General features: G+C 41.2%; 2 protein-coding genes and 1 pseudogene across 2 annotated transcripts; 2 read left to right on the forward strand and 1 right to left on the reverse strand.

Moving 5' to 3' along the window:
• The first annotated feature begins 30,094 nt into the window (after window positions 1–30,094).
• LOC106581910 (protocadherin-8) lies at window positions 30,095–34,884 on the forward strand. The gene is made up of 3 exons (XM_014164359.3): window positions 30,095–32,696; window positions 32,802–33,000; window positions 33,241–34,884. Exons 1-3 carry the CDS (start codon window positions 30,288–30,290, stop codon window positions 33,558–33,560), a joined length of 2,928 nt encoding a protein of 975 aa, XP_014019834.2. The 5' UTR covers window positions 30,095–30,287; the 3' UTR covers window positions 33,561–34,884.
• Window positions 34,885–36,245: 1,361 nt separating this feature from the next.
• LOC106581911 (leukocyte cell-derived chemotaxin 1-like) lies at window positions 36,246–40,665 on the forward strand. The gene is made up of 7 exons (XM_014164360.3): window positions 36,246–36,383; window positions 36,564–36,707; window positions 37,583–37,723; window positions 37,837–37,950; window positions 38,519–38,672; window positions 39,248–39,444; window positions 39,937–40,665. The coding sequence occupies exons 1-7, from the start codon at window positions 36,324–36,326 to the stop codon at window positions 40,159–40,161; spliced, it is 1,035 nt and encodes a 344-aa protein (XP_014019835.2). The 5' UTR covers window positions 36,246–36,323; the 3' UTR covers window positions 40,162–40,665.
• Window positions 40,666–46,844: 6,179 nt separating this feature from the next.
• Window positions 46,845–58,908, reverse strand: LOC106581873 (endothelin receptor type B-like; annotated as a pseudogene).
• Between the last annotated feature and the right edge of the window lie 13,181 nt (window positions 58,909–72,089).

Below are 72,089 nucleotides of genomic sequence, written 5' to 3' on the forward strand. Positions count from 1 at the left end.
GAGAATGGTTCTATAAAGAACCTTTCTCAATCTCAAAGGTTATTTGAAGAACCATACACTAATTTTTATTCTGGTTTAATAGCCATATTATATTGTTAAAATTCCATATGTTTTATTATTGTGTTTATAAAAAATGTATTCAGTTGACACAATCAGGTGTGCCTGCTCTAGAATGGCTGGGGGTCCCTGAAGAGAGAATCAAGAACTACTGACTAAGGCAACCATACTCAATTGTCACAGGGCCATACATGAGTCTTTTCTAAGACATCATCACTAGCCATAGACATACATGACATGTAATAGAAAAACACAACCGATTCTATAAACTAGAATTACACTCTCACATGCCTCACCTCATGATAGCCCTACAGCCAGTATGTAAAGGCCAGTCAGGTGGACCAATCTTAGTCCTTAGAAGACTTGGCTGGTCCCTTCCTATTAGTGTCTCGCCTTCTCCTGAGCTATTGAGAAATGTGGAGTTCCAGCAAAAATCAAAAGATCAGTGGCCTAAAATGATTTCTGCTGAACCGGATTCTGGCAACAGCGAACTGACGAAACCAACCTTCTGAGGACATGCGCTCCTTTGTTCTGGTCTTTAGCTACCAGACATCCTCAGGTTTGTCACAAGGAAAGTACTTGTGAAGGCAACAACCCAGTCACTACACTGGGCGGCCAATCCACTCTCCAGTTCACCCAGCAAAGCGGTTCTTATCGTGGACCCTGCTGGGAGGGCGACACATACCTATGCTGGAGCTGATGGATGCATCAAGATCGCCGCCACCCAGGTCAAAGGTCAGACTTACATTCGGCCAGTAGCCTGCCTGGCACACCTCCCAAGTTTCCGCGATGAAGACGCAGGTGATCCTGCCACCTAGAACAGACTTTCTCCTTGTTTAGAATGTCTCCGGGCGGCTGTGTACGAAAGCCTGTCCCTTTAAGAGTGTCTGACGACGTCACAGCTTGCACGAGCTTGCAGAGTGTTCATGCATTCCCAAGTTCAGCTCGCCACCTACGGCTGTGGCTAAATCTCAGGTTTCAAACATAATTTATTTACTACTGTTTAATAATTCACTGTTCATCAATGCAAGGACTGTGAGTACAGTATTTGTTTCCTTATGTTTTTGTGACGACTTTTGGTCATATTCTGTTATTATAGTAAGACTTATGCACTTGTTTTTATGCTAGCTAAGTAACTACTGTTAGCCACATTTTGCCTGTCATATTGGCTGGCTAGCTGGCTAAGTGTTGTTAGCCATTTGTACCTCGTTTTGAGTCTTGTATTGTCATTGCAGATGGGAAATGCTCAGCGCTGTTGTTTGTTATTGCTAATTAATATTAGCCTTATATCATGTCAAGCCCTAGTATTGATATTTTTCTATTTCATTGTTGAACGTTCAGACCAGACATTCTTATGGATAATTATAACTTTATTGGACAATCACAGCTAAATGATCACAGAAAACTGAACTTTATGTTAATCCGCAATCAGGATTAAAGAACCGTAAACTGAAAAAAAGTCTCTCTCCCATGTCTCTCTAACGGGAGCACAATCTCCATATCTTTACTTACTCACACAGGTAATAATTCCCAGAGGTTTTCAACCTGTTCAACACCTCTCTTCTCTTCTCTTTTCCCCTCCTCTTGTTTTCTTCCTCTTTTCTACCCTTCTACTCTCCTTCCTCTGACTCCATCAATTTATGTAAGCCCAACGTTTTTGTTGTGACCCACTGAGCCCACAGAAACTTTTTAACCCTCTTTCATGGGTCACAGAAGAGACAATGTTTAGTCAAAGTTGTCTTTTCTCCTCCAGAAAGAAGAGTCAAAGTAAAGGACAGCATCTCAGGGTGGGTCGATTAAGTCCAGATCAGAAACAAACAAAAGTCAATCATTCCTGGAACAACCAAATAAGAACTTCCAAGAATCTCTCCAGACTTGGTTATATACATTAAGTGATCAGTTTTAATACTTGGGGTTTCAAACCAAAGCAATGTACTGCATGCAAATCACACCAGCACAGAAAGGGGAAAAAACATTTAACTTCCAAGGCTCCTCAAAATCTGCTTGTAAATTTTTCATGGCCCTACCTTTTAAGATAGATGTCAGTTTGATTTAATGTTCGCCTGACAGTTATTGGACTTTGGTGTTTACCTCTTACACATAAAACTGCATCAAAAATTAAGAAGATCCTGGCGCCTTGAAAAATATTTTAAAAGCTTTCCATGTGTCTCTCTTTCAAGTGTTTAATCGATTACTTTCTTTTCAACTTTATGTTTAGCAGACCACAGACAATCTGAAAATAAATGTTTTTATTTAAATGTGACTAGGCAAGTCAGTTAAGAACAAATTCTTATTTACAATGATGGCCTACTGGGGAGCAGTGGGTTAATTGCTTGTTCAGGGGCAGAACCACAGATTTTTACTATATCAGCTCGGGGATTCAATCCAGCAACCTTTCAGTTACTGGCACAATGCTCTAACCACTATGCTACCTGCCGCCCCAATAAAATGAATCACTATTTTCTATATTTTCTGTGTGGAGTGTTTTTTATATTTTATTTCCCTCTCTGCTCAATCCACATCTTCACTCACTCTCTGATAGCTCTGTTGACAACTCATGTTCGAGCAATTGATCTGCTGCCTACCTGGATGTTGTCATATTTATCAAATCAAATTTTATTGGTCACATACACATATGTAGCAGATGTTATTGCAGGTGTAGCGAAATGTAACTGGCATTGGTGATGCTAAAAGTTTGTTTTTCATCTGATCAAATCTGCCATGAGAAAAATACAGCAAGTTGCATTAAATAACTGAATTTTAATGATAACGTTTTTGCTCAGGAACTTACTGGGTGAAGTCCATAGGACTGAAACTGGATGAATGCAACAACCATATATCAGTCACTCGCAAATACAGTCATGGGTGTTAACTTTACTATTCACTTGAAAAGCAAGGCACTCTTGGAAATAAGGCTCTACACCAAGCAGTGTGTTAACTTAACACTGTTCCAGTGTCTATACAGGCCCACATTTTCAGTGTTAGTTTAACACACTGGAGAATTTGCACACATGGATTTCACAGGTCACAACTAGCAGTGCTCAAGAACACTTGACAATGCATTGGGGATTTGAACTTGCAACCTCTTGGTCGAGTGCATAAATATTAACACACACTCAAAACATTGTGCTGTTCCCTGGGGTTCAAGAAGGTCAAAGGTACCCTTCACAGGTACACATATGAATTCACATTGTACTGTTTGGTACCTTGTGGGTATAATGTGACATTTTTCTACCCATTATTTTGAATATAATGTACGATCATCAGTGTACTTTGGTAGGTGGGGGAAATGTACTGGTGGGGTCATTAGCATATTTGGGGCTGTGGTCAATTAGCTGTGTAGTTGTGCTAACCGTCAGTGGAAGTGTGTAGTAGTACAAGTGTTTGATTGTTATGATGATGAAAACCTACTTTGATACCAGCTGTTTTGGGAATTGTGCCAGGTGCTGGTGTGAACACGACCGGTTGGAAATGCTCAATGCCTCAGGAAGCTTAATTTCCCCATCACTACAGTAATTTACTGTTACATTTACAGTGTCTAACTTGCAGCTAGTTGACAGTAAGTTATTGATAATTAAATATGAACTTTCTTTGAACCACCTGCCATTAAGCTACTGTGCCATGGAATTGGTACATTGAAAATCTCTTCCCATTTATTTTGCAACCTCTTTGGCGCAGCTGTCAACATTGTTGTGCTCAAATTGAACTGGTATATTTCTCTATTTAAAGTGCATTCAGAAAGTATTCAGACCCCTTGACTTTTTCCACATTTTGTTTCTGTACAGCTTTATTCTAAAATTGATTAAATTGTTCATTTTCCTCATTAATCTTCACACAATACATGTTTAAATTTTAATCACTTACTGTCAACTAGCTGCAAGTCAGACACTGTAAATGTAACAGTAAATGAACCCCCTAACTGAGGAACTTAATTTAATCTTGCGTAATATTCTAGATGCAGTCGCACCCCTAAAAACCAAAAACATTTGTCATAAGAAACTAGCTCCCTGGTATACAGAAAATACCCGAGCCCTACAGCAAGCTTCCAGAAAACTGGAACGTAAATAACGCTACACCAAACTGGAAGTGTTCCGATTAGCTTGGAAAGACAGTACCGTGCAATATCGAAGAGCCCTAACTGCTGCTCAATCATCCTATTTTTCCAACTTAATTGAGGAGAATAAGAACAATCCAAAATGTAGTTTTGATACTGTCGCAAAGCTAACTAAAAAGGAGCATTCCCCAAGAGAGGATGGCTTTTACTTCAGCAGTGATAAATTCATGAACTTCTTTGATGAAAAGATTCTGATCATTAGAAAGCAAATTACGGAATCCCTTTTAAATATGCGTATTTCTCTAAAGCACAGTTGTCCTGAGTCTGCACAACACTACCAGGACCTAGGATCAAGGGAGAACACTAAAGTTTTTAATACTATATCTCTTGACACATTGATGAAAATAGTCTTGGCCTCTAAACCTTCAAGCTGCATACTGGACCCTATTCCAACTAAACTACTGAAAGAGCTGCTTCCTGTGCTTGTCCCTCCTATGTTTAACATAATAAACAGCTGTCACGCCCTGACCATCGAGAGCCCTTGGTTCTCTATGGTGTTGAGGTCAGAGCGTGACTAGGGGGGTGTTCTAGTCCTTCTATTTCTATGTTGGTGAGTTGTATGGTTCCCAATTAGAGGCAGCTGGTAATCGTTGCCTCTAATTGGGGATCATATTTAGGAAGCCCTTTCTCCCACCTGCTTTGTGTGATATTGTTTCAGTTAGTGCCTATGTGCGTGCTGTACTTCACGTTCATTGGATGTTTTTTTTTTCACTGTGAATTAGAATTATGTGGAACTCAACTCACGCTGCACCTTGGTCCGCTCTGTATGACGATCGTGACAGAATATCCCACCAACACAGGACCAAGCAGCGTGTTATGGAGGTTAAGGAGTTTTGGACATGGGAGGAAATCATGGGAGGTTGTGAGACCCTTCCTTGGAAGGAGACACCAAGGAAGGTAGAAGGACAGCGATGACGCCGGGGCCCGCGGCCACAGAAACCTTGGGGGGGGGGGGGCACGAGGGGTGGTCGACCGAGCCAAGGAGAGAGCCAGAGCCCGCCTGGGAGTCGATGGAGCAGTGTGAGGAAGGATATCGGAGAATGATGTTGGTTAGGAGTATGCTGCAGCGCAGGCGTGCTGAAGAGCGTGACACCAGTCTGGTGCCATCTGCGCCGGCTCCACGCACCAGGACTCCAGTGTGCCTTCTCAGTCCGGTACGTCCTGTGCCGGTTCCTTGCACTCGCCCTGAAGAGTGGGTCAACAGTCCAGTGCCACCTGTGCCGGCTCCACGCACCAGGCCTCCAATGCGCCTCCCCAGTCCGGTAGTCCTGTGCCTGCTCCCCGCACTCGCCTTGAAGAGTGTGTCACCAGTCCGATGCCACCTGTGCCGGCTCCACGCACCATGCCTCCAGTGCGCCTCCCCAGTCCGGTACGTCCTGTGCCAGCTCCCCGCACTCCGGTGCCTGTGCCAGTGGTACGTCCTGTGCCAGCTCCCCGCACTCGCCCTGAAGTGCGTGTCACCAGTCCGGTGCCACCTGTGCCGGCTCCACGCACCAGGCCTCCAATGCGCCTCCCCAGTCCGGTAGTCCTGTGCCTGCTCCCCGCACTCGCCTTGAAGAGTGTGTCACCAGTCCGATGCCACCTGTGCCGGCTCCACGCACCATGCCTCCAGTGCGCCTCCCCAGTCCGGTACGTCCTGTGCCAGCTCCCCGCACTCCGGTGCCTGTGCCAGTGGTACGTCCTGTGCCAGCTCCCCGCACTCGCCCTGAAGAGTGTGTCACCAGTCCGGTGCAACTTGTACAGGCTCCACGCACCAGGCTTCCAGTGCGCCTCCCCAGTCCAGTACGACCTGTGCCAGCTCCCCGCACCTGCCCTGAAGTGCGTGTCACCAGTCCGGTGCCACCTGTACCTGCACCGATTCCCAGTCCAGGCACGGTGTCTAGTCCCGCTCCCTGGCAGGAGCCTTCCTCTGCGCCGGTGCCCAGTCCAGGCACGGCGTCCAACCTAGCTCCATGGCCGGAGCCCTCCTCTGCGCCGGTGCCCAGTCCAGGCACGGCATCCAGTCCCGCTCCAAGGCCGGAGCCTTCCTCTGTGCCGATGCCCAGTCCAGGCACGGCGTTCAGCCCGGCGCCATGGCCGGATCCGGGGTCTGGGCGGGGGCTACGACCCGCACCGGAGCCGACACCAGTCACCCCCCCTACCCTCCCCATCTGGTTTCAGGTTTTGCGGCCAGAGTCCGCGCCATTGGGGAGGGGGGGGGGGGGGGGTTACTGTCACGCCCTGACCATAGAGAGCCCTTGGTTCTCTATGGTGTTGAGGTCAGAGCGTGACTAGGGGGGTGTTCTAGTCCTTCTATTTCTATGTTGGTGAGTTGTATGGTTCCCAATTAGAGGCAGCTGGTAATCGTTGCCTCTAATTGGGGATCATATTTAGGAAGCCCTTTCTCCCACCTGCTTTGTGGGATATTGTTTCAGTTAGTGCCTATGTGCATGCTGTACTTCACGTTCGTTGGATGTTTTTTTTTTTTTTCACTGAATTAAAATTATGTGAATTAAAATTATGTGGAACTCAACTCACGCTGCGCCTTGGTACGCTCTGTACGACGATCGTGACAACGGCTCCCTATCCTCCGGATAAGTACCAAACTCACTAATAGTGGCAGTAATAAAACCTCTCTTGAAAAAGCCAAACCTTGGCCCAGAAAATATACAAAACTATCAGCCTATAACAAATCTCCCATGCCTCTCAAAAATGTTAGAAAAATGTGTTGAGCAGCAACTCACTGCCTTCCTGAAGACTAACAATGTATACGAAATGCTTCAGTCTGGTTTTAGACCCCATCATAGCACTGAGACTGCACTCGTGAAGGTGGTAAATTACCTTTTAATGGCATCAGACCAAGGCTCTGCATGTCCTCGTCCTCCTAGACCTTATTGCTGCTTTTGACACCATCAATCACCACATTCTTTTGGAGAGATTGGAAACCCAAATTAGTCGACACAGACAAGTTTTGGCCTGGTTTAGATCTTATCTGTCGGAAAGATATCAGTTTGTCTCTGTAGATGGTTTGTCCTCTGACAAATCAACTATACATGTTGGTGTTCCTCAAGGTTCCATTTTATGACCTCTATTGTTTTCACTATATATTTTACCTCTTGGTGAGGTCATTCGGAAACATAATGTTAATCGCTAGTGGAATGCCTCGCCAATATTCAATGATAGAGCGTGGCGCGAATTACAAACACCTCAGAAATCCCAAAACTTCCATTTTTCAAACATATGACTATTTTACACCATTTTAAAGACAAGACTCTCCTTTATCTAACCACATTGTCCGATTTCAAAAAGGCTTTACAACGAAAGCAAAATATTAGATTATGTCAGGAGAGTACCCAGCCAGAAATAATCACACACCCATTTTTCAAGCTAGCATATAATGTCACAAAAACCAAAACCACAGCTAAATGCAGCACTAACCTTTGATCTTCATCAGATGACACTCCTAGGACATTATGTTATACAATACATGCATGTTTTGTTCAATCAAGTTCATATTTATATCAAAAACCAGCTTTTTACATTAGCATGTGACGTTCAGAACTAGCATACCCACCGAAAACTTCCGGTGAATTTACTAAATTACTCACGATAAACGTTCACAAAAAACATAACAATTATTTGAAGAATTATAGATACAGAACTCCTTTATGCAATCGCGGTGTCCGATTTTAAAATATATTTTCGGTGAAAGCACATTTTGCAATATTCTGAGTAGATAGCCCGGCCATCATGGCTAGCTATTTTGACACCCACCAAGTTTGGCACTAACCAAACTCAGATTTACTATAAGAAAAATTGGATTACCTTTGTTGTTCTTCGTCAGAATGCACTCCCAGGACTTCTTCTTCAACACCCAATGTTGTTTTTGTTCCAAATAATCCATAGTTATATCCAAATAGCTGCGTTTTGTTCTTGCGTTCAAGACACTATACGCATATAGTATAATATTCCATTACCGTACTTCGAAGCATGTCAAAATGCTGTTTAAAATCAATTTTTATGCGATTTTTCTCGTAAAATAGTGATAATATTCTGACCGGGAGACCTTGTTTTCGTTCAAACACTGAAAATAGAAAATGGAGTCTTCACATGCACACGCACGCCCGTGTCATTGTTCTCAGAACGACCACTTTCCAAAACCCCTACTGTTTTTCGCCCAGGGACTGCAGAGTCATCATTCCCCGTTCTGGCGCCTTCTGAGAGCCTATGGGAGCCTTAGAAAATGTCACGTTACAGCAGAGATCCTCTATTTTCCATAAAGAGGCTATAGAAGGCCAAGAAATGGTCAGAGAGGGCACTTCCTGTATGGAATCTTCTCAGGTTTTGGCCTGCCATATGAGTTCTGTTATACTCACAGACACCATTCAAACAGTTTTAGAAACTTTAGGGTGTTTTCTATCCAAATAAAATAATTATATGCATATTCTAGTTTCTGGGCAGGAGTAATAACCAGATTAAATCGGGTACGTTTTTTATCCGGCCGTGAAAATACTGCCCCCTATCCTAAACAGGTTAATTTTAAGGTTAGGGCTGATTTCAAGGTTTTACTGCTAACCTACAAAATATTACATGAGCTTTCTCCTAAACTCAGCAAAAAAAGAAACGTCCTCTCAATGTCAACTGCGCTTACTTTCAGCAAACTTAAGATTTGTTATGTTCATACAAATATTTACACGATTCAACAACTGAGACATAAACTGAACAAGTTCCACAAACATGTGACTAACAGGAATGGAATAACGTGTCCCTGAACAGACAGGGTGTTAAAATCAAAAGTAACAGTCTGTATCTGGTGTGGCCACCAGCTGCATTAAGTACTGCAGTGCATCTCCTCCTCATGGACTGCACCAGATGTTCCAGTTCTTGCTGTGAGATGTTACCCCAATCTTCCACCAAGGCACCTGCAAGTTCCCGGACATTTCTGGGGGGAATGGCCCGAGCCCTCACCTTCCGATCCAACAGGTCCTAGACGTGCTCAATGGAATTGAGATCCGGGCTCTTCGCTGGCCATGGCAGAACACTGACATTCCTGTCTTGCAGGAAATCATACAGAATGAGTAGTATGGCTGGTGGCATTGTCATGCTGGAGGGTCATGTCAGGATGAGCCTGCGGGAAGGGTACCACATGAGGGAGGAAGATGTCTTCCCTGTAACGCACAGCATTGAGATTGCCTGCAATGATAACAAGCTCAGTTCGATGATGCAGTGACACACCGCCCCAGACCGTGACGGACCCTCCACCTTCAAATCGATCCCGCTCCAGAGTACAGGCTTTGGTTTAACGCTCATTCCTTCCTGACCAAGGCCCTTCTACCCTGATTGCTCAATTTTGCCGGGCGGCCAGCTCTAGGAAGGGTCTTGGTGGTTCCGAACTTCTTCCATTTAACAATGATTGAGGCCACTGTGTTCTTGAGGACCTTCAACACTGTAGACAGTTTTTAGTACCCTTCCCAGATCTGTGTCTCAACACAATCCTGTCTCAGAGCTCTACGGACAATTCCCTCGACCTCATGGCTTGGTTTTTGCTCTGACATGCACTGTAAACAGTGGGACCTTATATAGGCAGGTGTTTGCCTTTCCAAATCATGTCCCATCAATTGAATTTACCACATGTGGACTCCAATTAAGTTGTAGAAACATCTCAAGTATGATCAATGTAAACAGGATGCACTTGAGCTCAATTTCAAGTCTCATAGCAAAGAGTCTGAATACTTATATAAATAAGGTATTTCTGTTTTCATTTTTTTTTAACAAACATTTCGATATTTTTTTTTTCTCTCTTTGTCATTATGGGGTATTGTGTGTAGATTGATGAGGACATTTTTTTATTTAATACATTTTAGAATAAGGCTGTAACGTAACAACACGTGGGAAATACTTTCCGAATGCACTGTATGCCAATTCTTTTCAGACATTTATTTTCATTAATATACAGTATGGCAGACAAACAAGTTCTCAACCTTCTCCCTTCCTTTTCAATTAGTCAGAAATTAGAAGTTGGAATCTACAGTACCAGTCAAAAGTTTGGACAAACATACTCATTTGAAGGTTTTTCTTTATTTTTACTACTTTCTACATTGTAGAATAATAGTGAAGACCTCAAAACTATGAAATAACACATATGGAATCTCAATTGGGTTGAGGTCGGGGTGATTGTGGATGCCAGGTCATCTGATGCAGCACTCCTTCCCTCCTTAGTCAAATAGCCGTTACACAGCATGGAGGTGTGTTTTGGGTCATTGTCCTGTTGAAAAACAAATTATAGTCCCACTAAGCGCAAACCAGATGGGATGGCGTATCGCTGCAGAGTGCTGCGCTAGCCATGCTGGTTAAGTATGACTTGAAATAAATCACAGACAGTATCATCAGCAAAGCTCCCCCACGCCATCACACCACCTCCTCCATGCTTCAAGGTGGGAACCACACATGCAGAGATCATCCGTTCGCCTACTCTGCGTCTCACGAAGAAATGAAGGTTGGAATCAAAATCTCGAATTTGCACTCATCAGACCGACCAAATGACAGATTTCCAACAGTCTAATGTCCATTGCTCATGTTTCTTGGCCCAAGCAAGTCTCTTCTTATTGTTGGTGTCCTTTGGTAGTGGTTTCTTTGTAGCAATTTGACCATGAAGGCCTGATTTACGCAGTCTCCTCTGAACAGTTTATGTTGAGATGTGTCTGTTACTTGAACTCTGTGAAGCATTTCTTTGGGCTCCAATCTGAGGTACAGTTCACGGTAATGAAATTATCCTCTGCAGCAGAGGTAACTCTGGGTCTTCCTTTCCTGTGAGAGCTAGTTTCATCATAGCACTTGATGGTTTTTGCCACTGCACTTGAAGAAACTTTCAAAGTTATTACAATGTTCCGGATATGAAATATATTTTGGTTACTATATAATTCCATATGTGTTATTTCATAGTTTTGATGTCGTCACCATTATTCTACAATGTAGAAAATAGTAAAAATAAAGAAAAACCCTAGAATGAGTAGGTGTCCAAACTTTTGACTGGTACTGTAAATAAAGGCAAAAGGGCAATTTCTGAACAAAGGATGAAACTTGGTTAAGTATAATTAATGTATGAGTGAAGAGTTTAATGAGAGGTTTAATGGTTTACTATTTAATCATTTTAGCCCCCCTCTCATATTCATTATGTAAATAGGCACGTTTCATTTTGTCTGGCTTAGCGTTCCAAATAAAGTTAAATATTTTTTGCTCATATGATTTAAAAAACGAGTCATCTGGAGTAGGCATCACCATTAGTAAGTAAGTAAGTAAACTGTAATAGATCCAAAGAGTTAATCAATGTGATTTTTTCATAAATAGACAAGTACATCCCTCTCCATGGTTGCAGAATCTTATCTCTTTTTGCTAACTTTCTTTTGAAATTGGTTGTGGTAAGTTCATTTACATTTTTTGATATCTGAAAACCAAGTATGTCTACCATGTTATTGGTACACTACAAGGTAGTGTAAACATTGTCTTTTAACGACTAAGTATGTAATATGATACACTTGTCATGGTTTTTAGTCCAGAGAGGCTAGAAAAGTGATCAAGATCTTCAATGAGACTGTGCAGGGATCCAGATTGCAGACTTTGAAAAAATGGTCATCTAAACACATTGACACTTTTGTTTTTAACCCCTGGATTTCTCACCCCTTGATGTTCTTGATTTTAATAACTAACATTTCGATGGCCATAATAGATAGATAGAGACAACGGACAGCCTTGTTTTACTCCTCCTTAACAGCTCAATACTTTCTGAGAAGTAACCATTATTTACTATTTTACAAATAACTGTCGGTCTCACGGTAATTGACCGTTAATTAACATAAACGCATTTAACTTCCGCAAGCCACTGATGCTGACCTTTGAAACGTCTACATTTTAAAAAGTGTAATAAATCCATGTAATATAGCCTACACCTTCACAATAAATCCATTATTTATTTCAGGCAGGTCTAAAGAAGCATGATATGAAGAAAATCTAGTCTATTTCAGAAGAACAGAATAGCATACTCTGAGTTGTCCTTATGTTAGGTCCTGATCTGGCTACGTCAAATGGCTGTGGGCTACACTAGTTAATTTAGCAGACAACATTTGCTTAGAATTCCGCAGCATTATTATTATTTTATTGTATGAAGAATACAATTGAACAGCTGACTAGAATAGGAAGGATATTTTCTCCAAATGATTTGAGGAAGTAGGAATATGCGACTTTTCTGTGTTGAGCGGTTAACAAAGAAATAGGTATTATATGCTTAATTTAGAGCTATTCATGTAACTTTAGTTGTTCTAAAAATGTTGGGCTATGTGTTTTGATTTTTAATACATTGTAAGGCTGCATGATGTGACTAATGATGATTTGAAAGAAGTCACTTGAAAGGCATGAGCTCTCCTTTGTTTTTTGTGCAGGCTGTACACACTACATCAGTCACACATTCACAATTTGACAAGCACTTGATAATGCCTAGAATTTCACGGTGGCATCCATGCCTTTTGCAGCCAGTGGCCGTTGTGCCCTTCTCCGTGAGTGCTTCGCACTCCATCACGCAATCGGGTCTTTCTCACAGACTACAAGTGAAGATTTCGAGGTGACTATTCCGAGGTGCATATTGAAGATATTGGAAGAACTCTCCACATTTACTTTTCATCAGCAAACAAGATGAGTAGGCCTAACAAACAGCAAAAGCACTAGCCTATGTCAATCTACTATCCGCTGTAGTACAATGGTTGACCTATTCTATTCTGTGCGAGAAATAAATATTCCAAACACAGCCTGGGACAGTTGTGGGATGCGATAAATCCCAAATGAATAAACCCACTAGCAGCAAAAAAAATACAACTTTTTTACATAATGTGGCTGACGCAACAGATCAGAACATTTAGCTTAAAATGTTGATAAACTATTAGGCTATTTCTTCACATTTTAAGCACAGCAATGTGCACATGGTAGTGGGCTATACGCATGAATGTTCCATTAGTGGAAAACACCATTATCAAAAGTGACTGCAAATGCAGTTACAGTGTGCATGTAATGCTTTTATTATAAAGGTGCGTTTTTATGGTAAAAATTATCTCCCCAAACTTGAAACTCACACACATCTTATTACACACACGCCAGTTAGGCAATCTACCCCTTGTAAAGCAGATTAATGTGCTTAATTTTAAGAAGTTATTTAGCCACTTTAGTTGTGATACAAACTTTATTAAAACATATAGGCCTATGGGCCAGGCTACATGAGGTATGTGACTATGATTCGAAAAAGTAGCAAAAAAAAGGCGATGTTTCTTATGCTGGGCATCATTCACAAGTGATAATATATAAATTCACAAGTGATAGGCTAATATTGTTACCCATCAGACTACTCTTGATTTAATCTTTATACTAAATAATATATGTGTGTGAAATTGACCATTATCATGCACATGTATCCAAACAGGGGCAGCAGGAAAAAATACATGTCATCTTTGCACTTAAATAGCAAATGGAGGATGCTTTCCCCGTGGTTTATTTCCATGCCAGCCAGGTAGGCTATACTCCTGTTGTAAATATAAGCAATGTTCTTAATATTAGGAAAGTCGAAAAATACATATAGTAGGCATAACCTATAGAAAGCTGATACCCCCTCTTTTTAGTAGAGGTCATCACTCTGTTTTCTAGCACAATTGGCTATTGCCTAAAATGTTGCGCAACATGAGCTCATGAACTCTCATGAAGTGTTTGATTAGATTTTAGAATACATTTGCATTGAAGTCAGAGTGATTGGAGGGACAATAGAGTGCTGAGTACCAGGCAGTTAGCAAGTTTTGTAGGCTACTACTACTAATGACCATCAGCAGCATAATAGCTTGAAGAAGCCTAAATACCGTGAGTAAAGGGTCACATGGAATTTGACTCCCTTCATGACTCGTGACCACGGTAATACGATCACCGCAACAGCCCTACTCCAAACCAAAAGGTTCAAATTCTGAGAGCATTTACACACACTAAATGTCAGTGTCCCTGGGCACTGTTACTTTATCGTTGGTGTTGTCTGATAAAAATCACAGAATTATTGAATTGATTCTGGCCAACTTTTAGCTGTGCAGAAATGTATTCTTGCCAATAAATCTGTGGCCGATCTCATGGCCTGGTGGCGTAGCAGGAAATTCAGATTGATGGCATCCATGTGGTTTTGGAACACTTCACATGTGACATTTCACGTGTGAAAACATGTGATTTTCCAAATGTGAAATCATGTTTTTTTTTTCCCAGTAAGGGTACACTAAAGGATCTTTATACCATAAAGATAATTTTAAGTTGCTCTAGATATTACTGTTTACATAAGCAGAATGTGTGATCTTGATGCCTCTTTTAATTAATAGTTAATTTAATAGTCAATATAGCCTGGTACATTGTTTGTTGCCTCCACTCATTCGGGATGTACTGTTTCAGTTTAAATGACTCAATATTTTGAACAAAAACGGACGACTGTAACTAAGGCTGGGAATGTCAATACAATACATGTAGCTAGTGCAATGATCACAAGTCAGTCATAACGTGGCTAATAGGCTAGTGCACGTGTCAAACACAAGGCCCGTGGGCCGAATAGGACACACAAGAGTGTATAAATGAGTAAACAGTTGAGTCATCTACTTTATAAAATTACAGCCTGATGCACTCTGTGAATTCTTCCTGGGGGTGTATATGAACAGATTTTAATAAGATTTCATGTTGCTAAAACACTGTCAGTTCCACTTAAAAATTTTGAATAAACTGTTTTGCCTAGAGATCATAGCATACTGCAGATAAGATGAATTCAATATACTAGACAACAAAAATGGAATTTTTCCAGTGTATCTCACTGCTAAAATTGCAGAAGTGGTCTGTATCCAGTTATAGAAAAGAGACTGTCTCTTAGACATGGTGCACATACTTATCACCATGGAGAACAAGGCAGAGGAGAGTCGTTGCCAGTATTTGTCAATTGTAGTCAGGGCATGTGAGAGGGGCTGAATGCTGAGACAATTAATAGGCGCGAGACAAAGTGCTTGGAGAGCTTGTGAGCGACACTTGCGCTCTGGCAAAAGAGAGGGAAAGACTAGAAGTTTTTTTCCTCTTCTTGCATTTTCCCAAGATGAATGGGCTTTTCAGATTTAAGAAAGTGCATGGTTGAAATACAAAGAGAGGCTCGTCTATCAATGCTGAATAGGGAGAGAAAATCATATTGCGGTGTCTAAGTGAGGGGGGATGTTGGTCTCTTATTAAACCCAGGGCCAGTTACTCTCAGAGTTTGAAGCGCAAACATCAATCCTCTCTTCTCCCCCTCCAAAGCCCTTGAACCACAGGAGATAATGTCTTCACTGTAAGCTCTGTTTTAAAGATTCTCTCAGAAACCAGCTAACACGTGTATTATTGAACATGTAATTACGACACTTTCCTGCAGTCAAATGACCAATTCACCCTCTAGTGTCCTCATGGGTGGAATGTTCATATTTTTCATAATTTCATGATTAACAAGCAAAAAATAATAATTACGCCGGAAATCCGGTGTTTCTATGTCAAAAGGTTTTGATATATTTCAGTCTTCTGGGATGTATATAAAGTGTAATATTGGGATGTATATAAAGTGTAATATTGGGATGTATATAAAGTGTAATATTGGGATGTATATAAAGTGTAATATTGGTATGTATATAAAGTGTAATATTGGTATGTATATAAAGTGTAATATTGGTATGTATATAAAGTGTAATATTGGGATGTATATAAAGTGTAATATTGGGATGTATATAAAGTGTAATATTGGGATGCATATAAAGTGTAACATTGGGATGCAAACTAAAAATGGAATACATTTCATCTGACATGGTACATGTGTCTTCTTTTTTTCAAGCCATAACGATGTGTATGAGGTGTATACGTTTGTTTGAAGTAGATGTGATTAAGACTACCAAGAAACACTGTGTGACCCTGATTTAGCCCACTGCCAGTAAAAGGGTAACCATCAATTGGGTTTTCAATCACCTTCATGCTGGCTTGACCAAGCAGCTGGGTCTTTTTTTATGCAATCCATAGGTTATTTTCAGAAGGGGTGGTTTACTGGGGGCGTGGGTATTACAATAGATATTTTTGGCCAACCATGAGAGTAAATGCGATTTACCACCGTTTCGTTCTCGGAGCGCACACTTGACGCTCTGGCTGATGACTTGTTTACCTATGCATAATATGAAAACAGTGTTCAACACCCATGGAATATGGCCGGTGTCACTAAATGTCTGCAAAAAAGCGTAAGGAAATTGTTTGCTGGCAACAATTTCATTACATTTTTTGCAGACATTTACTGACACCGGCCATATTTAACGGGTGTTGAACACACAAATATTAACGTCAGCGAGGGAGCCAGCCAGCTAATGTTAGCTAGCTATCAGTACACTTTAGCTTAAGACATGTAGCTAGCTAGCTAGGTAAACAATGAACCTAGCTAGGTAAACAAAGTGTAAGATCACATATGTCATGTAATGTTAGCTAACGAGCCAGCCAGCTAACGTTAGCTAGCTAGCTAACAGTACACTTTAGCTTGAAATGAAACCACTTTCTGTCAAAATTAGAAACGTGTAATATCTGAAAAAGTAGCTGGCTATCTTACCTTTATACATCATCATGCATGATGGATGTGTCTTTCTGTCAGGAATGCCATACCACCGTTGCCCTTAGTTTGAAGGTGTAATCCGGAGACAGTTTTCTCCATCTCTTTAGCTATCATACTCTAATTCCACTGATTTCAAAACTTGATCCTCCAGAAAGTAGAGCGCAACACTTATGCAGCTCCACTACACAATACATTTTTAAAAAGTCGCGTTTGACAGGATTACCAACACAGACTGAATAGACAAAATCGTTATATATGGCAGACCAATCCGAACTCATCTCTCGGCTTGTCAAGCCCACTCATTATCTCAGCCAATCATGGCTAGTGGTAAGGTTGCTCACTTTTTCTGTGGCTTAACCAACAAGGCTTGTAATTTAACAATTGTATTCATATTTACAGATGGCATACACATTTGTTATTAAGGAAGATGAAAGTTCACATGTTCGAGAAGGCATTTCTGCCAAAAAACACATTTTGATAAAACATTTATTTTACGTTCAAACGGCTCTCGTGTGAAGTCTTGACTTGCGACATACACCTAGTTTCCTGAATCGGGTCACAAATGTAATTCCTGTTGGTCATGTAAAGTTTGTACACCTCAATGCAACATTTTACTTGAATATTGTTACACATGATATATTCTGATACAAACATATTCAAGTTGCTATTTACATATTGCAACAAAGTGGTTACTAACCCATTGGGGATATCACATTGGGATTTGCATAGGCTTTTAAGGAACTCCTACAATTCTGTAAGCTTCATTAAAGCAACAAAAGGGTTGGTGTTCAACCGTTAGGAGATAACAATTCAACAGAACAGATTAATCGGAATGACATTTACTCTCACTGGTGGGCAAAAATAACTTCCTGAAAGCCACACCGCTACTATGCTAAACCTCCAGTCTTCTGATCTGACCGGCTGGTTAATATTTCAATAACCCAGAATAAAAAAAACGACCTTGCGGTTTAAAAAAACAAAAAAAACAACTAAGTGACCAAATGCCTGCAACCCAGCAGTTGGGTCATCCAAACAACCCATATCTTTTTTATAGAATAACACTTCAAAATAAGGCCTTATGAAATACATTGTAACGTGTTAAATAATAGCATTTTAATGATGACATATTCACTTAGGATCTCACTCGGTGAAGTCCATAGGACTGAAAATGGATGAATGCAACAAGCATCTATCTGTCACTAACAAATGCAGTTATGGATAGTAACTCTACAATTCACTCGAAATTTAATTAATTCCACACCGTTCAGTGTCTATACGGGTCCACACTTTCAGTATTTTAACACTGGGGAATTTGCTGTGTGTTGCTTTTCGGTAAGGGAACTGAAGACCAGTTTCTCTTCCTTAAAGGGATAGTTCACCCAAATTACAAAATGACACATTGATTTACTTAGCCTGTAAGACGTCTATGGACAAGGTATGACAGAAATCCATGCTTTAGATTTTATTTCCCTGGCACTGTTTCCAAATGCTAACATTTGTGGCGCAAATCCCAGGTCACTGGACCGATTTTTGGGGGTTTTGTGCATCATGTCCATATCATCCAAAAGTATCTAAAATAGATTCTGAAGTGCATCAAAGTCACATATAGATTATTTGACCAATATTGGTCCCATGACTTGAATGTGATTTGTGCCACAAATGCTAAATAGGATTTGTGCCAAAAAACACATTTGGAAACAGTGCCAGAGAAACTATACCAAAGCATGAATTGCTGTCATACCTTGCCCATAGACTGCTTACAGGGTAAGGAAACCAATATGTAATTTTGTAATTTGGGTAAACTATCCCTTTACTACAGTAACTGCAATACAGTAGCACAACCAAAGCCTATTTTCAGAGCAGATTATCTTCCAGTTCTGGAGTCTGGCAATACAATGTCCTCTTCAGTACTTTTATCCCAGAGTGTGAGACTGTATACTGCCATGTGCTAGGGAAGAAATGGTGTCATGTGTAATTAACAAAATCTGCCAGTGATTGTGAACACCCTTGTTGACAGATTCATTCCACATGAGCTATTACTGATTCTTTCGACTCCAATTTGCATAATTGTACCTCTTCCTGCCTTCTGATGCTCATGCCTCTAATACTGCATTGTATTTAGCAAAGAAAAAGGGAGACATTCCAACATTTATCTGCATTGACTATATATATAGACCCTTTTTGCACTAACTATTTTGACTCATTGCATACGCTGCTGCTACTCTTTATTATCTATCATGTTGCCTAGTCACTTTATCCCTACCAATATGTAAATATCTATCTCAATTACCTCATACCCCTGCACATTGATTCGACACCCTGTGTATTTAGCCAAGTTATTGTTACTCATTGTGTATTTATTCCTTGTGTTATTATTATTCTCTCTGCATTGTTGGGAAGTGCTCATAAGTAAACATTTCACTGTTAGTCTACACCTGTTTGTTTATTTTGTATTACTTTTTACCACTTTTTCTCCCCAGTTGGTAATTACAGTAATGTCCCATCGCTGCAACTCCCGTACGGACTTGGGAGAGGCAAAGGTCATGCATCCTCCAAAACAAGAGCCTGCCAAGCTGCACTGCTTCTTGACACATCGCTCGCTTAACCCGGAAGCCAGCTGCACCAATGTGTCAGAGGAAACAACGTACAACTGGTCCCCGTGTCAGCGTGCATGCACCTTACCCGCCACAGGAGTCGCTAGAGCGCAATGGGACAAGGACATGCCGGCCAACCAAATCCTCCCCTAACCCGGCCGGCACTGGACCAATTGTGTGCCACCTCATGGGTCTCCCGGTCACGGCCGGCAGCGACACAGCCTGGGATCGAACCCGGATCTGTAGTGATGCCGAAAGCACTGAGATGCAGTGCCTTAGACCGCTGTACCATTCGGGAGGCCCCTTACACCTGTTATTTACAAAGCATGTGACAAATAAAATTGGATTTGATCTTTAACCACTGTGGCAGAAAAAACGTAATGATGAGAACGCTTCTCCCATCTGTACCATTTTTAAGGCAAGATGGTTTACTAAGATGGAAGTATTAAGATGGTTTACTAAGATGGAAGTATGCCTACAAGATAAATGTGGATCAAATATTATTCAAATCATGGGTATGTTGCTTTATCTCTTATTCATATTTCAGCTAATTTGGTTACCAGTATGTAAATATGTTATCAGAAAGCTGTATGGCTTGGAACATGACCCAGATGTACTGTATATTCTTCGTGTTTATGCTGTAAATACAGACTGTAGTGTCAGAGAGTTCCTTCGCATCTGTAACACTATGGTTTTCCCTCTGAATCGTCATCTCACTCATATATAATAATCACTTTGTTTAACGCTGCTGAGGGACACCTCTAACAGACACCTTGAACATCGGGAGATAGCTCTCAGTGCAAACATAAAGAGAGAGAGAAATGAAATATTCAAGCACTTTATTGTCTCCTGGGTCTTGGAGAAGAATCAATAAAACATCATATCGGCTCCTTTCTGAATTTATGGTTTTCGGTGGGGTTTGAACCCCTCGTGATGGCACAACCTTCTATTCTCGCACAAAACACAAAAACACCACCAGAGTTTCATTTTGATGTTTGAATTAATCAGTTGAGAGTTATTTCTGAACAAAAAAGTACTGATGTTGCCTTTGGGATCTGTAGCCATTCGGGTATTGATGGCAAGTGTTTAAAAGTTTTTGGTTAATGCATTTCAACACTTATAATAAGCTCATAGAGAGTCACACAATCTAGGGACCCTCTTATATATGTGGAGTACAACACCCAGCTAATCGCATTGTATTGCTCTACTACATATTCTCATTAGTTAAATCTCACCCTGTAGAGAATAGCCTAACACTCTCTTCAAAAAGTAACACAGAGAAAAATTAAAACACTAAACCTATCATCTGTTCAAGTACATACATTTAAAACCATAACATAACCTAATTGTTGTAACCCTCTTAGAAATGTGTCTAAACGCTGCCAGAATGATGACAATAGGCAATTATGCAGACGGATCAACAGATGTTGATGTTTACTAGGGGAAAACTAAGGACACAGCTGAGAGGAAGGGTAGCATGATCCCATTATTATGATGTTTCAATAAGACCATAAAGATCCCTATTGGGCCCTATACTTCATCTGAGATGAAATGGCTTAATATTATTATGTAAAATCTTAATTTGAGCCAGTTCGCTACAACAGGAAAATAATCCCGCAGCAACAGGAAATGTGAATTATTATGTGATGTAATAATTCACATTTGATGTACAGTTCCAGTCAAAAATTTGGACACACCTACTCATTCAAGGGGTTTTATTTCTTTTTACTACTTTCTACATTGTAGAATAATAGTGAAGACATCAGAACTATGAAATAACACATGGAATTATGTAGTGACCAAAAAAGTATTAAACAAATCAAAATGTATTTTATATTTGAGATTCTTCAAAGTAGCCACCCTTTGCCTTGATGACAGCTTTTTCATCTAACAGGAAATCAGTATGGTGGCCATTTTATTACAATGGTTGACTGACAGGCTTCCCAGACTGCCTCTAATCTTTCAAATGTTTGTTATGGTATCTAGTATTAGTTTACTAAATTTGTATCATAAAATGGAACAGTTAATTCACTTATCCGCTGGACTGTTGGCGCTTTAATCAGTCCAGTTGAGCTCCAACGCCATGTGACCTGCCTCTGATTTCTAACCTTTGTAAAAGACTGAGAAGCTAAGTGATTTCCATAAATGCAGACTATCATGGTATTTCTTCAGGCATGTTAAGGACCAAAGTGATTAGTGAACTTAAAATGCAAAGGCATCCGCTGAAACTGAATGACTGACCCATGGTTGACTGACATGCTTCCCCGTCTGTCTCCTATGTTTAAAATGTTCCTCAATGTATCTAGTATTAGTGTACCAAGTTTTATACTTATACGATCTTGGGTATATTTGGTTCTTATCTGCTGTTCTACAATGGGAGATCTTTTCTTGCTTTAAAGAATCCAGAAGTCAATTATTTACACGTTTTAAAGCAAGAATGCCAATACCCGAGTTGTCTTTACTTCACTGGCACTGCCCACACCATGTCAGAGCCTCATCCAATGCCCTGCCATGGGACTGCCCTGCCTCTGCCAGTGTAGCCATCTGGTTGCTCTCTTAGCCGTTCACTTAGACCAAAGTTAATCTTTCTTTTACCAGATGTTATGTATTTGCATTAATGTAAATATATGTAAAAGATGTCCCAAGTAGTCACACATGTTCTTCAGAATAATGCAGCATTTACTCTTTTGTTGCTCTTTAAGTTTATTTTATGGCAACGCACCTTACATTGATATTGGCACTGCACTTTATGGTAACAAGGTAATTGGTTTACAGATTTGATCCCCCTGTTGCAGTAGAACTTTCCTGCATTGCAGGACATTTTAAACTTTTTGTGTATTTGAGGGATAAAGAGGCTTTTGAAGTTTGTAATTTCCACTTCGAAATTTCAGACTTGATTTTTCCTTAAGAAAAATACACTGCTCAAAAAAATAAAGGGAACACATAAACAACACAATGTAACTCCAAGTCAATCACACTTCTGTGAAATCAAACTGTCCACTTAGGAAGCAACACTGATTGACAATACATTTCACATGCTGTTGTGCAAATGGAATAGACAACAGGTGGAAATTATAGGCAATTAGCAAGACACCCCCAATAAAGGAGTGGTTCTGCAGGTGGGGACCACAGACCACTTCTCAGTTCCTATGCTTCCTGGCTGATGTTTTGGTCACTTTTGAATGCTGGCGGTGCTTTCACTCTAGTGGTAGCATGAGACGGAGTCTACAACCCACACAAGTGGCTTAGGTAGTGCAGCTCATCCAGGATGGCACATCAATGCGAGCTGTGGCAAGAAGGTTTGCTGTGTCTGTCAGCGTATTGTCCAGAGCATGGAGGCGCTACCAGGAGACAGGCCAGTACATCAGGAGACGTGGAGGAGGCCGTAGGAGGGCAACAACCCAGCAGCAGGACCGCTACCTCCGCCTTTGTGCAAGAGGGAGCAGGAGAAGCACTGCCAGAGCCCTGCAAAATGACCTCCAGCAGGCCACAAATGTGCATGTGTCTGCTCAAACGGTCAGAAACAGACTCCATAAGGGTGGTATGAGGGCCCGACGTCCACAGGTGGGGGTTGTGCTTACAGCCCAACACCGTGCAGGACGTTTGGCATTTGCCAGAGAACACCAAGATTGCCAAATTCGCCACTGGCGCCCTGTGCTCTTCACAGATGAAAGCAGGTTCACACTGAGCACGTGACAGACGTGACAGAGTCTGGAGACGCCGTGGAGAACGTTCTGCTGCCTGCAACATCCTCCAGCATGACCGGTTTGGCGGTGGGTCAGTCATGGTGTGGGGTGGCATTTCTTTGGGGGGCCGCACAGCCCTCCATGTGCTCACCAGAGGTAGCCTGACTGCCATTAGGTACCGAGATGAGATCCTCAGACCTCTTGTGAGACCATATGCTGGTGCGGTTGGCCCTGGGTTCCTCCTAATGCAAGACAATGCTAGACCTCATGTGGCTGGAGTGTGTCAGCAGTTCCTGCAAGAGGAAGACATTGATGCTAAGGACTGGCCCGCCCGTTCCCCAGACCTGAATCCAATTGAGCACATCTGGGACATCATGTCTCGCTCCATCCACCAACGCCACGTTGCACCACAGACTGTCCAGGAGTTGGCAGATGCTTTAGTCCAGGTCTGGGAGGAGATCCCTCAGGAGACCATCCGCCACCTCATCAGGAGCATGCCCAGGCGTTGTAGGGAGGTCATACAGCCACGTGGAGGCCACACACACTACTGAGCCTCATTTTGACTTGTTTTAAGGACATTACATCAAAGTTGGATCAGCCTGTAGTGTGGTTTTCCACTTTAATTTTGAGTGTGACTCCAAATCCAGACCTCCATGGGTTGATAAATTGGATTTCCATTGATTATTTTTATGTGATTTTGTTGTCAGCACATTCAACAACGTAAAGAAAAAAGTATTTAATAAGATTATTTCTTTCGTTCAGATCTAGGATGTGTTGTTTAAGTGTTCCCTTTATTTTTTTGAGCAGTATATATACAGTACCAGTCAAAGGTTTGGACACACCTACTCATTCAAGGGTTTTTCTTTATTTTCACTATTTTCAAAATGACTTTGTAATGTTACCTGCCCACTAAATAAAATCCCATCGACAATATAGACAACAATTATAATCATAAAATACTCTTAAGACCTTCATGGGGTTTTTATTGAGGTCCTTTTGACCATAATCCAGTGGCTACGGGAAATAAATGGTGGACTTTGTGATAGAGCCACTAAATTTCACACACAGCTGGGGCATCTCTAAAGAAGTATTTTTGGCTATAGTGCCATTGCAGATTTTGTGCATTATCCCCCTGGCTGCCATTTCCAATATGGCTGCCAACCAGCTGTATGGGGGCCATATTGGACTAGATTCACTTGGCCTTATCTCCATAAATAATTGGTACGTACAGCCCAATGATGGCTTAAAATGATCGAGGGGTTCTAGAAAACAATAAAATGGCCAACAAATGCATATATTCATATCCTTTATCATAATAATAATCCCAGGAAACCTGCCCTCTACAAAGGAATGTATTATGTCCAGCAGAGAGACATGCAACTGATTTTAACAAAATACTTTTATGATGAGTCCTTTCAGCCTCTACACAAAGTAAGCGAAAGTGTAAACTATGATGTCTAGTTATAGTGCCATTGCCGATTTAACCTATTATACTCAGTCGTGCAGTGCAATTTGTTTTAGATGCCGGATTGCAAAAGTAAATAAATGACGATTTCTCAATCAACGTTTGCACTGTAGCCTGTTGAATAATATCAGATGCACAAAAGACATCATCCAAATGCAATGTCTGCCTATGCCCACACACATTGACTTGAATTAATGTCTTTTTTAATACCCCCAAACACCAAATTAGGCCTACCTAATTTCAAAATAGGCCATCATCACTGTCAATTGTGAATGATAATTCTTCTCGTTTTTTTACGGTTGAAACGTCCAAGCTGCATCTGAATGCCGACCATAACCATTCTCACTCATTTTCATGAGAATGTGCATTTATATCTTCTGGAGGGATGTGAGTAAATAGTCTTTGAGCGGATTTCAGAGCAGATGGTGTTAACAAGCTACACACTAGCCTACCTGTATTGTTTCCATCAGAGCACATTTATCCTACGGCGCTCGCTGTTTCGTTTTGGCCGCATCATGGGACATTATTTTTTTTTTACCATTCAGCACAATCATCCTTAAAGCTCATAAGAAATTACATGCTGTTTTTGCTATTGTATGCAAGCTGAATGCAGAATAGTAATTAATAATTAATTCAGTGATCTTGCGAGACATTGATTGGTCGCTCTGGTGCGCTCCGGCAGCACAACACCCGTGATTTTACTCCGTTTTTCAAAATTACCACCAAACAGCTCCATAGGGCCATGTTAGACAGGCTTTACATGGTCATATCTCCATAAATAATTGGAACATACAGCCCAATGATGGCTTAAAATGTTTGGCCCAAGTATGCCATACATGAATCCTTTAAATATTTTGTAGAAAAGTGGTGTAAAAGTGCGAAAGAAATCACCAAAATGACTGATTCTTGAACATACTTTCATCCTCATTTTCCATATTCTACATTTAATCACTTAAAAGCGTCAAATAGATGTTCCTTAATGTTAAATACTGCCAATCTAAGTAACATATTACAAAAAATCCCCATCACAATATGTCAGTTTAAACTAGAGATATAAATGGGCTGTGTCTCATTCCACCGCATCCACCTATGTCGGCCTTCTGCATCTGCGGTGGAAGGTGGCCTAGCTACAGCGGTGTTTGTCAGACTAAGAGACATCCCAAAAATCGATCTTCTCATGAAAACGTCTGTAGCGTCCAAAAAGTTTGGCCTACAAACTAATATTACCACTCTCGTTTTTCTCTACGACCCCCACAAGCCCCACGTGACTCGTCTGAAGTCTGTAACGCTGATGTGCCAATTTCTGTCAGTAGCGTCCGAACCATTTGGACTACAAACTAATATGACCCCACTATGAAAATGGGAGACTCCAACGAACACGGCGGTGTTCTTCTATGATGGCCTTGCTCTACGACCTCCACAAGTGTCACTGGACTCGTCTGAAGGTAAAGGTTCAAAAGGTTAAAAAATGTAAAATAAAATATCTAAATGATCCATGGTATGACCATCTTAAAACAATTCTATATGCTAGCTTAGTACCCCCCCACACCCCTCCCCAATGCCTTAGACTTTTAAAAGTTAAAATCTACCATATGTTAGCTTAGTACCCCTAAAAAAGCAAAATCTTGTCTTATTGCTGAAACTTCGTAACGGGCTCGGGAGAGGCGAAGGTCGAGTCATGCATCCTCAAAAACATGACCTGACAAACCCCGCTTCTTAACACTTGCTCGCTTAACCCGGAAGCCAGCTGCACCAATGTGTCGGAGGAAACACCATTCAACTGATGACCGAAGTCAGCCTGCAGTCGCTAGAGCACAATGACCCAAGTAAAGCCCCCTCCAGCCAAGCTCTCCTCTAACCTGGAATGACACTGGGCCAATTGTGCACCGCCCTATGGGACTCCCGGTCACGGCCGGTAATGACACAGCCTGGGATTGAACCCCAGGCTGTAGTGATGCCGTCACACTGTGATGCAGTGCCTTAGACAGCTGAGCCACTCGAGAGCCCCCCCCCCAAACATTTTAAGCCATCATTGGGCTGCAAGTACCAATATGATTCCTGTCCAATTAGACCCAATGTAGCTGGTTGGCGGTCATTTTGGAAAACTGGTCTTTCAGAGTATAATATCTTATTATTTCTGCAATGACACTATAGCTAGACATTTTTATGTAGTAGTTTACTCAATGTGTATTTATTCAAAGGTCTCATCATCAAGGGTTACCTGTCTATGTGCTGGACATAATACATTCCTATGGGATTTTATCTAAAGTGACGTGTACAGAGAAGGTTTGCTATCACATTTCTTAAAATTGACACAAAACAGAATATCACATTATACAGTTGAAGTCGAAAGTTTACATACACTTAGGTTGGAGTCATTAAAACTCGTTTTTCAACCACTCCACAAATGTATTGTTTTGGCAAACTATAGTTTTGGCAAGTGGGTTAGGACATATAGTTTGTGCATGACACAAGTAATTATTTCAACAATTATTTACAGATGGATTATTTCACTTATAATTCACTGTATCACAATCAGAATTTTACATACACTAAGTTGACTGCGTCTTTAAACAGCTTGGAAAATCATACCGCTCAGGAAGAAGACGCATTCTGTCTCCTAGAGATTAATGTACTTTGGTGCGAAAAGTGCAAATCAATCCCAGAACAACAGCAAAGGACCTTGTGAAGATGCTGGAGGAAACTGGTACAAAAGTATCTATATCCACAGTAAAAGGAGTCCTATATCGACAGAACCTGAAAGGCCACTCAGCAAGGAAGAAGCCACTGCTCCAAAACAACCATAAAAAAGCCAGACTACGGTTTGCAACTGCACATGGGGACAAAGATCATACTTCTTGGAGAAATGTCCTCTGGTCTGATGAAACAAAAATAGAACTGTTTGGCCATAATCACCATCGTTATGTTTGAAGGAAAAAGAGGGATGCTTGCCATCCGAAGAACACCATCCCAACCGTGAAGCACGGGGGTGGCAGAATCATGTTGTGGGGGTGCTTTGCTGCAGGAGGGACTGGTGCACATCACAAAATAGATGGCATCATGAGGTAGGAACATTATGTAGATATATTGAAGCAACATCTCAAGACATCAGTCAGGAAGTTAAAGCTTGGTCGCAAATGGTCTTGCAAATGAACAATGACCCCAAGCATACTTCCAAAGTTGTGGCAAAATGGCTTAAGGACAACAAAGTCAAGGTATTGGATTGGCCATCACAAAGCCCTGACCTCAATCCTATAGAAATTTGTGGACAGAACTGAAAAAGCTTGTGCGAGCAAAGAGGCCTACAAACCTGACTCAGCTCTGTTAGGAGAAATGGGCCAACATTCACCCAACTTATTGTGGGAAGCTTGTGGAAGGCTACCCAAAACGTTTGACCAAATTAAACAATTTAAAGGCAATGCTACCAAATACTAACTGAGTGTATGTAAACGTCTAACCCACTGGGAATGTGTTGAAAGAAAGGAAAGCTGAAATAAATCATTCTCTCTACTATTATTCTAACATTTCACATTCTTAAAACAAAGTGGATGATCCTAACTGACCTAATACAGGGAATTGTTACTATGATTAAATGTCAGGAAATGTGAAAAACTGAGTTTAAATGTATTTGGCTAAGGTGTATGTAAACTCCGACTTCAACTGTCAGTGACATTACAAAGTCATTTTGATATTGTTTGGAATGATTTTACTCTACTGTTTTCAAACAGGAAATCCGAATGGCAGACATTTTATTAAAACATGTTTGAGAAAAAACACGAAATCCGCACAAAAGCTCTGACGAAGGCCTTGAGGTCGATACGTAAAGCTTATTAATGAGCAGCGATACTAGCAAGAGCAGTGTGCGGGTTTCTTAATTTTTTCTCCTCTTATTCAACTGTTACCATGCACCTGCCAAAAAGATAGCTCAGATGTTAATTTGGAATATTAAAACATTCTTCCCAGCCTGCCTCCAATTTGTTCAATGTTTCTTACGTTATCTTGTATTGGTGTACCATGTTTAATACTTGTATCATAAAATGGAACAATCTTGGGTATATTTGGTTACTTTACACTGGACTAAAATGGGAGGTCTCTACTTCTATAATAAAATGCAACAGTTATTTCACCTATCCGCTGGACTGCTGGAGCATTAATCAGGCCAGTTGAGCTCCAACGCCATGTGACCTGCCTCTGATTTCTAACCTTTGTAAAAGACTGAGAAGCTAAGTGCCTTCCTCAAACGCAGAATATCATGGTATGTCTTCAGGCATGTTATGGACCAAAGTAATTAGCAAACTTAACGCAAAGGCATCCCCTGAAACTGAAAGAGTTTACAATCCCATTAAAAATGGAATTGTGTCTGTGGGCCAACTATAAATTTTAAATCCATATCTTCCCTGAAACAGTCCTCCACTGCTATACCTCTTTTCTCTGTCTTGTGAAATCCATTCAAGGCCATGAAAGATTTGCCCCCAAACTTCCACAGAAATAACACTTTCATACATATAAATCACAGCATTAAGCATAAAATGTTATCATGGGCCAATGGGAGCCCATGCCATGCCGTTATCTCACAACTCAGAAAGTATTCTCTGTAGTTTTATGGAAAAATGTCATGCAGTGGATGGTAGACAGTTCCAACGTTTGAATTCTATGCTAACTGAGAACTGAAGTTGAATAAGTTGCTGCTACTTAGAGGTTTCAAGATGGTATTTTTTTTATGATTAACCCCCCCCCCCCCCCCCCCCAAAAAAAAAGTGTTTGAGTGAACTGATCAATTAGGACAAAAGTTGAAATTCTCTGTTAAATAACTCACTGTACATTGCAAGCATATGAGAATGTTGGGGGTTCTTTGTTTTCACCCCTTGTTCTCTCTGTGTGTCATTTGCTATCTACAAGAGATACAAGTTGCAAGTCAGCAGTACAGTACTAGTGCCATAAAACGGATGTAATTCACCAGGTTACCATACAGCACAAAAACAAGCATGCAGTATGTTACTTTATTGCTTTGTATTGCTTAGATAGTCACACACACACACACACTCATAACCTGGCCCATGTAAACTGATCAATCCTGACCTATAACTTCCCCATATCTTCCTTCTCACACACCCATACTGACCCACAGTTTAGCTGAATACCCCAAAGCCAATCTTCATCTCTCGTCTATTTTTATTTAAGCTTTATTTATTTATTTGAAAAAACCTACAAAACCTATTAAAGGAACGTCTACAATAGATGACAAAAACAACAGAAATCATTAGCAATGCAATTTTATCGTAATAAACATAACAACAAACCCAATATCAACCAAAGACAGTTGCAATCAGATGATACAAACCAATGCATGAAACTTGACTCCAAGCAGAGCATTTCCTTTTTATTTTGCTGCTTTAGCTCTATGTACATTGAAAACAGGCTTAGAGGTCTTTCACGAGGGCTATTTTTAATTCTAAAGCGGAGGATTGGTCACACTTCGTCTCATTAGCATGCGGAGCTGTATAAACCTCCTCGCCACTGCAGGATTTGGAGCTGTGTGGAAGGCGGCAGGCAACAAGCGCGCCTGCTTGACTGGCTGCAGCGCGCAATGAACAACGGACTTTCAGCACAGTTCAGAGAAGATGCTGTAGTTGCTGTAGACGGCAGGCATTTTCACCAGGTGAAGTGATCAAATCTGTTGAGTGAAAGTGAAACGGCTTGGCTCTTGTTAACTAACAAACCCATCGCGGCCTTGAACATGATGTGTGGCATTTTAACAGGTTGGCATGGGTGGATTTTTGGATTACAAATGTTATTATTTTCACTGGCTGTGTCTGAGGGAAATACTCTGAAATACCAGACCAATGAGGAGGGAAGTCCAGGAACAGTGATCGGTAACCTGGCCAAGGACATGTCCTTGAGTCCCTCTTTTGGCTCCAATACTAATTTCAGGATGATGAAACAATTCAACGATTCTTTTATCAGAGTGAGAGAAAGCGACGGGGAGCTTTCTGTCGGGGAGAGGATTGACAGAGAGAGAATCTGTAGGCACACTTTACAGTGTCTCATCACTTTTGATGTTGTCAGTTTTTCAAAAGAGAGGTACAAATTGATCCATGTCGAGGTGGAGGTAAAAGACATCAATGATAACTCTCCGGAGTTTCCAAACAAGGAATCTACAGTGGAGATCTCTGAAAATGCCGATGTGGGGTTCCGTATTCATTTGGACCCAGCCGAGGACCCAGATGTCGGTTCAAACTACATCCAAAGCTATCAAATTTCTGTCAACAGTCATTTTTCCATTGATGTGCTTTTGAGAGCAGATGGGGTTAAATATGCGGAGTTGGTGCTAATGAAAGAGCTAGACAGGGAGACTCAGTCATCTTATGCGGTGGAGCTTATTGCCACAGACGGAGGAAACCCTTATAGGTCGGGTTCAACGAAAATAACAATAAAAGTGACAGACTTTAATGACAACCGTCCTGTTTTTGACCAGAATAATTTCTCGGTAACTTTGCCGGAGAACGCACCGGTTGGATTCGTTTTATTGGACTTAAATGCAGTTGATCCAGATGAGGGTTTAAATGGAGAGGTGAGCTATGGGTTCGGAAAACAGGTTTCTGCAGAAATCAGAGAACTTTTCGAAGTGGACAGTAAATCCGGGCGCGTGAGGCTTAAGAACCCAGTGGATTTTGAGACCAAGAAAACATATGAATTAGACGTGCAGGCGACTGATCTAGGATCCAACCCGACCCCCGCCGTCTGTAAAATAATAATTCATATCAAAGACGTTAATGACAATGCCCCAGAAATCAGTATTACGCCAATGACCTCCATCTCAACAGGCATCGCATATATCAGCGAGACAGCAGACAAGGACAGCCTAGTGGCGCTGATCAGCACCTCGGACAGGGACTCGGGCGTCAATAGCCAGGTCCACTGCACTTTATATGGGCACGATCATTTCAAACTTCAACAGGCTTATGAGGACAGCTACATGATTGTCACCGCAACATTCCTAGACAGGGAGAAGATTAGTGAGTACAATTTAACAGTGATGGCTGAAGATTTTGGGTCACCTCCATTGAGAAAAATCACACAATACACCATCAGGCTAAGCGACGAGAATGACAACGCCCCACACTTTACTAAGCCTATCTATGAAGTTTCTGTGGTTGAAAATAATGCACCAGGGGCATATATAACCACGGTTGAAGCCAGAGATGCAGACTTGGGGACTAATGGCAAAATTACATACAGACTTTTAGACAGTGTTATAATGGGATCACCTGTCAACACGTTTGTATCTCTAAATGCAATCTCTGGTTCAATATATGCACTGAGAAGCTTCAACTATGAAGTCATGAAACATCTGGAGGTACACATCCAGGCAAGCGATGAGGGGTCGCCCCAGCTTCAGAGTAGTGCCATCATCAATATAAAAATATTGGATCAGAATGACAACGCTCCGTCTATCATAGAGCCCGTCCTTAATAAGGGATCAGCTGAGATTTTCCTGCCCAAAGACGCACCTGCAGGTTATGTCGTCACCCAGATAAAGGCCACGGATGCTGAAGAAGGCATTAACGCGCGGATGTCCTACAAAATCACTGAGGGGGGACACTTGGGTTTCTCTATCAATAAGGTTACTGGGAAGTTACATGTGAGTCATGAGCTGAACTACGATCTGTCTGAAACACTGAGAGTTCTAGTGGCTGTCAATGACAATGGGACACCTTCTCTGACCTCCACAGCCACTATACACCTCACTCTCATCGAAGGCGCTCCTCCCAGTGTTCCTGCAATGGTCCAAAACGACAGTGTGGAGGTCTTTGAATGGGACATAGCCATTATCATAGTCCTATCAGGGAGCTGCTCCCTCCTCTTGCTAGCCATCATCTTAATCACTACCACCTGCAGTCGACGCAAACGGGAGAAGAGAGAGGCGGGATACAGTGAAAATGAAGACATGCCACATGTGGAGAAGGGGGAGAGCAGACAAATTGATTCATTGATCACCAACCACAAAAGCAATGTGTTTGATGTGCACCCTTTCCCTGAGAAAGCCCCGTTGGCCTCAAGCAACACAATAAAAACAGACCCTGATGATGGAATACAAGAAAAAGAGTGTGTCTTTGACAACAGAATTATGGAGGGTAAATTGGAGGTAAGTAATTGTGGCTCGCTGTATGGAATGGCTGTCAATTGTTTTGTTGCTGGTTTTTCCATCACAACTAATATGTGTTTGTGTATTGTGTTTGCTTCTTCACAGGGTTATTCGACACTGCCTGGCTATAGGAAAGAAACCCTCAGACCCATAACCATATGGAAGGGTAATTCATTCACAACCATCTCCGCGCGAGATCCTCAGTTCAGTGGAAAGGACAGTGGGAAAGGAGACAGTGACTTTAACGACAGCGACTCTGACATCAGTGGAGATGGCCACAAAAAAGACTCCCCACCGATAAACAGTAAGGACTACTAATCAATCACAGGATGTTAATGTGATTTCAGACACAATGATATGTCACAATGATGACACATTATTAAAAAATCCATGAAAGGCATTATTCTCTGTGATGTTCTCAAGGTCTTTATGGCAAGATATTAAATGATAATGGTGTATCATAAAATGAAGGCTATAATACCCCAACATTTGCAGCATGGTTCATCAAGGTCTAACTGTTTTGGCTGGTGTGTTGTTTCCACAGGTCTCTGGGCCTGCACCAGTGAATGTAAAATCCTAGGCCACTCAGACCGATGCTGGAGCCCCTCTGCCACTAGAGCCAATACCAGCCTCTCCCATGGACCACACCTCTCAACCTTCTCCAAGACAGCGTCTCTGCCGCAAAACACTCTGCAAAGAGACACCTACTACCAACAGGCTCACCTACCCAAAATCAATGGTCTGCAAAGTGTCTATGAAAAAGTCCAGCACCAAGAATTGGATTATATTCTGGTTTGTCCACCAACACCAGCCAGGATACTAGAGACTGATGAGATATCCCTCCCAGAGTATGGACAGTCCTAAAAGATCTGGACAATGAACAATAATCAAAGCTCATTTGGGTCGTTCCACCAATTAGGTGCCTTTTGAGTTGTGGAACTTGGTGCAAAAAAACTTTTGATTTCACCTTATTCTTACATTCTGTCATAAAGAGCACATGTTTAACTTAATAAAAAAAACACATTTACCCATCTCAAGAGGTTGAATTAAAAAAAAAGACTACAGTAAGTGCCTATTAAGTGCCAAATAAATGAACAGGGTTGACCATAAAAGGGTTGACGATTTCATCTTAAATTAGCTATAAATCCCCTTGTGACAGGGGGAATGGATGCTTGTTGTGTGCAACAGGAGGGGCAATTGAATGCAAGCTTCACAAAAAAAAAAGTATTATAAAAAAAATGGCTAGCCTGTCTATCTATGGGTAACAGTGTTGACGTGTTATGCTTGACCCCCTCAGTTTTCCACCACAAAACACCAGAAAATTGCCAAAAAGAGTAAAACCAGCTCACATGCTTTTACACTTTCATTTGACTATTAGATGTTCAATATACTTAAAAAAATTAACAATTTGGGAAAGGAATAGTTTCAGTTCACGAAAGTTAGAGTTCAGTTCACGTAACAGGGTTGACCTTTTTTTAAATCTTAAAATAAATCCCTATTCACATGAAATAAATAATAATCTTCATAAATTACTTTGTCAAAGCAACAAAATAACTAGTGCTTTACAGTGATGGTGAAAACGTGGAGAAATGTTGGGGTTAAGTGGGTTAAAATATTACTAGAAGTCACAGAGGATGCTTAGAGGGACATGTCAAAATGCAGATTTTTTTTGAATATAAAAAAAATCTGATTAATTTGATTTTCTATGTGGTCTAAATTAAAGGGCACTTCATTTAATATAACAGGCATTTTAAAATTGACATATCTGCACAATTTCTACTTAAAATAGCAAAGGGACGCAAAAGACACTAATTTCGTGGAACGACCCATCTAATGAGTATTATGCATCTTTATATACTGTATAGCCTATTGTTTCAATGTTAGAGTGTTAAAGTAAGTGTTTTTGTCTTCAGTCTCCTTATATGCTGTATGACTGTTTATTGTATTATGTGTAATATGCAAGATTTTGTACATTAAGAATATATTTTTCATAATGATTCAACGTAAACTACAATTTTATTATGAACTTTGAAGAGCATGTTTGACATTTTAATATTTAAGGGGCATGACCATTGGACCTTTTGGCTAAACAGGCCCTTGGTCAAGTGGAAAACAATCAGTATCAAATATGACCATGTTTGTAGTAGATTTTGTCACTACGTTGCACAAATAAATATTCCAAATCAAATGATTGTTCTGTATGTGAAAAAACACAACTTAAAAATACAGTGTGGTTCCATACATCCTTTTTTTTATTGAGCGAGAACTTTGCTCATGTAGCCTATAGCACAAAAGGCAATATCATGCCTGACAGCAACATTTTAGTAACATTTACTGGATATTTATACCTATACTATGTTGCTTAACTTCATCCAAAATAGATAAGGCAGGATTTCAACAGTGGCTACATGAAAAGCTAAATTACCAACATGACATGCCTGCTGCATGGTATTGCACCTTGCCTTATAAGTCTCAGAGGCATTGTGTAGCCTATCCTCATCAGAAAATATTTATAAAGCACACAGAATAACCTCAATTAGCCAGCTCAGTGCTTCCCTAAAGTTACCCTTGAGGGCTAATGCATACGCTCAGCACAGGATCATACTTGAAACAGTGACATAGGCCAAATAGTGTTTCAAGCAAGTAAATCATGTACAAGACTACATCAAATTTGCATACCCATTATGCATTGCTAATGGCACAGTCAAAATCACTTCACCTCTCTGATTGGCTATTGGCTTACCAATCGTCCTGTAAGAGATTGTGTGAGCCAGCCTCTACCTGTTTCTAAGCAACTGTGGCCGTTCACATCCACATCCCTCGAGGTCTCAGGTCCACTTTCTCACTTAGTCATGATTAGGAGCACACAGACAAGGAGATGATGGCTCTAGTTATCACCTCGGAGGGAGCAGGATGGCCATAGGGACTGGCCAGTCATCTAATCCCATGAACTTCCAATCTACGATTTTGGAGACTGACACATTCTTCTGAATCACAATAAGCCATGTCTGATTAGAAGGCCAAATGAAGACCAATCTCTGACAGCATCGGGGTAGCCCCAATCATTTAACTAGAATGTAATGAGAGGCTAGCTAGGGCTGCTTGAACCAGCTATCTGGTTGTAACAAAGCAGCTATCTGGTTGTATTACCTCCTGTGCCACAAAGGTCCAGACCTCTTGGCAGAAGCTGTGGTAAAGTTCACCAGTGATCCTGAACTTCTTGTGAATCTATTCCATGAACACCTGTAACAGTAACAAAATACACATTTCTCATTGAGAAATTAATTAGTGCAGAAAACAAATTAAAATGTACATTCCAACCTTAACAACAAACAAATTCTGAAACTAGTTTATTAGCCTATAGTCTAGCTATTTTATACATGCACCATTTTCTCCAACCTCCAACATGGAATTATGGAGTGTAAATAAATGGTATAATGGTATAAATGGACTAAAATCAGTCTTAAAAAAAACTAAATTCCATTTTGGCGACCACCTGAATTCCTCGTGCCCTCCGTCAGTGGCACGTCATTCACACTGAAGCACTGAAGCTGGACATTTCGACCAAAAGAATCCACACCGGTGGCCATACAGTTGCGCGCCATCACCATACAGACGCGCGCCATCATGGGAGAGACCTCGGAGAAAGTCCCAATTGCAGAGGACTTTGAACAATGCCTACCACCTGTAAGTAGCCTAAATTCAATAATTCAAATGCATTTTCCTGGGAGCAGTAGGCCTAGCCTATTATATTGTCTTTAGTGTGCAAAGTTTGAATTGCAAAGGAAATACGGCTTCCTCGTGGCGCTATGCTTTGACGTTGACTGTGTGCATTGTTGCTCACTTAGCATTCTGACCTTTCTAAAGGCATACAGTACGTCGGCCACGAAGACCCCCGTTGCTGTTGGTCGTCTCTTGAGATTTGGGGCTGCGGCTCTCATTGCCGGGGCAGTGCTGATGCTTTGCGGATCCATTGGAGCTTTCTACCTCTGGAAAGCCAGTGACAGAAATGTAAGCCTTAATTTATCGTTCATTTGATTCCATATGGGTCATTATATGATGTAACTTAATGCAGATGAGACAGGTAAATCTACCTTGAACTTGTGGGAGATGGTCTACCTGTAAGCCTGGGAACAAGAAATGTAGGCTGTGTAGTCTGCTACCTTTTACCATGTCACATTTTTTAAATGAAAAATAAGTTATTTTGGTAAACAAATCTCTGCACATAGTCAATAATTCATAAATAAATCATAAAACAACCATCTACTATATTACCAGTGGATGATGGGCATTGAAAACGGCATTTGGATTTGCTGGTCGAAATCTTATTAAATGTCTGTTAAATAATGTAATTATTTCTATATCAACCTATCTAATTTCACATTAGAATCACATAGCTTTCATGTGAATATTTTGGGCATGTAACTAAGGCTTGGTGGTGGTGACTGTCTCATTAGAGATACTTCAATATTTATTGGTGTTATAATGGGCTCACCTGTAGGGCAAACATCTCAGGATAGATCCATGTCAAGGCCCTGCTGCCCTCCTCTGAGACATTCTATTCAAATCAGCTGTGTGATTGGACTACACATCACACAGTCTTTTAAGTGTTGCACATGAGAATACAAGGAGGGGAGGTATTTTGAAGCATTGTGTCATGGTAGGATTTTGCAGTAAAGATTATTGTTAGAAAGCCTGCTGGCCTATCTCTGGCTATTATAATTGTAGGTTTGGGTACTACACATAGAGCTTTATAACATTCTATTGAGCACTTGTAGCTCATAGCTGGCAAGTTAAATATTTCAATAATTATTATGAGTGTTTACTGTATGTATTATGCATGACCTTGAATATCATTGTAACTTTCAACTTTAAAATATCATTAGGTGTACAATGTACACTACAGTATGAGCATCAACGGAAAGGTGGAGGAGGGTTCCATGGAAATCGATTCCGATAATAATCTGGAAAGGTTTCGAACTGGGAGTGGAAATGACGAGGCGTTGGAGATTCATGACTTTCACATTGTGAGTTGTACATATTTTCTCTCCAAAAGTAGTTCAACGGAGAGTTGGCATGTGCTTAGGAAAGTAGCAAAGATGTGAGTGTAAATATCCCATCTCTGTGACTCCTGCTTCAGGGAATTACAGGAATCCGGTTCTCTGGAGGGGAGAAGTGTTATATTAAATCGCAAATCAAGGCCAACCTTCCAGAGGTGGAGACGCTCAACAAGAAGTCATTGATGTTTGACCTGGTACAGTAAGCTACACTCTTAGAAAAAAAAGGAGCTATCTAGAACCTAAAAGGGTTCTCCGGCTGTCCCCATAGGAGAACCCTTTGAAGAACCCTTTTTGGTTCCAGGTAGAACCCTTTTGGTTGCAGGTCGAACCCTTTTGGGTAGCATGTAGGACCCTTTCCATAGACGGTTCTACACGGAACCCAAAAGGGTTCTATGTGGAACCGGAAAGGGTTCTCCCTGGAACCAAAAAGGGTTCTCGTATGGGGACAGCGTAAGAAGGACCCTTTTGGAAACCTTTTTTTCTAAGAGTGTATATACTAAACATAACTAGCCATAATGCTATAACTGACTGTATTACACAAACTTTATGTGAAAATATAGACACCCCCTTCAGTTCTATATTTTCATTTATATTACTCAAGGATATGTCAATGATTCATTACAGCTTTACATAAACAAATTCATTTGTTTACATACATTTTTTAATGGAATGACTTTGATGTAAAACGAATTATAAATGGTGATAAGCCTGTGGACATACTGTATTAATAATGGCCTCATGAGGTGTCTTTCACCCTGTCAGGAAGATGAGATCATGCCAGTGAAGTTTGATGAAGAGTCTCTGATGTGGGTGGCTGCTGACCAGCCCCTGAAGGACAGCAGCTTCCTCAGCACCAAGATCCTGGACCTCTGTGGAGACCTGCCCATCTTCTGGCTCCAACCCACCTATCCTAAAGGTTCCTCTGTCATGGCTCTTGCTTATCACATGGCTTGGTGATAGAATGAGAAACACAAAGTTAAGCGTAGAATAGGTGTTGGCTGTTCTAGAATGAGATATGTAATTGTTATAGAACGAGATTATAGATTGCAAAAGAGATATAGTTGTAATAGAATGAGAAGTGATATATTGTAAACCACAAGACAGGAGATGTAGAACTGTTTTTTTTTTTACAGTAGAACTGTCCTGGTCATCTACCCAATAATGAACACAGACCAGTCAGTGACCCTTCATCTGTAAACGTTATTTACATGCTTTCACCATTCCGATTTGTCTTTCAAAAGTTAGCAAGACAACCTGAACATTCTCAGGATGTACATTATTTGGAGACTTAAACAAGATTCCCCTATTGTCTTACATTAAAAAATAATGATCTTGAAATATGCAAGGAATCCTTGATATCACTAACTAATTAAATTATTCTGCACGACTGAGAGAGACCGAGTATATGTACAATTTAGCTCGGAGGACATTTGTGGTGTGTCTAGTGGTTATTGACCCAATACCTATGCCTCCTGTGGCTTCATGGAACAGATGGAGTGAGGAGAAAGAGAGACACTCAGAGAGCCAAGCGTCAGTTTGACATGGAGGAGTTTGAGGCAGCTGCTGAGGAGAGGAACACAGTGAGCCGTGCAGAGAATAGCACCTCCAAGAGAGCCACAGAGGAGGAGGCAGAAGCCACGGGCTCAGCAGCCACCGGCTCTGCCTACAACCCAGAAAACCCCTACCATGTGAGTACTGAGAATTCTGTACACTTTAAAGAGGAGTTGTTTTCTTCAAGCTTTGATTTTATTTTAGCACCCCAGGTTTCCTTTGTAAGATACTTCACTGAATGGTGAGCTTCCAAGTCTGTGTTAGGGCAAAACATGTCATAACATCCTTGACAATGAGTTCTACAGTGGGGGGGATCTGTGCAAACCCACACTCAATGCTCACTAGATTAGTTGGAATGAAGTGCCATGTAGGTGTTAGATGAACAGCTGCAATCTAAGGTCACTAGCAGTAGGTGATAACTTACACCCCATGTTTATGGCCCTGCACTTCACAAACTGAAGTGAAAATCATTACCCCCTTAGCCACTGCACTTTGATTCAGCCTGTTAGAACCGTAGGCTATGCCTAAAAGAGGACAGTTGGAAAACTGAAAAGAAATGATGTACTGCGTATGAAGTTTACTTGAAAACATTGAACAGAAACATGAATAATTTACCTCCCATTCCACAGCGCAATCAGGAGGGAGAGGAGGGCACCATGACCTTTGACCCAATGCTAGACCACCAGGGGATCTGCTGCTCAGAGTGCCGACGCAGCTACACCCACTGTCAGAGGATTTGCGAACCGTTGGGTGGCCACTGGCCTTGGCCCTACAACTACAGAGGCTGTCAGGTAGCTTGTCGAGTGATTCTGCCTTGCCGCTGGTGGGTGGCCCGCATATTAGGTATTGTGTAAGTAGGACACCCATTTTCTTAAGCCAAATATACCAATTATGCCAAATGCACCAAACGTCTGAAAGGTCATGTTCTGTAAGCAATATTGTAATTTCTATGCAGATATTTATTTTGGAACTTTTAATTTGGTTGTAAATACCTGATAGCAGCAGGCGAGCTATGCTTGTTAGGATGAAACAGGGACCTCAGCCGCATGATTAAGTAAGAAAATGCCAGCTAAGACAAATCTCCACCTGGACCCTCGTGGCAACATTTAGCATATACAGCACGTACGCCTTCTCTGCAGGCAACACTTGAAAAAACAAAAAGGCCAAAACAAATGAAGCACAGCAGTAGCTTTTGATTTAGGGAATAAACATACCTAATTTCTGTCTTTTCTTTTCAACATATCTTTTCAGTAAACATATTAGCCTACCAATGCTTTTTGCACTACACTGTCTTGATGGAATGTATGGACATGTATACAGTGATCATTATAAATGCTTAATAAAGATAATGTACAGTTTCTATGACTGTATGGTGTAAGTTTCCCCTGAAACTAATTACAGTACTAATCACATCTTCGTTGATGTGAACTTATGTGAAATGAGTGTCAGGGAAATTGTTAGGACATTTCAGTAAAAGTGACATTTCAGTAAAAAGCAATAAGACAGGTGTGGAGGGAGGTTAAGTAGCCACATAACATGCTCACAATGTCCTGCCAACCCATTTTCCACCAAAACCTAGATTGGAGTATATGTGTAAATCCCCCCCCCCCCCCCCCCATCTACAAATCAAAGGAAATCAGACCAGCCATATTGCAACTTCCTAAATAATTGAAAAGGGTCACGCTGAGATCGAGTCGGTTTTCACATGGAATGATCCCTGCTCGTCAAATTACAACAAATGTGAAATTGCACCCGTTTTGTCTGTGAAGCACCATTGGAAGCATGTAGCAGTGTGAAGGCGAAACACACAGAGATGCTTGTGTTGATGCAGAGATCTTTCCTGGTTTTTCATGGGGTCGAGGTGCTTATCACATCTGCAGTGCTGATAAGACAGTACGTTTGCCTCCGTAGGCTATATAATATTAATCCCCCTCCCACGTCTGCAGATGCACTTAAAGGAAGGTGACAAGCATGACATATCCAGGACCTCCTGATGGCTCGTGCTCTGAAGTGCAACCGCTAAAAGAGCCCCAAGTACCCTGAAGTGATGTAAATTTGCAGGGGGGAGTCCAATTTCCATCACTGCGCTGTCACTGTCATGGTCATTAAACTAAATCAACCCGCTGTGTGTCACATAGCTCCCAATTTAAAGTCGTCTCAATAATGGAGTTATACTTGGACTGGAGATTGCAGCGCTGTATTGTATCTATGACCTGACAGCAGAAAGAGCAAGAGTAGACTAGGCTGCCATTTATTTTGTCTCTTAGAAATGACAGCCTGACAGTGCGTGTGAATATAAGAGGTAGCATAAAATAATTAATTGATCATATTGAACCCATTGGATCTCAGTGTAATATGAACTTCAGTTCAACTAAGTCAGACACTCTATATATGTAATTTATGTAATTGAAGATCAATTAAGAAGATAGAGTATAGTGAAGGCCACTAGGTCACCATTTTTGCACAGTGTGGATATATCATGGTTAAAGAAACAACACTAAGGAAAACATTCTGACTCTACAGACAACCAGAAAAGAGGGAAAAACTCACAAAGCCAAGAAAAAATCTAAATCACCACAAAGCAAAGCCAAAAAAACAATTTACACAGAGAATTCCATTGCCCAGAACAACAGAAGTTATGGTATCCCCGGGCCACATTTAAAAAAACGTGTTTCCTTTCGCCATCCCTAGAAGAGAAATGCACCGCTGTAGAGGGTGGAAGAGACAAATGTGTTGGAGGAGCAGCAGCCCCAGTGTGTTTGTCTCCCCTCTGGAGCCATGCTTACCCAGGGAGCCCTTCAGGCCAGGGAACAAACAGGCCTTTGTGAGCACTGACCCGCTGTGCCCAGCAGCCAGACTGCAAACCTCCACTCCCTTGCTAATGGGAAACCATAGACACAGAGTCCAACTCAGCCCACTACAGCCCAGGGCGGGGGAGTGCCAGGCTTTTCTCGCATCCACCTGCGCTTTCATCATCGTCCATCAAAACAAGGACAGGCTGGCAGGGTTCTGACTGCAGCTGTGTGAAACCGCAAGAACGCAAGCTCAAAAGGTTATTTCTTTCTTTCACAGGCACCTGCATACCTCAATGTAATACAATGTAGACACTTGTAACTAGTAACGATTTCATTTGATACATGGGGGCTTACTAATCACGCTTTTGTACTTTCTGGAATATGCCGTGAATACACGAGGTGGTCTGTTGGAAAAGGCTTGTTGTTGCCTCTAACACATTAGTAGTGCGAGCCACACTGGCAGGCATTCCCTGCATTTGATTGTATGTTTGCCATTACATCCAGACATTAATAGAATAAGCGGTAGTGACAGTCCGTTTTGCATCTAACCCAGTACACAGAAAACCTTTTAGACCTGCTCATTATGTTTTTCCGCAAGAGAACACTGAAATGCTTTCATTGTTAGTGGCGTTTTCAGAAAAGAGCACGTAACAAGACTTGATTTTTCCCATGGAAATATCAACACAGCCACCTACATGTCTCTTTTCTTTTCCCTTGTATGGTGAGAATGATTTTGGAACATGGATTTAAAGCTTTTTAATCCCATGGTTGAGTGACCACTAGCCCAGTGGTCTGACTCCCCCTTCTGTTAGCAGGTCTCTCTGAAGTTATCCTGCCTGAGGCTGTGGTGGCAGCCTTCCCTCTAACTTATTTAGTATGCAAGCCCCAAATGCCCATTAATTAAATGCCTGCTGGTTCTGTACAAAAAGGCTTGCCCTGTTTATTCCAGTACGTTCAAACTATAAATTGCTTATTTAGATCTGTTTGCATCTAACGAAACAACACTAGTACTTAATGAAATGTTGAAATTCTCCTAGGCACCAGCATCTCTCTACATGCACTGTTCACTGTCTACTTTGCCTCTCCATGTATTGCACTAGGTCGGATCTACAGTTTCCTTCTTTTACTTGAATTTCAAACCTGTGTGTAGGTGGAGTGTAGGTGTAAACTGGCCATTATAGAGGACTGTATGATTGGTTCTTGGTCCAAAAGAGATGGTTAGTATGGTGGGCGTTTCCATATTGCATCTGACTACAGAGAAAGCCACAATGATGGAGGTGGGTTATCTTTATAATACAGAGAGGGATTGTATAGACTTGCTTTGAGAAAAGTTTACTACCCCTAAGGACGAAGACATTCTGCTTCCAGACCACCTACTGTACTTTTACCCTGTTAGTAAATGCTTTGAGATTAAGGCAGTACTAAATCTATGTAATACAACGGGATTGTTTCTCAGGCTTTCCTGATGTGTTTGCAGAAACCTTTCCAATGGTTTTGTACTCCTATTCTAGACGGGCTTTAGCAGAGCTATAGATATCTCAAGGCACAAATCAAGACTTCACATTTGCAAATTGTAAAGTTAGTAGCTCCTCCGCACAAATGTCAAGAGGCTTACAACATGAAAGAGTAAGTTGTCCAAAAGTGTTGCTGGGAGTACTGACAAAGTTTATGAAGAAGAAAGTAAATGTGTTTTTAATCCTCTGCAGCACGTGCAACAATGAGAGCCTGAGCGCTTAGATATGCCATCCCTGGGGCAGGCTCTATACTTAAGGCTTACAACATCCTCATTATCTCCCTCCACTCACATCAGATCCTAGCAGCAGTTTGTCACAGGCAGACTCCTCTCTGCCAGAAGGCATCAGACCAATACTCCTGCAACACTACTGTACATAATTACCATATGGACAGCATTTTGAGCCAGACGGAAGACTAAAAAGCCCTCCAGGCAGATTCCCCAGATAACTAAATTAATTTTTTAAAATCTAATTTCCATCTAATTTGCAGCAAATTATTATAGAGAATTATTTTTTTACATTATTTTATAGAACAGATCAAACAAAGGTTCATACTTTGATTTTTGGGGAGTTGTTATTTTGATATACTTTTTTTCATGTATTTTTAATCTCCCCTGCTTTTCATCGGATCTCTCTATATATATTCACACACTATAATAAAACATACAGCAAATTAATAACTGTCAGCACACATGAAATGCTTGTCTGGGTTGTGTGAGCAGTTCCAGTGAGAAGTCCCTTTACCTGCCGCCCCACTGATTAATTAATTTCACACTGTTTAATTAAATCCACAGTCTGGGGAGTCTCGGTGCCACCATGGGAAACCGTATCTGGGTCTTGTGTGCACAGAGATTACTTAGGGAAGGTCTCAGACAACTTATCTCTCTCCCTCTCTCGCAGAAGTTGACACCGACGTCACAGTCTCTGGGGACGTAAGACCATGATTGTCTCAATGTCATCTGCCAGTCATGGCACAACTGCAGGGAACAGGATAGCACACAATTTGTTTCTGTGTGATTTGGCATTCATTTGCTGTGACAGGAAAAGGTCCAACAATAATTGACAATAAGAGAATATGAGAGAAAAGTGGGGATCAGAAAGAAAATACAAAGTTAACAAGACAAGGAAGTTTTCTTAGCAAAAAAAGTGATGATTCTAAAAAAAATATATAGAAAGACAAACCATTTCACACTGTGCGTTGTCTAAGTATAGCCGGTTATTTGAGATGTTTCCTGTGATATTCCGCTCGGATGAGTTGCTATACCAGATCATCTCCTAGATCAAAACAACACAAATTGGTTGTGTTGTAAAGGAGTTTTCCATGACCCCAGTGTCTGTGCCACAGCATCACTGTGTGTGCCAGGCTGTCAAAGCACTAGAGCAGCTCCAGAAGTTGAAGTGCATGAGTGTCTGTAACACAGCAGGTATCAAAGCAGTGTGGGTTGGAAAGCACGCGTTTTCCCTCCGCCCATTATTCACTACTAGGAACATATTTTAGGAGAAATATCACGCACAGATTGAATAGGATGTTGTTCAAATGAGCCTGTAATTGCATGATTATGATAGAGATTTTCTGTACATGCCTTGTGATTATATCATTTAGGGGATTATGATTATGAGTTCGTACTGATGTTTGATGAGAAAATATCTAGGTCCATTTCATTTTGGCACCTGAAAGTCAGTCCTTTGAGATTGATTCCGTTAAATCTTTAGCGCAGCCTACTGGTGAAATGTGAAATGGGCAGAGAAGCAGACAAAGGAGGTAAACAATGTATTCTGACACTGGAAAAATAAAAAAGGGATAACAATCATACATATGTGTATGATAGGAATAATGTGTAAATAGGAATGTGTTGGACATTTACATGAATTAAAGATCAAAAGAAAACCCAGAACCTACATGGGGCCATAAGAGTGACTTTGAGCAATATCTTACTCACATCACATTGTTATCCATGATTTGATTCATGGATGCTGTTTAATATGTCTGGGTATAAATCATTGTATCTCCCAAAACATAAAAGAAAATGCAACCATTGACATCTTTATAAATAACACAAACATACTTTACATTCTGCCAGGTACAGGATGTAACATCAGAGTACAGAAACTCTCGTTCAGAACATTATTATATTGCATTAAAATGATCTGGCCCTGACAGCTAATTACGATCTTTTCATAACAGGTTGAAAGTCAGCTTCTCGCTCCAGAAGTGAAACTTTCCACACACTATGGGGAGCAATAGAATTTCTACTGAAATATTTCTGTAGATTGATAAGGTATTGAATAGAAGAAATCCTTCCTATCTGCGCTTGCCTTGTCCTGTGACAGGACCCATCAGGTGCTCAACCCCCCCCCCCCCCCCCCGACCCCATTCTGCCATCTCCGTTTTCCTTCTTTTCCACTCGCAGGTCTTTTATAAAGTGTCTCCATGCATTACACATTTAACAATGCATTAAAAATAGGCCACCATCAGTCATTCAGCAGGGAAGGCAGAATCCACCAGTGTCTCCGATTTGATGGGATGTAAAGGAGTAACACAAACGTTTAAGTCAATGTCAGAGGAACGCTTTCTCTCAGACTCTCTGAGCGACGGAAATACACATTTGTGTCCTAATAATTTGTCATGCCCTCTCTGACACAGTTTTGATATTAAATTGGAGAACTAATTCGGTTATAAGCTCTTTCAAAATTCTCATTAAATTCTCAATACATTGCTGAGGTACAGTAGCATTTGTAGAAACGGAGCACTATTTTCTATGCTTCTGGGTAATCTCTTTATAGGTGGTAAGAGCATGTGATGCTGGATATGTGCCAACACTAACTGCCTTAAGGCTAAGTTTTCCAGGTAAACATCTGAAACAATACAATCATATTACGGGCTGAGGCATATCAACCTATAGGGTGTATGATATGGGTTGTAGGTGAAACAAGATGAACTGGTCGGGAGTGAGCCAAGGCCTGAGGTCTCACTCTCTCTGTCTGAGTGTCACGTGCCAAAAAGCAGATGTTCAACTGATGACCATCTCACAACAGACAACGCCACAGGTTTTGTTACTAAAACAGCAGTATACCACTAACAACAGTACATGTGACGTCTCGAGTCAGTCGTGAGACTGAGAATGCAGAACCAATAAAGTCAATGAGGAACAGCCATAGGCTATTTGTCATTTACAGAAACTCAGACATAATTCTAGTCATCATCGAACATAAGATAAAGAGGACCTCTTGTTACTGTAAAAGGCATTTTATTACTGATCAAAATAAATCAGTCTTGGAATTACATTCATAGAACAACACTGAATAGGCCATCTTAGCAATACAGTGGCTTGCGAAAGTATTCACCCCCTTTGGCATTTTCCCTATTTTGTTGCCTTACAACCTGAAATTAAAATTGATTTTTTTGGAGGGGTTGTATCATTTGATTTACACAACATGCCTACCACTTTGAAGATGCAAAATATTTTTTATTATTGTGAAACAAACAAGAAATAAGACCAAAAAACTGAAAACTTGTGCGTGCAAAACCTTTCACCCCCCAAAGTCAATACTTTGTAGAGACACCTTTTGCAGCAATTACAGCTGCAAGTCTCTTGGTTTATGTCTCTATAAGCTTGGCACATCTAGCCACTGGCAAAACTGCTCCAGCTCCTTCAAGTTGGATGGGTATGCTGGTGTACAGCAATATTTAAGTCATACCACAGATTCTCATTGGATTGAGGTCTGGGCTTTGACTTGGCCATTCCAAGACATTTAAATGTTTCCCCTTAAACCACTTGAGTGTTGCTTTAGCAGTATGCTTAGGGTAATTGTCCTGCTGGAAGGTGAATCCCCCTTCCCAGTCTCAAATCTCTGGAAGACTGAAACAGGTTTCCCTCAAGAATTTCCCTGTATTTAGCGTCATCCATCACTCCTTCAATTCTGACCAGTTTCCCAGTCCCCGCTGATGGAAAACATCCCCACAGCATGATACTGCCACCACCATGCTTCACTGTGGGGATGGTATTCTCGGGTGATGAGAGGTGTTGGGTTTGCACCAGAAATAGCTTTTTCCTTTATGGCCAAATTTTAGTCTTGATGGCCAATGGCCAATTTTAGTCTAATCTGGCCAGAGTACCTTCTTCCATATGTTTGGGAAGTCTCCCACATACCTTTTGGCGAACAACAAACATGTTTGCTTCTTTTTTTATTTTTCTGGTCACTCTTCCGTAAAGCCCAGCTCTGTGGAGTGTATGGCTTAAAGTGGTCCTATGGACAGATACTCCAATCTCCGCTGTGGAGCTTTGCAGCTCTTTCAGGGTTATCTTTGGCCTCTTCTTTGCCTCTCTAATTAATGCCCTCCTTGCCTGGTCCGTGAGTTTTGGTGGGCGGCCCTCTCTTGGCAGGTTTGTTGTGGTGCCATATTCTTTCCATTTTTAATAACGGATTTAATAACGGATTTAATGGTGCTCCGTGGGATGTTCAAAGTTTCGGATATTTTTTTATAACCCAACCCTGTTCTGTACTTCTCCACAACTTTGTCCCTGACCTGTTTGGAGAGCTCCTTGGTCTTCATGGTGCCGCTTGCTTGGTGGTGCCCCTTGCTTAGTGATGCCCCTTGCTTAGTGGTGTTGCAGACTCTGGGGCCCTTCAGAACAGGTGTATATATACTGAGATCATGTGACACTTAGATTGCACACTGGTGGAGTTTATTTAACAAATTATGTGACTTCTGAAGGTAATTGGTTACACCAGATCTTATTTAGGGGCTTCATAGCAAAGGGAGTGAATACATATGCACGCACCAATTTTCCATTTTGAATTTTTTTGAAATAAGTTTTTTTTTTTCATTTCACTTCACCAATTTGGACTATTTTGTGTATGTCCATTACATGATATCCAAATTAAAATACATTTAAATTACAGGTTGTAATGCAACAAAATAGGAAAAATGCCAACGGGGGATGAATACTTTTACAAGGCACTGTAATTACAGGCAAACATCCATAGACAGATAAAGACAGAAAAAAACAAGAACATAACAAAATACAAAGCAAGAAAAAAAAACTTTAGTACATATGTCAAAGTAATTTATTGTGTTAAATAGTCAAGCGTCCTCTTACTCAAGTGGAGGTGGGCTTTTAGCTCTAATGTTGCTCAGCTTACTCCTGTAACTTTGACTTCAGTATAGACTGTACCTCTTAAAGTGTCAATACCTGAGTCGGTATTTATTTTATTATTTCACCTTTATTTAACCAGGTAGGCTAGTTGAGAACAAGTTCTCATTTACAACTGTGACCTGGCCAAGGTAAAGCAAAGCAGTTCAACACAAACAACAACACAGAGTTACACATGGAATAAACGAACACACAGTCAATAATACAGTAGAAAAAGTATATATACAGTGTGTGCAAATGAGGTAAGATAAGGGAGGTAAGGCAATAAATAGGCCATGGTGGCGAAGTACAATATAGCAATTAAACTCTGGAGTGATAGATGTGCAGAAGATGAATGTGCAAGTAGAGATACTGGGGTGCAAAGGAGCAAGATAAATACATAAATACAGTATGGGGATGAGGTAGTTGGATGGGCTATTTACAGATGGGAAATGTACAGGTGCAGTGATCTGTGAGCTGCTTTGACAGCTGGTGCTTAAAGTTAGTGAGGGACATATGAGTCTCCAGCTTCAGTGATTTTTGCAGTTCGTTCCAGTCATAGGCAGCAGAGAACTGGAAGAAAAGGCGGCCAAAGCAGGTGTTGGCTTTGGGGGTGACCAGTGAAATATACCTGCTGGAGCGCGTGCTACGGGTGGGTGCTGCTATGGTGACCAGTGAGCTGAGATAAGGCGGAGCTTTACCTAGCAAAGACTTGTAGTTGACCTGGAGCCAGTGGGTTTGACGACGAATATGAAGCGAGGGCCAGCCAACGAGAGCATACAGGTTGCAGTGGTGGGTAGTATATGGGGCTTTGGTGACAAAATGGAAGGCACTGTGATAGACCACATCCAATTTGTTGAGTAGAGTGTTGGAGGCTATTTTGTAAATGTCGAGGATCGGTAGGATGGTCAGTTTTACGAGGGTATGTTTGGCAGCATGAGGGAAGGATGCTTTGTTGCAAAATAGGAAGCTGATTCTAGATTTCATTTTGGATTGGAGATGCTTAATGTGAGTCTGGAAGGAGAGTTTACAGTCTAACCAGACACCTAGGTATTTGTCCACATATTCTAACTCAGAACCGTCCAGAGTAGTGATGCTGGATGGGCGGGCAGGTGCGGGCAACGATCTGTTGAGGAGCATGCATTTAGTTTTACTTGCATTTAAGAGCAGTTGGAGGCCATGGAAGGAGAGTTGTATGGCATTGAAGCTCGTCTGGAGGGTTGTTAACACAGTGTCCAAAGAAGGGCCAGAAGTATACAGAATGGGGTCGTCTGCGTAGAGGTGGATCAGAGAATCACCGGCAGTAAGAGCTACACCATTGATGTATACAGAGAAGAGAGTCGGCCCGAGAATTGAACCCTGTGGCACCCCCATAGAGACTGCCAGAGGTCCGGACAACAGGCCCTCCGTCTTGACACACTGAACTCTCTGAGAAGTAGTTGGTGAACCAGGCGAGGCAGTCACTTGAGAAACCAAGGCTGTTGAGTCTGCCGATAAGAATGTGGTGATTGACAGAGTCGAAAGCCTTGGCCAGATCGATGAATACGGCTGCACAGTATTGACTTTTATCGATGGCGGTTATGATATCATTTAGGACCTTGAGTGTGGCTGAGGTGCACCCATGACCAGCTCTGAAACCAGATTGCATAGCGGAGAAGGTACAGTGGGATTAGAAATGGTCGGTAATCTATTTCGAAGATCTTAGAAAGGCAGAGTAGGATAGATATAGGTCTGTAGCAGTTTGGGTCTAGAGTGTCTCCCCCTTTGAAGAGGGGGATGACTGCGGCAGCTTTCCAATCTTTGTGAATCTCAGACGACACGAATGTGAGGTTGAACAGGCTACTAATAGGGTTTGCAACAATTTCGGCAGATAATTTTAGAAAGAGAGGGTCCAGATTGTCTAGCCCGGCTGGTTTGTAGGGGTCCAGATTTTGCAGCTCTTTCAGAACATCAGCTATCTGGATTTGAGTGAAGGAGAAATGGGGGAGGATTGGGCGAGTTGCTGTGGGGGGTGCAGGGCTGTTGACCGGGGTAGGGGTAGCCAGGTGGAAAGCATGGCCAGCCGTAGAAAAATTATTATTGAAATTCTCAATTATGTTGGATTTATCGGAGGTGACAGTGTTTCCTAGCCTCAGTACAGTGGGCAACTGGGAGGAGGTGCTCTTATTCTCCATGGACTTTACAGTGTCCCAGAACTTTTTTGAGTTTGTGCTACAGGATGCAATTTTCTGTTTGAAAAAGCTAACCTTAGCTTTCCTAACTGCCTGTGTATATTGGTTCCTAACTTCCCTAGAAAGTTGCATATCACGGGGGCTATTCAATGCTAATGCAGTACGCCACAGGATATTTTTGTGCTGGTCAAGGGCAGTCAGGTCTGGATTGAACCAAGGGCTATATCTGTTGCTGGTTCAAACATTTTTGAATGGGGCATGCTTATTTAAGATGGTGAGGAAGGTACTTTAAAAAAATGACCAGGCATCCTCTACTGATGGGATGGGGTCAATATCCTTCCAGGATACCCGGGCCAGGTTGATTAGAAAGGCCTGCTTGCTGAAGTGTTTTAGGGAGCATTTAACAGTGATGAGGGATGGTCGTTTTACCGCAGACCCATTACGGATGCAGGCAATGAGGCAGTGATCGCTGAGATCTTGGTTGAAGACAGCAGAGGTGTATTTGGAGGGCAAGTTGGTTAGAATGATATCTATGAGGGTGCCCATGTTTACGGATTTGGGGTTGTACCGGGTAGGTTCATTGATAATTTGTGTGAGATTGAGGGCATCAAGCTTAGATTGTAGGATGGCCAGGGTGTTAAGCATGTCCCAGTTTAGGTCACCTAGCAGCACAAGTTCTGAAGATAGATGGGGGGCAATCAATTCACATATGGTGTCCAGGGCACAGCAGGGGGCAGAGGCTGGTCTATAGCAAGCGGCATCGGTGAGAGTCTTGTTTCTGGAAAGGTGGATTTTTAAAAGTACAAGCTCGAATTGTTTTGGTACAGACCTGGATAGTAAGACAGAACTCTGTATGCACCAACAACATAGGCATTTCTAAGGGACATAGACAAAAAGACATACAGTCAACCAACAGTCAACCACCAAACTATCAATTAATATGTTGTGGACAGACTTAATATAGCTGGCCGGAGATTTGGGTTCTGGGTTGCAGAGATTACTATCAACAGACTCAGATTTCCAAGGTTTACTATGCTGTAAATGTTCTTATTATTGACATGCAAACTAGCACTGTGAATGCCCTTAGATTAAACCTTTGCTATGAGTGTACGCTGATTCAGCATTGACCTGTTCAACTGTCTAGTATCTAGTTCAGCTTTGGTCACTGTTTTCCAGGACTGTATTCTTCATCTATCACCTACTCAAGTCATTGCCCTCACAAATGTAGTGGTGTCAGTCAGTGAGGCAGGAATGACCTTGAACAGAGTCCATACAGCATCCATCACACTGTCAGCCTATACCTCTTCTTCTGTCTCATGTGTAAGAACTGAAATAGCAAATAATGAGGAAGATTATATTGTATCTTACCTTAAAACAGGTTTTGAATCGTTTGCTGACCATGTACAGAGCAATAGGGTTGATAAAGGAGCTCAGCTATGACATATTAATGCCAATATAGTCCAGGACAAGAAATACACTAAAAAGGATGAGTGGATCAAGTAAGTAACACAAACCAGAATTAAAAACAGCACTGACAATCGAATGTATCCTTTTACATTACCTCAGTAGCTGACAACTTTTGGGATCCTTCTCATCATAAATGGTGAGTTTTAAGATTCTGCTCAGGTACAGTGGTAACCAACAGAGGGCAAACACAAGCACCAAGCAAAACACTGCCTTGGCCACTTCTCATCTCTGTGAAAACAGATGAGATTTATGTTAGACATTTTAATGTCATCATATAAATAAATATATTATGGAGGTAGCGCACTTGTCTACACCATGGGTCGCTAAATCCTGTCCTGGAGAGCTACTGGATGTGCAGGCTTTTATTACACCCCAGCACTAAGACACCTGCTTCAAATAATCAACTAATCATGGGCTGGACAATGGATTAGTTGAGCCAGGTGTGTTACTGCTGGCAGGCACATGCACAGATACGGCTCTACATGTGCAGAGCACATGCCCATTTGCCCTTCCAGTCTCCAAAGTTCCCTTTTCAGTAGGAGTATAATTTCCACCCCCCATTTTTTCGGGGGGTATACTGTTTTTTGCATTGTTGTTCTGAACCCATTAAATTCTCGTCTATGCTTCTGAACCAAAAAGTTGCAAGTCTTGATGGTTGACCAATGACCAGTCATCAGCATTGGAACGCAAAGGCGGGCACACTTATTGATTGAAGCCATAAATAAAACTTTTTTCATTTCCTCCAATTTTGCCAAAAACAGAGTAGGCCTACGTTTATCATCCATATAAAACACACTTTAGCAATCTACAACTGACTCATCTCTGCTTCATAATTTTCATATTTCAGGCCTAGCTTGGGAGCCAACTGGTTATATGTCTAAAGATAAGCAACTGTAACATCGTAGTGGCTTCAATATTACTCTAGCGAATGAATTAAAATATTTGTCAGAAAGAACAGGCCTACCCTTGCCTGATGACTCAAATTGAATTCTTCTGCTGCTCTATGTTCTCTACATACTTCAGTCTGAGACTGCCATTGTTAAAGTCATTTGTGGGACTGCCGTCGTTGAAATAATTTGTTGTGACATCAATATGAGGGGTGTTGTACAAAACAAAGTCATCAGCGATTGGATCTCTAACCAATCAGAATATCAAAGCCAATGACGGATTTTCAAAGTGTCACTTATCCACATGTGTTCTGGCTCTGGGCCATCCCATCGGTTTCTTGGACCAATCAGCACGGTTAGAATGTATTTGCGCTTTAGAAATCGTCGGGGAGGTACACAGATCCAGACTCTATGAGGGGATTCGATTCATCTAGCCTTTTGCACCGTGTGTAAATTGATTGCATTTGTTTTGAAACTGGGCTACCTTCCAGGCGTGATCCAGGTGCCTGCCCTGCTCTGTCAGATGGTGAAGTCAGCTCAAAACAAAAGTGATGTAATTAAGCTCATGTAGTAATTTGCAATACTCTGTTTTCCCATGCAAAAGTGATTGCTTTTGATAAATATATATATATATATATATATATATATATATATATCTGCCTTCCCAATGAAAACTAGTTAGAAAATTAAAACATATATTCTATTGAAAAAAAATATGTTGTACGTTTCTGTACAATGCCTTGTGGCAACATGACAGCCGCTTTTGCCCGTTCACATCATGGGCCACAGACCGGAGCCCCATGGGCTGAGCATAATCGAATCCGCCCATTGTTGAGAAGAAACTACTAATACCAACCATTATCTGGTCCAGGTCACAGTTATAAATGAGAACTTGTTCTCAACTAGCTTACCTGGTTAAATAAAGGTGAAATAAAAAATAAAATAAAACAACTTAAGCACTCCATTAAGTTGTGCCTGATGTCATCCATTTGAATGGGGACCATCCAAAACAGAGTGGAATCGAAACTCCCCCTTCCGGCTGAAGGCTCCGTTGCGAGACGAACTCTGCATACTTTGATGAACAGGAAGTCACCAAACCACTGAAGATGAAAATATGTGGTTTTTCAACAATAGGTTTATGGGATAGCTAGCAAACTTGTAAACACTTACCCATTCCTACAAGTGAGTACTATTTAATACACATTAAACTTTATTACTGTTGCCTCCCCTTTTAGCTTTTAGCTGCTAGAAAGTTATAGAAACATGTTTTATTATCAACTGAAACAATATTGTTCTCGTGTCTTGAATGAAAAGGTAAAATTTTACAATTTCCCCAAATAAATGTAATCCCTGTCTAGAGACTAGATTCTCCTCCATCTTGTCTTGCGTTGTAAAACCCTCTCAATGCTCGCCATCCAGTAGTGGAATGAGATTGAATGAAGATGATGTATGGAGTAAGGAAATACATCACTATGTAAACGGAGCATTCATCTGTGGGCGTGGTGTAGCGTTTGGCGGGAGAAATGCCACATTCATGTGCTAGTGGGAACTCTGAAATGTACAACATGCTAACAGGTTGAAGTTATACATGCGCAGCGTACAACCAGTTAGGAAGTCGAAATGTTCTGAGTTTCCTAGTTCCAACCAGCCCTTGAACATAGCAAAAAGAGCACTCTGCAGGCAGCCCTCCAAAGTGATGGCGTGGTGCAGACAGAACATGCTTTCCATCTGATCCTGCAGCCTCCGCTACAAGTAGGCCATATGATTCTGCTTTCTCTGGACTCCAGAAAATTGACATGATATACAGTGTGTTCGGAAAGTATTCAGACCCCTTCACATTTTGTTACATTACAGCCTTACTCTAAAATTGATTTTTTTTTAAATCCTCATCAATCTACACACAATACCCCATATTGACAAAACAAAAACAGGTTTATATACATTTTTGCAAAATTAGAATAAATGAAAAGGAAATTCACATTTACATAAGTATTCAGACCCTTTACTCAGTACTTTGTTTAAGCACCCTGGCAATGATTACAACCTTGAGTCTTATTGGGTATGATGCTTCAAGCTTGGCACACCTGTATTTGGGGAGTTTCTCCCATTATTCTCTGCAGATCCTCTCAAGTTCTGTCAGGTTGGATGGGGAGTGTTGCTTCACTGCTATTTTCAGGTCTCTCCAGAGATGTTCAATCGGGTTCAAGTCCGGGCTCTGGCTGGCACACTTAAGGACATTCAGAGACTTGTCCCGAAGCCACACCTGCGTTGTCTTGGCTGTGTGCTTAGGGTTGTTGTTCTGTTGGAAGGTGAACCTTTGCCCCAGTCTGAGGGCCTGAGAGCTCTGGAGCAGGTTTCCATCCAGGATCTCTCTGTACTTTGCCCCCTGTTCCTCTTTCCCTCGAAAATGACTAGTCTCCCAATCCCTGAAAAACATTCCTGGAGCATGAAGCCGCCACCACCATGCGTCACCGTAGGAATGGTATTGGCCAGGTGATGGTGGTGCCTGGTTTCCTCCAGACGTGACACTTGGCATTCAAGCCAAAGAGTTCAATCTTGTCTTCATCAGACCAGATAATCTTGTTTCTCATGGTCTGAGAGGTGCATTTTGGCAAACTCCAAGCGGGCTGCCATGTGCCTTTTAATGAGGAGAGCCTTCCATCTGGCCACTCTACCATAAAGGCCTGATTGGTGGAGTGCTGCAGAGATGTTTGTCATTCTCCAATCTCCACAGAGGAACTCTGGAGCTCTGTCAGAGTGACCATTGGGTTCTTGGTCACCTCCCTGACCAAAGCCCTTCTCCCCTGATTGCTCAGTTTGGCCGGGCGGTCAGCTTTAGGAAGAATCTTGGTGGTTCCAAACTTCTTCCATTTAAGAATGATAGAGGCACCTGTCTTCTTGGGGACATTCAACGCTGCAGAAATGTTTTGGCACCCTTCCCCAGATCTGTGCCTCGACACAATCCTGTCTCGGAGCTCTACGGACAATTCCTTCGACCTCATAGCTTGGTTTTTTCTCTGACATGCAGTGTCAACGGTGGGACTTTATATAGAGAGGTGTGTACCTTTCCAAATCACGTCCAATCAATTGAATTTACCACAGGTGGACTGCAATCAAGTTGTAGAAACATCTCAAGGATTGTCAATGGAAACAAGATATACCTGAGCTCAATTTCGAGTCTCATAGCAAAGGGTCTGAATACGAATGTCAATACATTTGCAAAAATGTGTAAAAACCTGTTTTAGCTTTGTCATTATGGGGTATTGTGTGTAGATTGATGAGGAAGAAAACCAATTGAGTCAATTGTATAATAAGGCTGTAATGTAACAAAACGTGGAACAATACTGAATACTTTCTGAATGCGCTGTATCCCTAGTTTATATTGGCTGTTAACATGAATTACTTTCAGCTTCAAATGTAGGTGCAAAACGCAGTTTGTTTCTGTAGCCTATCTTGCTTTTTGAAAATGCATCATAGTTTATGGCTGTAATGACAGGCTACATTTGCACTGCGTGCATGTGTGTGCGTGGGGGGGTCGCAAGTTTTGTACTGTGATAAATGGAGTTTGTAGACATACTGTATGGCCACACATTGATTAATTCACCTGCGTGCAAGTAACTGTGGGGAACTGCACACGTGCGAGTGGGACAGGACTCTGTATTGAGGACTGGGTAGGAAACCCAGTTCTCTGGTGTTGGGGAGCAATTGCGTTGAGGACACGGCATGAGTTTGCCAGGCGAGGAATGGCGGTGAGAACTCCTTTGTTTTGGTAAAGCTATAGCATGAGTTGGTTCTTTGCCTAGGGTTAGGTTTCTACCAAGAGCTGTTTTGATCAGAACAATCATTTTTGTAAGAAAAGGGTTCTTTGTAAATCAAAGGGTTCTTCTACCTAGAACATTTAACATCCTAAGAACTGTTTTTGGAAGAAAGAGTTCTTTGATGATTCTTTGGAAGCCAGGAAGGTTTCTTTGGAAGGCAAGAAGGGTTCTACATAGAACCATATAGAATATTTCCCAGAATGCTCTATTGCAGTGAGATTTTCAGAATTGTTTGTTTTAATATAATATCTGTGTTTTTGCATTTACATTGATTGGTTACTACATTTTATGCTACATGAAAATAAATAACATAAATTTTTCTAAACTAATCCAATCTGTTGGATATATTGCACCCGCTACTTAGAGGTTGTTCCAGGTTGTCTCAGTAGTCAACGTTCCCTACCCTGGCAGTCATTCTGAATGCAGGTTGAGGGTGATTAATAATCCCACTTGTTGTCTATCCTAACTCTGTCTGGATTCCAATACACATCACTTTGCCAGCCAGCATAATGTAATTTTCAGGCCTGATGTGGCCTGTAAACCAAGCGATTCCTAACACCACTGTGTTAGTGTATAACTAGGCCCTCAAAGAAAGGCCTTATGATTTAAGTAATGTATTGTCATAAATAATGACATTTTAAATTCTAATCAGGCTGGTGGAACCGTTCATAGGGGGTTCTAGGAAGAACCCTCCAAAGATGAAAGGGTTATCAATAGAACCCTTCATAGGCAGTTCTAGGAAGTATCTTTAGATGATAAATGGTTATTTGTAGAACCCTTCCTAGAGGGTTCTAGGTAGAACCATATACTGGCTGTTCTTTGAGGAACCTTACATAGAGAGTTCTAGATAGAACCCTCTGAAAAGGGTTCTACCCAGCACCAAAAAGAGTTCCCCTAATGGGACAATCCGAAGAATCCTGTATGGTTCTACTTAGCACTTTTTTTTCTAAGAGTGTAGCTTGGACAGAGCCTGAAGAACAATGGGTTTATAGATGCAGAGACTGAGTGTTGGGCATTAGGCCGAAGAGTATCGAGCTAACATAGCTTAGCCTGACTTATCCCGAAGACGGGAGTGTGCGAGTGATGACAGCATTTGGCATTCGGCTGAAGATTAGGAACTACATAATCATTTCACACAGACTGTGTTTCTGGCCTCGGCTGAAGAATTGTGTGCGGGTGATTAGGACTATTTTGGCATCGGCCGAAGAGGAGGGGTGCTCAAGTGAACTTTGTCAGGACTTTGGTCTGAAGAAGAGCACAGTTTGCACTGTTCAATAAGAGACTGAGCCTGGCTGGAGCCGAATAATTGTTGCCTAACAGATACAAACATTGTTTAGCAAAATAGTTTAGCAAAATACTTTACTCATCAGATTGTGCTCCTTTCCTTCTTGTAATAATTGCTCAACTAGCCTGTGACCCAGTTGCAGGGATTTTATTTGGGCGTGCCTTTTTTTGTTGTTGAGCACATGCCGCCCAAAAGGTCTGTGCCCGGATATGACTGCTGGGCTGGAGCAGAAAACTACACATCTAATATCACTCCAGTTCTAGAGCTGGAGATTTCTGGTCTGTACTCACCTGTTTGGTATAGTCGCTCAGTGCATTCTCATTCCTCCTCAGAATCTTCCAGATCATCAGAGTGTAGAAGACAGCCGTGCAAGCCAGCGGCATGCAGAAGTAGAAGCGGAAAAGCCACCAGTCTTTTGCTGATTTATAAAACTGTTATGAAAACATAATAAAGAACAGTATTAGTGTTGCTGTTTCAGATTTGATCTAACTACTGGAATGTGATGATAAGCACACCTCACTGGCTTCATTATATAATCTGTGTCATTTTCATTTATTATCAAAAGAAAACAAAAGAAAACATATTATTGACCTTGCTTTCTATATTACTCAATTTTGTCTGGATTCACAAATTACCTGCAAGAACTGATTTGGTTTTTTTGGGCTGAAGGAGACATATTGTCAGATGCTGTCCTCTATAGTCTATTATTATCGTATCAAAGCCGACAACTTCAGGCACAGCCAGAATTGTTGATATCACCCATGTCAAAGTTATTTCTACTGCTGTGCACGTTGAAGCCCCAATGCCTTTGATTCGATTCCAGGATGCAACAGCTCGATACCTAGGAAATCAGTAGGGAAATTATGTGGCTGGGGAGCATTTTGTTCATAACAATTAAAGAACATATTACAACGAAAGGGAGTTTCAAGGCCTACTACAAAGAGAATTAACTTTTGACATGTAGATATCTGTCACGTCCTGACCAATATTTAGGTATTATTTGTATTATATTTGGTCAGGACGTGGCAGAGGTATATTTGTTTTGTATTGTGGGGTTTTGTGTGTGGTGTAGTGGGGTGTGTTAGTTTTGGTATAGGTTCTAGGTTTGTTTTTCTATGTGTAGATTTGGGTGCTGGACTCTCAATTGGAGGCAGGTGTTTCTAGTTGCCTCTGATTGGGAGTCCTATCACATTAGCCTACGTTAGCTCAACTGTCCCGCGGGGGACCCACCGATCATGTAGAGGTTATTAATATGGAGTTGGTCCCCTCTTTGCTGCTATAACAGCCTCCACTCTTCTGGGAAGGCTTTCCACTAGATGTTGGAACATTGCTGCAGGGACTTGCTTCCCTTCAGCCACAAGAGCATTAGTGAGGTCAGGCACTGATGTTGGGTGATTAGGCCTGGCTCGAAGTCGGCATTCCAATTCATCCCAAAGGATGATGGAGTTGAGGTCAGGGCTCTATGCAGCCAGTCAAGTTTTTCCACACCGATCTCGACAAACCATTTCTGTATGGATATTGCTTTGTGCAAAAACAGGATGCTGAAACAGGAAAAGACCTTCCCCAAACTGTTGCCACAAAGTTGGTAGCACAGAATCGTCTAGAATGTCATTGTATGCTGTAGTGTTAAGATTTACCTTCACTGGAACTAAGGGGCCTAGCCCGAACCATGAAAAATAGCCTCAGACCATTATTCCTCCTCCACTAAACTTTACAGTTGGCACAAACAGTTCTTGTGCTGACGTTGCTTCCAGAGGCAATTTGGAAATCAGTAGTGTGTGTTGCAACCGAGGACAGACGATTTTTACGCGCTACGTGCTTCAGCACTTGGCGGTCCTGTTCTATGAGCTTGTGTGGCTTGCCACTTTGCGGCTGAGCCGTTGTTGCTCCGAGACGTTTCCACTTCACAATAACACTTACAGTTGACCTGGGCAGAAATTTGATGAACTGACTTGTTAGAAAGGTGGCATCCTATGACTGTGCCACGTTGAAAGTCACTGAGATCTTCAGTAACGCCATTCTACTGCCAGTGTTTGTCTATGGAGATTACATGTCTGTGTGCTCAATTTTATACATCTGTCAGCAACGGGTGTGGCTGAAATAGCCGAATCCACTAATTTGAATGGGTGTCCAGATACACTATATATACAAAGGTAACTTGGAACAGAAATGTGACTTGAATATGCAATCTTCTTACCAGTCAATGCATAAGGCACATAAACTCAGCACTGTAATACCAACAGATGTTTTCTGGATGAAGGGAACTAGTTTACAGAGCACCAAACCAAATGACCAGTCCTTAGCCATGAGCTGCAAAGACATGTCAACATTTAGGTCAGACAAAATTATTTGTAACCAACACGAACACAAAAAAAAAAAAACTTTTAGAAAACAATCAGATGTTGACCATTATGATAATCAAATCAAAATATATATTTTATGTCAGGATAGACAGTAACTGTACACCAAATTGCAAATAACTCACCCTGTAAGCATTGATTGGAAAGTCTATCACGATATGCAGCATGTCCCCCAAAGCAACCGGCAATAAGAATGTTAGGTCCACTTTAGTTTTCATATATGATTCTCATCATCGCTGAATTTCCAACTATTCCAACGATGAATACAACAGCAGACATCACAGTATTGATGTATTTGAATGTGTCTCTGATTCCAGTTGACACTAAGCACATATGATGGGGTGGGGTGTTTTGTCCTGGCATTTTGAATAAAGGAATGAAGCTATTGGATTTGTGGTCCGCTGTAAGCTCTATAACACCTGGAGAGGATGTTTCAAAGAGTTGAATAATAGGAGCTGGTTGTGGATTCTGATCATTGGTCACTGCTCTGATTATTAAAATCATTCCATTGGCGAGCAGCAGAGACAGAACTACAGAGCTACAATTTCCATTGTAGATGATTTCTTCAAAAGGCCCGGCAATTTATCCTCAGGTAGCAATCTGCAAATGAGAATGTAAACCATTACTTGACACATTAGAACCTGGAGAGATACCAAAAACAAATCAAATTGGTATAAAGTATATTTGATTACAACAAGAAGCATGAATGATTGTCTGTGAAAATATAGATAACATTGAAATATGTCAGCTTACTAATCAATCAGGCATCAAATTGTTCTCCACAATCAGATAGTGCAGTGCCAATTGTAGCCTCAACAAGCAGCAGTCTGTGGCCTAACTCATACAGCTAAGGCAGATGAAGGTTTTTTAGACCAAAATTTTATTGGCAAGGTTAGTCATCAATCTGTCACCACAATTACTCCTCATACACTGAAGTCTTGTCCTCGGTTTAGATCATACTCCACACAGGATAGAGCTGTCCTCTAAATCCAATGGGGGTTCTACCCATAGAGATCCTATTAAAATCGTATTTTCATTTCTAATTCTATGGTTCTACCATTGTAAATCCCATTTCAAAAACAGCAATGATAAAAGGCTTTTAGGGACATCTGCCCAGTATTTGTGCCAGTGTGTGAATCCTATGATGATCTTTGTGATTGAAACAAGTGTCCATCTTGAGAGGCCATGGCAGGGTTCCTTAACAGGCGGCCCACGGGTGATTTTATTTGCCCCCCACCACAAGTTTTCTGATCAAGAAAACAATATATTTTGTATTTTTGTCATTTTGGTTGTTGGACATAAAACACTGTAAAATCACTAGGAAATCAGTTTAAAGTGATTTTAATTTGGGAACCTGTTCCCAAGTATTCCCACACATAAATAGAGCGGCATACAGTACGTGATCATATCCCAATGTAATAAAGGTTGAAATGATTCGGTTTTTGGGATTCTGTTTGGGATTCTTGCGGTCAATTTGCAGTGTACAAATGATTTATAACTATGTTCCAGCCGCCAACCATCCGCTCAAGGAAAAATCGGCCCATGGCTGAATGTAATTGGGGACCCCTGGGCTACACTCTCAGAAAACAGGGTTCCAAAAGTTTTTGGGGTTGTCCCCATAGGAGAACCCTTTTTGGTTCGAGGTAGAACTATGTTGGGTTCCATGTAGAACCCTCTGTGGAAAGGGTTCTACAGTACATGGAACCCAAAAGGGTTCTTCAAAGGGTTCTCCTTTGGGGACAGCCAAAGAACCCTTTTTGGTTCTAGATAGCACCTATTTTCTCTAAGAGTGTAGTAAATTACTAGAGGGGCTATGTAATAAACCCTGAAAGTTCCAGCATTCTAGTTCTTAATTCTATGGGCTAGTGACATAGGACTAATGGGCAACACTGAATTCTAAATTTCATATGATAATAAAATGCACACTAAGCTGTTGCCATGTATTTTATAAAAAATTCTCTTTGATGAGTCTGGGGATGCCGACAGATTCCAGAGAAGCTGGTGGTGCGCAATCATCCAAGATTCTGGACACGAGTGACTGCCCCTCGGATCTTAGCGAAGAACGTGCAAAACCCAGGGGGCCAGTTGACCTGTGACAATCAGGTCAAGACCCAGTGGTAACTCTTGTGATGGAAAGTTTATCTGCCAAAATTGCCCACCTACGGCGTTGGATGACATTTGGAAAGTCTGTGAAGTGGACAAAATACTTTGACCTCTTGGAAAGAGTGAGTACTGAGTAGGTCAATGCATAATCGTTGTATTGTAATTGTTTTGTAATATTATAGATTTTGAAACAGATAGCCTTCACTGTGCAATGCTAACTGAGAAAAGATGAAAGAGCTGTTTGCGGACTTTGCACACAGATGAAACATTTATAATTTGAGACATTTTTATTATTTTAAGTTCGAGGCTTGCCTAAAATCTTCAAAGCAGTCTGATCCGATACAAAAGTATCGAGGCTTGTATCAAAGTAAAAATACCGTTGATGAAGTTTGAAGCTTTGGACATCACATAACCATCTTAAGGCCGTCACATACTCTCCAGTTGAAAAGTGGCATGCCGTTTCACAAATATATTATGACAACATTTTGTGATGTTTTTGTTTGTTTTGGTGTTTGGCTGTTCATGTTTTTCTTGAGGCAAGTTGAAGTTCGGTAGCCAAAGTCTACGCCCATTCGTCTGTAATAGGTCGACTGGTCGTTTTTCAAGTAAAGGTCTTTAAAAGCTCATTGCAGTCAAAAATGTGATTAGCCTGTTTTTTTTATATATATTTCCACACTATGAGGTTGGAATAATACTGTGAAGTTGTGAAAATTATAATAATGCCCTTTTAGTGTAAGAGATGTTTGAAAAGACCGCCTGAAATTTCTGCCTGTTTTGGTGGGATGGAGTTTTGGCCTTCCATAGCAACATCACTATGCAGTAAATTATTTAGTAGATCAATGAGAAGAAGAGTGCCAAACGCCTCTGCCAGTAACTCATTTTCTGTTTTCCCATCCCCACTAAGACTACTCCCAGACAGCCCTCGGAAAATTCATACTTTTTTTGTGTGCTATTTTTTGTTTATTTTTTTAGCATTGTAATTAAAACAAATTACAGTATGGTACTTAATTGTTACCCAGAAATAATTTGATATTGAGATGAAACGGCTGCATTGGACCTTTTAAGGGAGTATGCAAGCACAGTCATGCTTATGCTAGGAGCAAACAAAACCTAGTCTGCAGTTGCCTTTACAGGGTGTCAGAACTGCTGGACAGAGAGCGCTGACCTCTTTTTATTTTTATCTAGATATTTCATCTGCTTGGCAGGTAGACAGATAGCTCAGGGCGTAAAACCACACGACGGAGGAATCTTAAACCACAGCACACTAGTATCGAATCTTGAGAGAGCCTATTTAGACCCCCCCCCCCCACCATGATGGTAGTGACTGCCCATTACTGCACTGTAAAGCGTTTTCTGTCAAATGTACAGTAACTTACTGGCAGCAATTGGATTACAGCTAAAATATCCATTATTTTACGGTACCAAAAATGTTACTGTAGTCAAATTTACAGTATATTACTGGACTTGCCCATCCAGCAACATATTACCCAGAGTACATTGCAAGTTTACATTTTGGTAATTTAGCGGGGGCTCTTGACCTTAGCAACTTACAGTCAGTGCACTCGACAAAGGTTGATTAAAAAAACGCATATCAAAAGTCATAGCAAGTAAAACGTTACTTTAACAGTTAGTGAAAATGTTGTTGTAGTTAAGGATACATTGGTCTTCAAAATGATTGTAATATCTACCTACAGATCTATCAAACTGTAAGAAAATAATTTCTACAGTGTTTTACAGTAATTACAAGGGATTAGAGCAAGCAGGTTGGCTGTATGAATTTGCATATTACTGAATAGGTGTTATATATCGCTTGCACTTCCAAGAGGCCTAGAAAAAGGCTTCCAAACTGGGCGATTATAGGAGAAAACACATCAAACAGACATGGGTAAATATTTACCAATTAAACAATTTAAGTTCCTCTACCACTCTTAATTGTTACAAAACAACTACCACATATCACTTAATTGGTACAGGATTCTCACTAATGGGTGCAACAAATATAGCCACTTACAAGGCATGCCTTGAAATATGTTAGTGAGCCAGTGATACTTTCTCCTCCCACAATATTTCTATACAATGCGCTATAATTTACAGTATGCTGCAGTAAGTACATAGCATAACAGCAATACACTACTTTATTGTATTGAAAATAGTGAAATTGTACTTAATAGTACAGCATACCAACTGATATTTGGTGTTCATACTGAACAAAAATATAAATGCAACATGTAAAGTCTTGGTCCCGTGTATCATGAGCTGAAATAAAACATCCCAGAAATGTTCCATGTGCACAAAAAGCTTATTTCTCTCAAATTTTGTGTAGAAATGTGTTTACATCCCTGTTAGCAAGCATTTCCCCTTTGCCAAGGTAACCCGTCCACCTCACAGGTCTGGCATATCAAGAAGCTGATTAAACAGCATGATCATTACACAGGTGCACCTTATGCTGGGAACAATAAAAGGCCCCTCTAAAATGTGCAGTTTTGTCACAGATGTCTCAAGTTTTGAGGGAGCATACAATTGGCATGCTGACTGCAGGAATGTCCACCAGAGCTGTTGCCAGGGAATTGAATGTCTCTACCATAAGCTGTCTCAAACGTCATTTTAGAGAATTTGGTAGCCACAGACCACTCCAACCCAGGACTTCCACATCTGGATTCTTCACCTGACAACTGCAACCTTCTTCCGACAACTGCAACACAACATCATCACTGACAACACAACATTCAGTAACATAAATAGGGGGAGTTTATTTGCACTTGGCCGTCTCCTGAAACGCCATCAGATTCATATGAAGCAGCTTTATCCGATTATATAAAGTGATCTGTTAAAGCAATTGTACACGAGTGGGCGTGCTAAATTACTTTTTTTTTTGCACGGCTGTGCTGCGGCCTCATACCGTTGATTAGCACAGCAGTAATGAGCTAATAATGCACGATTTTGCCTGGCATAGAAAATGTCCTCTCTCGTCAGAACACTGTTCAGAGGAGCTAGTCAACTACAGTAAACTGGAAAGACAGCAAACAAACTGCTTTTCATGTTGTTTGACCTGTTCGTCTTATAACATTTCTTACTATCCATAAAAATGATGCTGATTCATGACTTTGATTTGCTGAAAAAAATATGTCCGTTCGTTATATCGGTTATGTTGCGAGAGATTTGACCGAGTCATTAAGTATTTTTGTTCTATATCTATGGACGCGACCCCAGTCGTTCGTTCTAAATGTTGCTGGCTGGCAACACTCTTATCTCTTGCTTGCTAGCTAGCCAACTAAGGCTAACACATTCACGTCAAACCGTGCAACTAGAATAACACTAAAGTTCCTGCATTTGCGTTTGTTTTACCTGTTTTTCAATTGACATTTCTTTGTATATTTCCATAAAAATGATGCTTATTCATGATTTCGACTGGCTGAGAAAAGATGTCCTTCTCGTCCTGACACTTTGAAACAATGTTGCAAATATCGAGAGACAGACAGACAGAAACGTTTGTACAAACCGCCATTGTTGCAAACAAAATGTTAGGCTAGAAGCAAGAGGAAATAATGTCTAGATGGTTTTTATAGTGGATATCAAGTTAATGAATTTGCTGGCTGGGCTGATGGGACACTGGATATGAAGTGATTTCTCAGATGGAGCATCATAGGATTACCCGTGCTAAACGGGTTCTTTAGTATGGCTTAGAACGCGTTTCAACCAATCACAATGCTTGTTTTGATCAATCCGTTGTAGAGAACAGTGCTTTGGTCCGCGATGCTTTATGCTAGAAACAAGCTGTAAAATACCTGGGAAAGACGTGACTCTGATATCACTGTTTTGTTTCTTTGACATTCAGAGGCTGACTTTGCTTGGGAAGTAATCTAATTCTGTCACTATCAATTGATTAAGCTATTCACTTTCTGTACAATAGAAGATGTTTAAACCCAGACAGCTTTTAGGGAAAACTTATGACCTCTCATTGGGTTAAGCCACGGAAGAAGAGTAGCCAGCAGTTAAAGGTTAAATTTTTCTGCGTCTGTAGGCCTACTCTGTCTGGGGTGGAAAGGTAGACCTAACTTTTGAAAGTACCATGCTCAGAATCCTAATGAGGTCTCAGATTTAATTATTTGCAAACAGGGACAGTTTCGTTGCAAACAAGAAACACTGATTTGGCATTGTAGTAAGATGATAAGATGAACACATAGGCCTACCCCTCTGTCTATTCTTAGCCTGTAATGTATGTAATTTGTGTGTAAAATTACATAGAATTGCATGAAATGTTTATAAGTTTAAAAAAATCTCGGAACTGAAAATACGATGATATATTTGTGCAATGTTTTTATTATAAAGGAGATCTTTCCACCCTTACTCTTGTCCATGGTGGTCTGCAAACCCACAACCTTCTGGCCCGCAGCCCTGTGCACTATCAAAATTCTCACATTGCCATGTAATGCTGACAGGACGAAGAGAAGTGAGAAGTCATAATATTCTATTTGTAATAACAATAATAATACTAATAATAGATGATGAGTAGGCCTATTGGGCATCAGCAATAGATCTTGATGAGGGTTATTTTAAGCGAGTCTAAATCGTGATGCTGAAGAGACAGCACCATAACCAAGTGTGCACATTTCGTTCTGGGTTCCACTTCCAAGAGAGGTCCATGGAGTTTTATGAACATCAACGCAGACGCATTGAATTTGGATCCTAGATCTCATTGGTGTGATGAGGTTCATGCAGTGGATCAGTTTGTCTGCATACGCGATAGAGGTGGTACATCTCTGGAAGCTAAGCACTTCGAACACTAGTGTAAGTTAGTGTAACAGTAGTGTAAGTCCATAACAAACTGTTTTGAGGACAGCCGTTTTAGCAACCCCTGTGGCCGTTCTTGTTACATCGGATTTGACCAGCTCAAAGTAGTCAAGCCTCCGACTGATGAACCTTTGCACACAAGCCTACAGTTAGTCATATTCTGCACCACCGCCATAGAGAGAGTACAGGGTGCAAATCACCATTTACCTACCTATAGGCTGCTGTAGCCTACATATTTATTTAGTTTGTCATTCTATCATTTTCATAACATTTTGGAGGTAATTAAATATAATTGATTTAGAATTGATCAGAAATGCATTTCCAGAAAATGTTTTTTACCAGCTCTGTGTATTCTCAGATTGAAAGAAGTGAGAGAGTGCTGCTCCCTCGTGCTACGGCAACATTACATCCCTGCGAGGTATTCAGATCCAGACTCATTGCAGAGAAGAAACTAAAGTCTGGGGGCATGGCATTTGGCTGGTGCATGGGCAGCTCAGTTTATTATTTTATTATCATTCTAAATCATGCAATATTTTGTAAATGTGTAAACTTTAGGTAAAAAGTAGGTTGATCACTTCAAAGTTACATTACCATGTGATCAATGACGTCTGAAGATTCGTTTGATAACTTTTTTGAGATGTGTTGCAAAATGTGAGATACAAAGATTTGGCTATTGTGATGGTGCTTTCTTCGATGCCAAGTTGCTTTCAAACACCGACCTCTACTGGACACCTTATACAGATGAAGTCGGAAGTTTACATACACCTTAGCCAAATACATTTAAACTCAGTTGTTCGCAATTCCTGACATTTAATCCTAGTAAAAATTCCCTGTCTTAGGTCAGTTAGGATCACCACTTTATTTTAAGAATGTGAAATGTCAGAATAATAGTAGAGAGAATGATTTATTTCAGATTTGATTTCTTTCCTCACATTCCCAGTGACTCAGAAGTTTACATACTGTACACTCAATTAGTATTTGGTAGCATTGCTTTTAAATTGTTTAACTTGGGTCAAACTTTTCGGGTAGCCTCCCACAAGCTTCCCACAATAAGTTGGTTGAATGTTGGCCCATTCCTCCTGACAGAGCTGGTGTAACTGAGTCAGGTTTGTAGGCCTCCTTGCTCGCACACGCTTTTTCAGTTCTGCCCACACATTTTCTGTAGAATTGAGGTCAGAGCTTTGTGATGGCCACTCCAATACCTTGACTTTGTTGTCCTTAAGCCATTTTGCCACAACTTTGGAAGTATGCTTGGGGTCATTGTCCATTTGGAAGACCCATTTGCGACCAAGCTTTAACTTCCTGACTGATGTCTTGAGATGTTGCTTCAATATATCCACATAATGTTCCTTCCTCATGATGCCATTTATTTTGTGAAGTGCACCAGACCCTCCTGCAGCAAAGTACCCCCACAACATAATGATGCCACCCCCGTGCTTCACTGTTGGGATTGTGTTCTTCAGCTTGCAAGCCTCCCCCTTTTTCCTCCTAACATAATGATGGTCATTATGGCCAAACAGTTTTACTTTTGTTTCATCAGACCAGAGGACATTTCTCCAAGAAGTACGATCTTTGTCCCCATGTGCAGTTGCAAACCATAGTCTGGCTTTTTTATGGTGGTTCAGGAGCAGTGGCTTCTTCCTTGCTGAGCAGCCTTTCAGGTTATGTCAATATAGGACTCATTTTACTGTGGATATAGATACTTTTGTACCTGTTTCCTCCAGCATATTCACAAGGTCCTTTGCTGTTGTTCTGGGATTGATTTGCACTTTTCTCACCAAAGTACATTCAGCTCTAGGAGACAGAACGCCTCTCCTTCCTGAGTGGTATGACGGCTGATCTTTTTATGATGGTGTTTATACTTGCGTACTATTGTTTGTACAGATGAACGTGTTACCTTCAGGCATTTGGAAATTGCTCCCAAGGATGAATCAGACTTGTGGAGGTCTACAATTTTTTTTCTGAGGTCTTGGCTGATTTATTTTGATTTTTCCATGATGTCAAGCAAAGAGGCACTGAGTTTGAAGGCAGGCCTTGAAATACATCCACAGGTACACCTCCAATTTACTCAAATGATGTCAATAAGCTTATCAGAAGCTTCTAAAGCCATGACATAATTTTCTGGAATTTTCCTAGCACAGTCAACTTAGTGTATGTAAACTTCTGACCCACTCGAATTGTGATACAGTGAATTATAAATTAAATAATCTGTCTGTAAACAATTGTTAGAAAAATTACTTGTGTCATTCACAAAGTAGATGTCCTCACTGACTTGCCAAAACTATAGTTTGTTAACAATACATTTGTGGAGGGGTTGAAAAACTAGTTTTAATGACTCCAAACAAAGTGTATGTAAACTTCCGACTTCAATTGTATGTACATTTATTTATTTTTTTAATTAAAATGAAAAAATTTAACTACATGCCACCTGAACAGGAGCTCAGTAGGTAGGTTCAAGCATTAGGAAACAACCAGACACCATAGGCACAGGATCGAATCCTGGCAAACTTTGGACAATTATTTTCTGTGAAACCACATTATCTGCACATTGTTGTTCCAATAATTTGTTCTATTTAATATGGCCTCTGATAATTTTTTCTCTTCAGCGTTCTTAATAATACCACGGATGCACAGTTTTTGTGCAAAAAATATTGAACTGCCAGGAGACAAGCATTCAACTAACTTTCGTTTATTAGAATTCACACCTCTCCATTGAACCACAAAGTTTTGATGGATACAGAGTGAAATTATTTCTATATTTCCATCAAACGTGTTGATATATATTTTGACCAGTATGTGTCCTTAATGTGCATTGTGTTAAAAGCTTTGAGTAATGAACCGTTTTTTTTTTTTTGGCACAATTTGGTGAAAGCCTTAGTTTCCCATCACTAGACATTAGACTGATAAGTATAACTGAATTCAAATTTAGCCAATGTTCTAGTAGCCTACCTATTCTTGGAGCAACAGTGGAACTGGATAAAAGTGCTTCTTTATTCTACAATTAAAACAACTGCGCTTCAGCACTTTGCATTCATTAAGTACATTTACAGATAATAAAATTGAGATTTTAATATACACTCTGTGGTCAGTTTATTAGGTAGACCACTCCATTCACCAAATGGTTTTCTCCTATAGACATTGAGTCAGGTCGCCGCGGCTTGCAATATAAAGCTATATAAAGTAGGCAGACACGTATGGCATGATCGTAGGTGCCAGGCACCCTGGTTCCAGTATCTCAGAAACGTCTGGCCTCTTGGGCTTTTCACACACGACAGTGTCTAGGGTTTACCGAGAATGGTACGACAAACAGAAAACATCCAGTCAGCGGCAGTCCTGTGTGAAAAACAGCTCGTTAATGAGAGAGGTCGAATAAGAGTGGCAAAAATAGTGCAAACTAACCGGGGGCCACAACAGGAAAATAATGGCGCAGTACAACAGTGGTGTGTAGAACGACATCTCGGAATGCACAACTCCTCGGTCCTTGTCACAGATAGGCTATTGAGGCAGATGACCACACCGGGTTCCACTCCTATCAGCGAAAAACTAAAAGTGGACACACGATCACCAACACAGGACAATTGATGAGTGGAAAAATGCCCGGTCTGCCGAAACCCAGTTCCTGTTGCGTCATGCTGATGGCAGCCTGATGGTGAGGATTTGGCGTAAGCAGCATGAGTCCATGGCCCCATCCTGTCTGGTGTCAATGGTACAGGCTGGTGGCTGTGGTGTAATCGTGTGGGGAATGTTTTCCTGGCACACCGTAGGTCCCTTGATACCAATTGAGCAACATTTGAATGCCACACCTTGTAGAATCCATGCCATGAAGAATTCAGGTTGTTCTGGAGACCAAGGGGGGTCTGATCTGGTACAAGATGGCTGTGATCCAAGATGCCGTAGCAGTGCAGACATGGTTTGTTGTCCTCTCGTTTACTTTTTGTATATATTCCAATTTATTTTTCAATCTCCTTTTCCATTTTTAAATTAAATATACCTTCCGGCAACCCGCCTCACTCAATGTGATACGGATCCGCAATTTTTTCAGACCCTATAGCCAAAACTTTCATCAGAAGGTAGCCAGCTAATTAGCTAAGTTACTAGCCATTTAGTCACTGTTAGCCACTGCTAGCGGCCTTTACCCTCTGCTCAGGCACTGACGTTTGTTTAGCCTGGATAATACCTGCCAGCCTCGGACTGTTTTTCTCCACTACAATGCCAGATTCCTGCCGACCATTGATCATCACAGCTAGCTATCTTCAACTGAGTGACCCAGCCTCGAAGCTAGCCCTGAGCCAGGCGCATCTCCAAACAAAATTCCCACAACTACAATACCTCTTTCGCCATCTGGCCCGGTCCCTTCGTCAACACGGCGCCCCGCCGTACCACCACGACTGGTCCGCAGACGTAATTCCATCAGCTGTGCCTTCAACTGGCCTTTGCCGGACGACGTTGCAGACGC

Source organism: Salmo salar, chromosome 21 (genome assembly GCF_965601325.2).
Source record: "Salmo salar chromosome 21, fSalSal1, whole genome shotgun sequence".
Lineage (NCBI taxonomy): Eukaryota > Metazoa > Chordata > Actinopteri > Salmoniformes > Salmonidae > Salmo > Salmo salar.

Bases quoted from the DNA above. Each gene is read 5' to 3' on its own strand.
- LOC106581911 (XM_014164360.3), top strand. From the start codon at position 36,324: ATGGGAGAGACCTCGGAGAAAGTCCCAATTGCAGAGGACTTTGAACAA. The intron at 36,384-36,563 runs GTAAGTAGCCTA...ACCTTTCTAAAG, and splicing joins TTGAACAATGCCTACCACCT to GCATACAGTACGTCGGCCAC. The intron at 39,445-39,936 runs GTGAGTACTGAG...CCCATTCCACAG, and splicing joins ACCCAGAAAACCCCTACCAT to CGCAATCAGGAGGGAGAGGA.
- LOC106581910 (XM_014164359.3), top strand. From the start codon at position 30,288: ATGATGTGTGGCATTTTAACAGGTTGGCATGGGTGGATTTTTGGATTA. The intron at 32,697-32,801 runs GTAAGTAATTGT...GCTTCTTCACAG, and splicing joins TTATGGAGGGTAAATTGGAG to GGTTATTCGACACTGCCTGG. The intron at 33,001-33,240 runs GTAAGGACTACT...TTGTTTCCACAG, and splicing joins AGACTCCCCACCGATAAACA to GTCTCTGGGCCTGCACCAGT.